The following is a 69,657-nucleotide window of genomic DNA, read 5'->3' on the forward strand; positions in this document are numbered from 1 at the left end:
ACACAATGGGTAGAGAGATGGGCTTGGGGAGGATAGGGACCTCTGCCCAGGAATTGAACTGGCTAAGGATTGGGGAGTGCATTGGGGCTCCGCTATCCCACAGTAATTTGGGGGACCACTCCCTGGCAATTGTAAGCTTCCTGGGAGCAGGACGCTTCCCAATTCCTCACTGACACCAACATCCCCTCCTCTTCAAAACCACCCATTGTTTTCTGAATCAGGAAAAAAGCAATCCTTCAGAGGGGTCATAGGTGCTCCCCACCAAAATGGTGCCGCCTCCGACAGCTCAGGGGCAGGGGCCAGGGGCATTTCCAGGTCCCAGGAAGCCAATTCGGTGGGGACTTGGGAATTCTGGGGTGGGGAGGATGAACCAGGTGCCTTGAAGACAGGGTCCCTGAGTGATGGGGACCTATGAGGAAATGAAAGGGGGGCACTGCTGGGGAGACCTTGGGGAGGAGGTCCCAGGAGAAGGCCCTAGTTGATTCTGGGGGACACTCTGTACGTGAATGGATGGCCATGGGGGGGGGCTGAGGGGCTCCTCCTCTGGGAGGGGCCGCTGGGTGGTGCGGTGGTCTCGGCCATGTCCCAGCGGTGGGTCTGCCTCGGTTTCTTCAAATGACTGATCACTCCGGTCTCTTTAGCAAGAAAACTCCCAATGGGGCCAGGAAGAGTCAGGTCCCCCCCGAACCTTCCGTGGCTCCCACCTGCGGCCGGGGGCGGCCCCCAGATCCGTGCCCCGAGCCCTCGGGGGCCGCGGAAGGCCGGAGGGGGGAGGGGTGCCTGGCCGGGCCGCCCCTCCCCCCAGGCCGCCTCGGCTACTTTGTATCTGTTGCGGCCCGAGGGCGGCCTGGGCGCCTGCGCACTGAGCGCCCCACGGTCGGAGCGGCGGCTCCGGCCCGGCCTCCCGGTGGGAGGAGGAGGCGGGCGCGGGGCCGCGGGCGCGCGCGCCCCTCCGCCTCCGCGCGGGTGGAGGCGGGGCGGGGCCCGGTCACGTGCGCGCCGTGACGCATCTCCCTCCAACGGCCTCGCGGCTCCGGGGCAGGAGGCGCGCGCCCGCCCGCCGCTGCCCCTCGGGCGCGCGCCTCGGGAGCGCGCGGCGCCACGTGACGCCGCCCTCGGCCAATGGGCAGCGCGGGATCCGCGGGGGGGGGGGAAGCGCGTCCCCGAGCGGCGGCGGGAGCGGGAGCGACGGGAGCGGAGGCAACGGAGGCAGCCGAGAGCCCGGAGAGCGCGGCGAGAGAGCGCGGCCCAGCAGCCCCCCGGCCCCCCCAGCCAGCGAGCGCCCCAGAGCCCCGGCCCCCGGCCAGCCATGTCCGAGGAGAAGCCCAAGGTGCGATGGGGGAGGGGCGCGGGGGGCCGGGCCGGCGGGGGCCCCCTCCTGCCCCCCCCCCCGCCCGCCGCAGCCCGCCCCGCCCCCTCCCCCTCCCCCGCTCGTCTCCGCCCCTCCCCCTCCCCTCCTCTAACCCTGCTCCCCAAGCCTCCCGCACCCCTCCCCTCCCCCTCCCTCCTCCTCATCTCCCTCCTCCCCCTCTGTCCCTCCTCCCCCTCCCCCTCCCTTCCTCTCCCTCATCATCTCCCTTTCCCTCCTCATCTCCCTCCTCCCCCTTCTCCCTTCCTCTTCCCTTCATCTCCCTCATCATCTCCCTCCTCATCATCTCCCTCCTCATCTTCTCCCTCCCTCCTCCTCCTCTGTCCCTCCTCCCCCTCCCCTCCCCTCCTCATCATCTTCCTCTCTCCTCCTCATCTTCCTCCTCCCTTCCTCTCCCTCATCATCTCCCTCCTCCCTTCCTCTCCCTCATCATCTCCCTCCTCCCTTCCTCTCCCTCATCATCTCCCTCCTCCCTTCCCCTCCCTCATCATCTCCCTCCTCCCTTCCTCTCCCTCATCATCTCCCTCCTCCTCCCTCCCTCCCCCTCCTCCCTCTCAGTGATGGGAGGGATCCAGCCCTCTGGCTCCATCTCCCTCCCCTGCATAGGGTGGGGGAAGGGCTAGAAGCCCATCTCTTGCCCATCTGAAGTCAGAAAAGTCTGGAAAAGGGCAGTTCTGGGGAGGGGCCCCCCTGCCCCGGACTCCCGGTGCCTGTGTGGGGGATGCCCCCTCTGAACCCCACTCTGCATACCCTGGATGGGTCAGCTCTTTCTCATCTCGCTGCTCTAGACTCACTCCCGAGGGTCTCACTCCAGGGCCAGGGGACTGCCTTCATGGCTGCCTAGCCCCGGCCCCCTCGGGTGTCATCCGGCCGGCTCTTCCTCGTGGTCCATCCAGGCCTCCTCCTGGACAGCCCCCTCCATCCTCAGACTGGGCTTTGTGACACTGGGGCCAAAGAGGCTTTTGGGTGGGGGGCAGGATCTCCCTGAGAATATAGGCCAGTCCCAGGTCCTTAAAGGCGGTTACCCTTTCGGGGTTAATGACGAGGTCTGTGAGGTAGGTTTCCACGGAGGACAGGCTGACTGGGGCTGTCTCTGCTCCCTCTTGGCAGGCGAGGTTTCTGTGTGCCTCACTATCCCCTCTGAGCCCTTGTTCTCTTCCATAGGCTTGAGGCTGAGAAAGGCCAAGGCACCTCCACCTCTCCTTGTAGCCCTTCACAGTTTCCTCCTAGAATCAGCTCCTTAGTTTGACCTTTGTTTTGGTCGGGGCCCAGCCTGATGGGAGGCCACGAGGGGTCTTGTTGGCAGGATCATGGATCAATGGGTGCAAGGCTTCTGCACCATCTTTCCTTCTCTCTGTTGACCTGAAGACCTCAAGGCAAGAGAGGTTGAGGCTTTGATTTAAGGGTCCCTTGTTCAGTTCTTGGAAGCCCCAAACTCCAGGGCAGATATCTGCCCCAGGTTCCCACGAGTCCCATTTCTGGTCTCCCTCGCATCCAGGGAACCCAGCCTAGGGTCAGTGTTAGCACGACTCGGTTCTCCCAGGAGGTGGTCACCAGGTGAGTCGGCAAGGTCGTGTCCCGGTTCCCCGAGGGGGTTGCTTGGGCTTGGCTGAGCTGGAACTCAGCAGAGCAGTGTGTGGCCAACCTGGCAGAACCTCAGAGTGACCCTGTGCACCCTCCTTGGCCTCGAAGATCCCGGGGCTTGGCCGCCATAAGGCACCCTTGGGTCCGGCTGCTGAGCTTCAAGCCGGTGGGGGCTCAGGAAAGCCTTTCCCTCAGACGGTTGGGTGACGTTATCGTTAGTGTTTGGCAGCCTCGTATGTTAAGCCCACATCACCAGTCCCCAAAAAGGGGTCAGGAAAGGAGGGAGTTTGTGGAGGGTCTTTGGAATGACCTTAATTAGCCTCAAGGGATGCCCCTCTTGATCACCAGCCCTTCTGAGAGCATCAGAGAGGCAGCACTTTCTCTTTTCCTCATCCACAGCCTTGCTATGTGCATGGCTCGGCTCAGCTGGGTATTGGGGAGGCCATCCATCCCGGGAGGCCACCGGGCCACTGACCTCTCCTCCTCTGCCTCCGCACCCAGCTTCTTCTTGGCCCTCCCCTTTGGGGGGCCGTCCTGTGGCTTTATCCTGGATGCTCCTCTGAAGCAGCCAGCACTTCTCCTGGGAGGTGAGTGAGCTCAGGGCTCCCCAGCCAGCTGGCCGCCTCCCTTGGGGCAGGGCCCCTCTGCCTGCAGGCACCACCCCCTGCCCCTTTCCTCTGACAGCTGCCAAATTGATAGCAGCCTTCATGCTGGCTCGGTCATTGCCATCACTAGGACTGCGGCATTCACCCTGAGGTCTTTGGTGGCTCCTCTCAGGCGAACTTCCCTTGAGCCCTCTTGTTGTTCTTGCCCCCCCTTCCTCCAGGGGTCTCCAGGTTACTGACCTTCCCTGGCAGAAGAAACAAGGCATCCCAGTGCCACTTCTCTTCTGCTGGCCACGGGACTGACTGACAGAGGCCAGGCTTCCAGCAGGGGTGTGGAGGGTACCTGTGGGGGGCATTGTTTCAGAGCGGGATGCTGACCGGTAGTCTCGGAGACGACCCTCAGACCATTCATGAAGACACCAAGGGCTGCTCTCTCAAGGGTCTGACCCTTTCACTCTGACCCTCTTCAGCTAGCCCCGCCGTCTTGGATTCCTTGAGGCCTCTTCTCTGCTGTGCCCCTGAGCTCTTCCCGGAGAGCAGAGAAGCATTGGCATGCCACTGGTCACTGGGCTTGATTTTTACCCAGTGAGAAGGGTGGTCCTCAGGTCCCTTAGATCCTTGGCATAGACTAGAAAGAAGACCAAGTCTCCTTTTTTTGAGTCTGAATTTTGGTCATGTGGGGCCTTTCTCTGGGGGCTGGGGTTGGCTCATTGTTTCAGACTTTGGCTCACAGTCTTATTCATGCCAGCTTCCCCATGCCACCCAGGGGCTTGGCCCCTTAAAGTTGCCTTACTTGGGATTCTCCTGACTCTTGAGGAGCTTAAGTAGCTTTTCCTGGGGCTATAAATGGGCTTGGTTTCTCCCCCTCTTGATGTGCTTTTGGGCCTTAGAGAATTAAGGGCCACAGAGATGTTTCCAGTTGGTTTATTTGAATTTAACTTACAGAATTAAGAATTTTGTCTCCTTCTACTGTTTGACTGAATGTGCTGGTTCCTCTTTAGGGAGCTGAGTCAAACCTGCAGGCTCGGATGCTTTGGAAGTCTGGTGGGGGGGAGTCTTGGGGCCCTGTAGCCCCTGGCTTTTCGGAGTTTTTGTGAAGTAGAGTAGGGATAGACCCATAGTTGGGCCCTGGGTGTTTTTCTTTCCATTGACCTTCTTTTTGCCTCCTCAGTAGGAGAGAGCATTGGAAATCAGTGCTGGTGAGTTCTAGGCTCCTTCCCTGGTAGTGGGCCGACAGCGAGCCCCGAGGGGACAGCCCATGGGAAGGAGCCCCCTCTGAGAAGAAAGACCCTCAGAGGTTATCAAATCTGGGGAACTTCAGCTGCGCCTGGCTGTCCTTGTCAGGAGGGCCGACCTTTCAGCCTTCAGGCCAGGGGCCTCTCACCTCTTCTCTTTGCTTCACCCTTTGCCTTGATTTATTGGGTTCAATCCAGACTGGAAGAATTTAGTGTGGGGGGTGTGTGTGTGTGTGTCTGTCTGTCTGTCTCTCTGCCTTGGCTACTACCTGCAGGCCTCAAGGTAAGGCCAGAAAGCAGAAAGAGGCAGGAGAAGCCCAGGGGGAAGCAGAGAGAGAAGTGGGCAGCTGGTCCTGCCTCCTTCATTCACCAAGGCTCCCTGTGGCCTTTGGGGAATCCCTCCACATGAGGAATATTTTACCCTCGCCATAATTCAGGAGGTGTAGGGCTGGTGCTGCTGCCCATTTTATAGATGAAGTTGGGGTGAGGGCCCAGGGACTTTTGGAACCCTAGTCCAGAACTCAGTGCCCTGCCTTTGTAAGAGTGTGTCCAGACCAGCACTCCCTTTCACAGAAGTGGTGCTGGCCATCCCCATCCCAGCTGAGGGGGCCACATGTCACAAACACCCACAGAAGGACCCGAGGAGTATGCGACCTCTGTTCACAGCCCTCCTCTAAGGGACAACCTGCCCCCTGCTAGGACAGGAGCCTCCTGCACTCAGCAGCTGGCGGTTCCCCCTGACTTTACCCCTCTGCTATTTGTCCTGTTCCTCCTGGTTCTAGTGAGGTGGCCCAGTGGAGAGAGTTCTTGGACTGGAGTTTGTCTGGCCTCAGACGCTGACTGGCTGTAGGACTCTGTCTGCCTCAGTTTCTTCCTCTGTAAAATGGGGATCATAACACTCCATCCCTCCCAAGATTGTTGTGAGGATCCAGGGGGCTCACGTTTGTGAAGCATGGGGGCCCCAGCTGGGATGGCAGTAAATCCATCCTGGGTGCTTGGGAGGGAGGGTGTTGCCAGGTACCCCCCTCACAGGAGCAGGTGGGAGGACCTTCCATGCCTTGGCAAGACTGCAGAGGTGGGAGAGGTGGGAGAGGGAGACTTGGGGATGAGAAACAACAAGGCTGGGAAGTTTGGGTGGGGGGCTGAGCAGAAGGTCCCCACTTTGTGGACGGGCCCACAGAAGGACTTTGGGAGACATCCCCTTTCCTCTTTTGACAGGAAGGAGTGAAAACTGAGAATGATCACATCAACCTGAAGGTGGCTGGGCAGGATGGGTCAGTGGTCCAGTTCAAAATTAAGCGGCACACGCCTCTGAACAAATTAATGAAGGCCTATTGTGAGAGACAGGTATGGGGATGGAGGGCATGTTGGGGATCTCGTGTCCAGTCCATCGAGAGCGGCTCTCTTGGCCTTCTCTTTTGAAAATGGGGAAAGCCAATGTGGTCACCTGTCTGGCAAGGGGACACCTCTGGAACCCTCTTCCCCCACCACTCTGGCTGCTGACTGGTTTTCCTAAGAATAGGAAGAGGGCGCTAGCTTGCCCATGAGATCGGGGGCCCTATTTATAGCAGACCAGGAGCCCACCTAGGACCTTGGATGGTCAAAAGATCCCTTCCTCCCCCCCAGCTCTGAGCTTGGAGGGGTCCAGGATTGAGACCTTTAGAAGCTCTCCCCAAATAAAGTATGATGTGTGGTCACTTGGTGCTTCTCTTGTGAGAACAAGGTCTACATGAGAACAGAAGCAAAGTTGCCCTTCAGTCCTCATTCTCCTCCTTTGCCAGAACCAAAAATGAAACTTCCAGGAAGTTCTGCTCTGCCCCTTTCTACAGAGGCATTCAAAGAGAGATTCTTGTCTCCGAGGGAGAACAAAGTCCCCAAGGCCCCATTTAGTTTATGTCCTTAAGAGAAGTGGGCCTCAGTTTCTTTATAAAATGAGGGAGCCCGGCAGGACTGGCTCTGAATCTAAGTCAGCCTGGGGTGGGGATTCAAAGAGCCACATTTTCCATTTGGGTTTTCTTATAAGGAAAAAGGAGCCCAAGTTGCCCCTGCTGGTGTGTCATCCCCAGGGAGCTGAGAAGAGTGTAGGCAAGAGCAGCAGGATCTGGAGCCAGGGCCACTCGGCACTCGCAAAGGGATGCCAGCCTGGTACCGGCTTAGCCGGCTGGGGCTGCCAGGAGTGGCAGCCCTGGGTGGCCAAAGGGGGGGGAGAGGCAGGTTATGTTGTTGCCACCTGTTTGGCTTGGGCCTCCTGGGAGTTCTTGAACCACCTGGTGGGTTTTTGGAGGCCATGCTCTGTAATAGAGACCTGAGCAAAGGCGCCATAGTCATTCATGCCATTGGGGAGGTCACACAGAAGGCTGGGCTTCTGGCTGTGGTGTATTTCTTGGAGATAGTTGACGCCCGCTCACTTGGTTGACTGGAGTCCACTTTTCTGCCTCATCCATCCCAACATGTCTTCTGGACAGAGGTCATGGCCAAAGTCACGATCTAATCAGAACTTGCACTTAGGTAGTCACTTTGTCTGGAAGGAGGCCTTGGCTTTCTGAGAGTTGGGTGAAGTGGTTAGGTTCAGGGGGACCATCCCTGCTGGAGTCCTGTGGGATGGGCCCAGCAGAGGAGCCTCTCTGACTCCTCCACTCACCTCGGGGAATAACTGGACTTGAAGGAGAGCAAGAAGTGAGCTGGACTTTATACTTGGGTCAGCTCCCTTCAAGCAGAGAACTTGTGTAGGAGCAGCTGTTGACTGGCTGACTCCCTGTGCTCCTGCCCTGGGGCCTCCTGTCTCAGCCTTTCTGGGCCTGGGCCTGGGCAGGCATGGCTCTGTGGTGTTGGAGGAGGGACCCCCTCCCTTTGGTAAGGGGTCTCCTGGCATCCCCAACTCTTAAGCCCCAAATGGAGGGAGGGTGCTTGGATGGCCACTGCTCACCTGGTGCCTCCCCCTCTAAGTGGCCCACGCTGGAACGGGGGCACACATGCGTCCCCACTCTGAGCAGTCCTTGGAAGGCTTGGCTAGTGTCCCATCATGTGATAGTTTGTGACTCCCAAGATCACCTGTCCTGATGGAGGTTTTTAATTTCAGGGCTTGTCAATGAGACAGATCCGATTCAGATTCGATGGACAACCAATTAATGAGACTGATACCCCTGCACAGGTAGGAGCCAGGGACCAGACCACAGAGCTGCCTGCAGGACCTGTCCACTGAGACTTGTTGGGGGGGGGGACAGTGGGAGCCCCAGTCGCAAGCCTGTCTGGGGACGATGGGATGACACCTGCTCCAGGCCAGCCTGCCCTGCTATCCAGTCCCAATTTGGCTGCTCTCTGGCTCCTGCCAGGTCACGGCCCAGAGGGAGTCCCTTCTGGCAAAGGAGGAGAGAGCGCTGTCCCTCCTGGGGTCCCCTCTGTCAGGGTCTGGGCTCGCCCCGTGGGTCCCGGCCCAGCGGGAGGGCTTCGGCTCCATGGCCCAGGGCCCCGGCAGCCACTAACCAGTCTGACTTTCTTCTCTTGCCGGTGTCTGAGCAGCTGGAGATGGAAGATGAAGACACGATCGATGTGTTCCAGCAGCAGACGGGGGGAGCGTGGTAGGCGCGTGGGCTGGAGCCCCCGTGTCCTCCATCTTGGGATTGGCTAGTAGATAGGGAATTGTGGGATTCTTCTGCCCCTGCAGAGCGCGCGGATCCAAACTCTTCTCCTCTCTCTGACTCACCGCACGAAGTCCTGGCGACTCCCGATGATGTTCGCAAGGATGACGCGCCACCTCGAATTGGGCCAATGTGGAATGTTCTCTTTGCTGAAGTAAAAGATTCTTGCTTGTTTGTCTTCCCTTCCTTCTCCCCCCCCCCCTTTGCTTTGGGGGCCGGGGCACTGGCCCTGTGCTTGGGATGCTTTCTCGGCTGCCTCATCTAATCATGTAAATATTCCAGTCTAGTCATGGCAGTGGGGGGGGAGGGGGGAGGGGCACGGGGGGGTCACCTGCCCGGATGGACAGGCCGGGGCTAGGCCGGGGTGGTCTGTGGCGGTCTGTGGCCCCGACCCTGGGACCTCGAAGGCTACGAAAGCTCCAGCAGGGGACCCACTCCTCCTCTCCTCCCCCCACCTGCCCGCCAAGGGTAGGGGGTCGATCAGTCTGGGGGACCGAGAAGTGTGTCCTCTGGGTCCCTGGGACTCTGGCGCCCCCTGGCCCAATAGCCCCTTGCAGCCTGCTGAAGGAGGCTCTTTTCCTTTGGTGTTTGTGTCTGTGGGCTGGGGTGGGGTGGGGAGTGGGGGTGGGGGGGTCCTGTGGGCTCGGGCCTGTCTCTTCTGATTTGTACGTCCTTTGTTGTCCTTTACTACTGTATACAATAAATATAGTTTGGTACTCTGGCTCTTGGCTTGTGTTCACCCTTTTGCCGCCATCCCCACCCCAGCCTCAGCCCCCCAGGCTGACTTAGATTCAGAGCCAGTCCTGCCGGGCTCCCTCATTTTATAGATAAAGAAACTGAGGCCCACTTCTCTTAAGGACATAAACTAAATGGGGCCTTGGGGACTTTGTTCTCCCTGGGAGACAAGAAGCAAAGCAGCGCCTCCCCTCCCGGAGCTTCTACACCCCACAGGCACAGTGAATCCAGATCCGTGGGGAAGGGGAGAGGAAGGTGTTGACTGATCAGGGGGATGGTGGTTTGCGTGAAGGCGGGGAGCTGGGAAATGGAGGTTCTGATGGCATTGGATGCTCCATCCTTGAGTTTTTTGTTATTTGAATTTTACAGTTTTCCCTCCATCTGGCTGCCGCCCTCCGGAAGGCAGTCTGTTAGTGTTTGCACTGGTTCCAGGGTGGACACTGGTCTCAGTTGGCTTCATCTGAGAAGTGGGAGCCTTAAGGGAAGAGTGCAGGCAGACAGGACGAGATAATGGGGTTCTTTGGGTTAAAGGTTCCAACGCCACAACTTCCCCTGGCCACGGAGGCGTGCTCATGGCAGATGCCCCCAAACTGCCCCTGGCTGCTGCCGGTGGGATGGGCGAGGCCGCCGGGTGGAGACAGTGGTGCCCTGGGCTGGCATCGGCCTCGCACATCGGTCCTGCGCAGCCCCGGCTCCCGACTCTCCCGGCCCAGGAGTCTCCATGCCATGCCGTCCCCGCGAGTTCCCGTCGGCTGCCCAGCACCAGGGCTGCCGTGGGGCGTTCGGACACGAGATCTCGGGGCGGGGGCTGGGGAGCGGGGCCGGGGCCGGGGAGCGGGGAGCGGGGCCGGGGCCGGGGAGCGGGGCCGGGGCCGGGGGCCGGGGCCGGGGGCCGGGGAGCGGGGCCGGGGAGCGGGGCCGGGGAGCGGGGCCGGGGAGCGGGGCCGGGGCCGGGGAGCGGGGCCGGGGAGTGGGGCCGGGGAGCGGGGAGCGGGGAGCGGGGAGCGGGGCCGGGGCCGGGGAGCGGGGCCGGGGAGTGGGGCCGGGGAGCGGGGAGCGGGGCCGGGGAGCGGGGCCGGGGCCGGGGCCGGGGAGCGGGGCCGGGGCCGGGGAGCGGGGCCGGGGCCGGGGGCCGGGGCCGGGGCCGGGGCCGGGGAGCGGGGCCGGGGGCCAGCCGGCCGCTGGGGCCCGGAGCCTTGTGGCCCCGTGCACAGCCCCTTTTGTTTCCACAGCCCCTCTTCCCTGCTCCGGCTTCCGGAATCCTTTGGGGTTCGGGGTGCCCCCCCAGTGGCCACGCCCGCCCGCTTTAGTCCACACGTGGCCGCAATGATCACGTGACAGCTGCTGCGGGACAGAAAGAAAACAGGGGGCCGTCCCGCCCCCCCCCCCCCCCCCCCGCGGCCTAACCGCCCCCCCCCACCCCCGGCCGGAGGCCTGGGCTCGGGCCCCCGGGGTTGGTTCTCCCGGCCCTGCTGACGTCACTGCCCCTGAGCCCCTGCCCCCGGGCCCTCCCCCACGCGCCGTGCCACGTGGCCATAGAGCCAATCAGCGGCGCGCTGGGCTGCAGCGGCCGCCGGGGGACGCTAGGGGGCGCCCGGGACGGGGGGGGGGGCGCTCCGGGACGCGCTGCGCAGGCGCGCCTGGGCGCTCCCACGTGAGCGGACGTCGTGACGCAGACCCGGAAGAGGCGGGGGCGGGGCCGCGTCCACTCGGAAGCGGGCGGCGGCTGCGGGCCGCGGGGCCGGCGCGGGCGGAGGAAGGGGCGGCGGCGGCGGGGCCGGGATGGCGGGGACGGCGCTGAAGCGGCTCATGGCTGAGTACAAGCGTGAGTGGGGCCGGGCCGGGCGGGGGGAGGGGAGGCCCCGCCCCCCGGCGCACGCCGCAGCCCCGCCCCCGGGGCCCCCCGCGGGCCTGGGTCGGGGCGCCCCCGGGGCCCCGCAGCTCGGGCCCCGCCTCCCCTCGCGGCAGCGCCGCCCGCCTGGCCGCATCGGAACTGGGCTCTGGAGCCCTCCCGGGCCGGGCCCCGGAGGCCGGCTGCCCTGCGGTGGGTGCCCGGGCCCCGGTGGGGGCGAGACTGGCACGGAAGCTAGCCGGGGGCACCGGCCGGGCCGCCGCCGGGACCCACAAAAGCCCCCTGCCCTGTGCCGGGCTTCGGGACAAGCCCCGCGGCCCACACCGCGCCCCTTCTCCGAGGGGGGCTGACGGGCCTCGGTGTGCGGCTTTGGCCCGGCCCTGCCGCCCGGAGCCCGGCCCCTAAGCCCCCGTGTGCCCTCTCCCTCACTCCCATGGGAGGCTTGTGCGGGGCGGCAGCCGGAGCCCCCCGGCCCAGAGCAGGGGCTGGGGCCAGAAGCTCTCTTCTCGTGCTCTCCGACGGGGAGCCGCGGGGGGTCTCTGTCCGGGGGCCGGCTCTGAACTGGCAGTCGGGCGTCCGCGCCCCGAGGAAGGGGACCGTGCGGTCATTGGGGCCCCTCGGGCCTGGTCTCTGCCTCAGTACCTTGACCCAGTCCCGGGGCCTTACGTTCCTGCGGCCAGACCCTGTGTCCCATCTGCCCATGGTCCCTGGGGAGAGAGGGAGTCTGCCCCTGGTGGCTACTTCACCTTTTTCCCCCGATCACAGGCGGTTGTTTTCATGGCAGGCCTTGTCCTGGGAGAGCCTGGAGCTGTCTTAGGCTCCTTTTCTTCTGGGCTCTCGTGTAGAACTCCCAGTTAGGGACCCGTCCTTGGAGCAGGAGACAGCCTTGACACCCAGCACTGGACTTTGGTGCCTCTGCCCCAGAGAGCCCATGGAGAATCAGCAGCTGCCCTCAGGGAGCTTCCCCTCTGTCTGTCGCGGGTCTGCGGGTCGAGGCAGAATGAACACAGAAATCCAAGACAGCGAGGGAGGTGGGGTGGAAGGTTGTGCTGAGCTGGGGGTACAGGGGGGCTGGGGCTTGTTAGAAGATGGGGAGCCCTGGCCCTCAGTCATCAACTTAGCATACTGATTTCCTGCTCCAGCCATACATTTCGGTGCAGAGGTCAGCGCTCTGTTGGCCCCTTTGGGAACACGTACAAAACCTGGGCAGAACAGTCAAGAACACAGGCTAACATTGGGTGGGTGTGACTTCTGTGCCACAGTAAATGGTTCAAGTAAAATTTGTGCTATTGGACCCAGTCCAGAGGAATCCTCTCCAGAAATCCTGATTTAATGTCAGTCCCCCCAGGGCCACTTAGGAGGGCCTGGTTTTGACTCCCAGAAAGGGATGTTGTAGAATTTTTGTGTTTCCCTCCCCACTCATTTCCTCAGTGCTTGAAGATGTGTACGCTGCCCTCCAGGAAGGGGACAGTGTCCTTATATAAGAATCCTGGACACCAGTCGCTGTCTGGGAGACTCTCACATGGGCTGACCAGCAGGTGGCACTGTTGGATCAGGCATAATCCTAGTCTGTGTGGCCTCTAGAGCCAGGCTGGGCTACCCCTGCCATGTGGTCATCTACCTGGGCCACTGTGGTCACGTGGAACCTAGGTGTGTTTCACTTGAACCTGGGAAGGAGATGTAGAGTCATGGCCATTGTCTGTTCTCCTTCCTCATCTCTTCTGATGGTCTTGAGAGAAAGGTGTGCAAGTAAGGGATGTGTGTGTATGTGTGTGTGTGTGTGTATGTGTATGGGATGTGGGTGCAAGTGTGGTACATGCATGCATGTTTGAGTGAGATGTTTGAGTATGTGTGATGTCTGAATGTGATGAACAAGTGTGGGATATGTGTGCAAGTGTGATGTGTGTGTGCAAAAGTGAATGTGATGTGTGCATGTATGAGGTCTGCATGTAACTGATGCATGTGTGTGCACGTATGTGTATGTTTATGTGTAGGCTAGATGATCACTTGCCAGGCTGCTGGTCTTCTGTGGCTTCCAACTGGTTGTCTGCTGCCGTATGTGGGATGTGCAGACACCTGAGCCAAGAGAGATTAAAGGTCATTGAGAATCTTTTGGCCCCACTGGTAATCGTGCTGTAGTCGTAGGGTGGGTTTCGGTCATTCTGTGGCCTCTAGGGGTGGATGATTTTTGAGCCGCTGTCTCCCTGGTCAGATGATGACTTCCTCCTTCTGAGTTTTGCTCCAAGTCTTTCTTGTTCAGAAGCCAAGAGCTGCTGTGCCTGTGGCTCATCTCCATCATCATCCTCTCTCCAAAAGATGCAAGGTGCTGAGAGACCACAACTCTGCCAGCTCTGATTCTGGCCCAAAAGACAAAGTGGCTGCTCCAGTGCCAGTCCTTGGGACCAGGGATAGGACATCCGGGCCTCTGTCTTGAAGAGACCCCAATAGAAATGGACCCGTGGGGCCTGGGGATCAGCGGGCCCTCCAGCCTGGGCCGTTGCTTCTTCCTTGGGACTGTCCACTGAGTCCTGGGCCCCATCCAGTGGTGCAGCATCCCAAGCTGCAGCTTCACATTTGATCCATGGAAATGGCCTCGGCTGAGGGGATCCTGTGTCTTTCGCTGCCTCCGAGGACCTTTCTTGCTGACTGGCCCCTGGCAGGGACAGCCTGGTCTTTCTCTTTGTGTGTCCGTTTCCTGGCACACAGTCACCACTTCCTAAGTGCTTGTTGGTTTGCCTTGAAAAATGCAAAGATTGGTCTATGGAAGGCAGTTGGGGCATGAGCCTTGGGGCCAGTTTTCTGTTGGGAACGACTCTGGGTCTTGGCAGTTTTAGTCGGTCCTGTGTACACCCCCCCACACACACACATGCACACATGTTGCTTTTTTGTCTAAATCTTCTCTTTGGAGTTTGTCTTGGCATACTGCGTGAAATGAGGGCTCACCAGGCTGCCATCCAGATTGTCTTGCCCTCATAACTACACCCTGAGGGTTTAACCAACATGAAGCTGCTGGGTTCTTCTCCAGCTGCCTTAGGAGTGAGCGAGGAGTTCCCAGGCTCTGCCCAGTGAAACTGGAAATCTTAGAGATCAGAGAACTGAGTTGCCTGGGCCCATCAGGGGTGGTGGTCCTCAGGAATGGAGCAGAACACCACAGTCAGTCTTCTCAGCAGTTGACATGCTTTTTTTCTCTGTTGTATGTTTCTGGGACAAAGCGGAAGAAGTGGCAGCAAATGTATTTGTTTTTGCAAGGCAGTGGGGTTAAGGGACTAGGTCACACAGTTAGGGAATTAAGTGTTTGGATTTGACTCAGGTCCTCCTGACTCCAGGACTGGTGCTCTATCCACTGCACCACCTGGCTGCCCCAGAAAATGTATTTTTAAAAGGGAAGGAAGGAAAGAACAGAAGTGACCAAGTGGAGGATGAGTGAGGCTGACCGGAGCTGGATAGAGGGGCTTGGGCCACCATGCCTGGACAATTGATGGTCCCTTGTGGAGGGCTGAGTTTTGGAAGGTCATAGCTCGGTTGGAACACAACTGAGGAGGGAGAAGGGCCGGCCTGTGCCGCACACTGATTGGAGGAGCTTGGGGGGAGACTGGCCTCATGGGAAAGAAAACTTGGGAGAAACTGTATTAGGCTGGGTCTGCTCACCATGGGGTGTCTTGTGCCCAAGTCTCCTTCAGTGGTTCATTGTCTGCATTGCTGGGGATCTCATCCAGTCCTGTGAATTTAATGATGATCCTTTTGCTTCAGGTTTTTTTTTTTGATCTCTTCATTTAATGTTTATGCTCATTTTGTACAAATGTTTTTTATACATTAATAAAATATTCTTGTTTAAGAGTAAACAAAATACCCCTCCCCCCAAAAAATATAGACTTGCTTGAGCAATAAAGAGGAGAGGAAAAAATGAAAATAAGAAAATAATAGTAATATTTGTAGGTATGGCCAGGTGGCACAATGGACGGAGCACCAGCCCTGGAGCCATGAGCCCACATCCAGCCCTGTAGACCCAACAGTCACCCAGCCGTGTGACATGCAAGCCACCCCAACCCCACTGCCCTGAAAAAAAACCAAAAAAAAAGAAAAAAAAGACCCTAAATAAAATAAAATAGTAATAATAGTAGGGGTGGCTGGGTGGCGGATAGAGTATTGGCCCTTGAGCCAGGAGCACCCGGGTCCAAATCCCACCTCAGACACCCAACGATCACCCTGCTATGTGGCCCCAGGCAGGACACCCAGCCCCACTTGCCCTGCACCCCCCAAAATAATAATAATAATAAATAATAATAATAATAATAATAATAATAAATGTGCTTGAGTCTTTGTTCCAACACCAACAACTGTCGTGGGTGGATCACCTTCTTTAGGATAACTCCATTGCAAAAGTTCCATATTTTTCCACCATTGCCATTGCTGATCGCAACTCCCTCCTTTCATGTTTCTCCACTACCATGTACTATATTTTCTCTCTCCTTTCACTCTGACTCTGCTGTAGGGTCGCTGAGTGGTGCAGCAGATAGATCCCTGGTCTTGGGACCAAGAAGCCCTGAGCCCCTATACCACCCCTTAGGCCCAGCGTCCACCTGGCCCTATGGTCCTGGGCAGGCCATCCAATCCCAACCCCTTGCAATAAGTAAAAAAGAAAATGTGTTATATCTGACCACTCTCCCCCCATGGTCCATCCTCTCCTCCATCATTCACATCCCCCCCCCCTTCCCCCTGCTCCCCACTCCTTCTTACTCCAGATGTCTATACCCCATTGAGTATATTTGCTGTTTCCTCTTCTAGCCATCTCTGATGAGAGCAAAGGTTCCCTCATTCCCCCTTGCCTTCCCCCCTTCCATATCATTGCAATAGCTCATTGTAATAAAGAAAAATCTTATTATATGAAATATCTTGGCCTATCCCCTCTCTCCTTTTTCTTTCTCCCATCACATTTCCCTTTTTTCTATTGACTCCATTTTTACTCCATATTTTATCTTCAAATTGAGCTTTCTCCTATGCTTCAACTATAAAAGTTCCCTCTACCTGCTCTATTGACTGAGAAGGTTCATATGAGTATTATCAGTGTCATTTTTCTATGCAGGAATACATGCAGTTCATCATCAAGTCCCTCATATTTCCCCCCTCTCCTCCAGTCTCTATGCTTCACCCGAGTCCTGTATCTGAAGATCAAACCTTCTGTTCAGCTCTGGCCATTCCAACAGGAACATGTGAAATTCCTCTGGTTCATTGAAAGTCCATCTTTTTCCTTAGAAGAGGACATTCAGCCTTTCTGGGTAGTTGATTCTCGGCGGCATTCTAAGCTCATCTGCCTTCCAGTATATTATACTCCAAGCCCTACAAGCTTTTAATATAGTTGCTGCTAAGTCATGTGTGATCCTGACTGCAGCTCCACGATATTTGAACTGTGTCCTTCTGGCTGCTTGTAATATTTTCTCTTTGACTTGGGAGTTCTAGAACTTGGCTATAATATTCCTAGGGGTTGGTTTTTTTGGGATCTCTTTCTCAGGGGGAATTAGTGGATTCTCTCCATTTCTATTTTGCCCTCTGCTTCTAGAATATCAGGGCAATTTTCCTGTAGTAATTCCTTGAAAATGATGTCAAGGCTCTTTTCCCGATCATGACTTTATTTGTTTTCCATATCAGTTGTTTTTTTCAATGAGATGTTTCACATTTTCTTCTAATTATTCATTTTTTTTTGTTTTGAAGTATTGAGTCCTGATTTCTTGTAAATTCATTGATCTCCCTGAGTTCTATTCTTTGTCTGAAGGATTTGTTTTCCTCAGAGAGCTTTCTTATCTCATTTTCCATCTGGCCAATTTTGCTTTTTTAAAGCATTCTTCTCCTCAATAACTTTTTGAACTGTTTTATCCATTTGACCTAAGCTGGTTTTTAGCATGCTATTTTCTTCAGCATTTTTTTTTGCATTTCCATGACTAAGCTGCTGACTTCATTTTCATGTTTTTCCTGCATCTCTCTTATTTCTTTTCCCAGTTTTTCTAACTCCCTCATTTGATTTTCAAAGTCTTTTTTGAGCTCTGTCATAGCCTGAGACTAATTTCTGTTTTTTTCTTGGAGTCTTTAGATGCAGGAGCTTGTGCTTCCTCATCTTCAGACTGAGTGTTTTGATCCTTCTTGGGCTCATATGCAAAATATTTCTCAATGGTGTTCCTCTTTTTTCTCTGCTTGCTCATTTTCCTAGCCTAAGCCTGTTTTTGGGGGGTGCTTCCTGAGCTTTTGGGACACTCCCACAAGGGTCTCAGTGTATGAGCCTCTGTCCTCCCCCCTGGTCTGTGAATGACCATATGTGCCCCCCTTTGCTACGGGGCTGAGGTGGGGGGACCCTGCTGTTCTATTGGGGGGGCCTAGACTGCGGTCAGGTCTGAAGGTGTTCAGAACCCCAGAATCCTGTTCCAGGGGCAGAGGACAGAGCTCTGCAGTTTCTCTTCACTCCCCTCCCTCAGCTCAATGGGCTCATGCCCTGGGGGCTCTTGTTTACCAGCTCCACCTGCTTGTTTCCTGGATCTGGGCTGTGCTGGCCATGCCGTTTGCTGTGTACCCTGAGGTCTGGGCTTCACTTGCTTGCTCTGGCAGAGGTACCCCACCCTGTTCCCCCAATATGTGCCTGATACTCCCTGGGGCGCAGGTCAAGTAACTACCCCGCTGCTGTGAGCCATGGCTCCCAGCGTCCTGGGGCTTCCTCCAGGAGGCTGAAGTTCTTTGGGAGACTGAAGTTCTTACACTCTGTCAGGCCACCCCTCTGGCGGCCACCCCTTCAACTCCAGGGAGCAGAGCCTTTCTGCTCTTTTCCAGGTTACCTTGAGTAGGAGAACTGCCTCATTGGGTCCCTCTGTGGGTTCTGTCTCTCTAAAATTTAGTTAAAGTCCTTAGTTTTGAAGATTTATGAGAGAGCCCCTAAGACAGGAACCGTTCTTGTCGACATCTTGGCTCCGCCTCCTCTGCTTCAGGTTTTAAAAGCTGCCTTTCCTGACCCAAACACTGCCCACCTGTAATCTCCCCTCTTCAAACTTCGGAAGCTCAACACGTCCCAAACAGAACTTAGGATCTTTTCCTTTAAACTCTTCCCTTACACCCTCCCCCCCCCCCCCCCACTATACCTTCCTCAGAATCTCCCAGGTCCAGTATGGTACCAGGGACTGCCATTTCAACTCTGGTGCATCTTTCAAATCTGCCCCCTTCTTTCCTCTGTCCCTGCCCCCTCCTGGACCAAGCTGTCATCACCTTACCCCCATCTGGACTCTTGCCATAGCTACTGCTGGAGATGGGGTGGGGAGGTCTGCCTGTCTCCAGGCATTTCCCCCTCCAGTCCGTCCTCCATTTAGCCACTAAGCTCAGGTACAACCATTTCAACTTCTCCTAAGTCATCTGCAGGAGCAAATACAAAATGCTCAAATGTTCGCAGCCCTCCTAGTCCCTTTCTCCTTTTCCAGAATTCTTGCCCCTCGAGTCCAGTAGTCCTGCTCTCTCCCTCATCTTTCAACTCTGGGCATTTTCTTTGGCCACCATCCCTTCTCATCTCTACCTATTGAGTTCCTGGCTTCCTTTGAGTCCCAGCTCATATCCCACCATCTCTTCTTGTATAGATCTTTTTTTGTCCCCTGGGGGAGCTTCTGGAGGGCCAGGACTGTCTTCTATCTCTGTGTATCCTCAGCACTTAACTTGGAGCCTGGCCCATTACTCGCCATCATCTGCCCCCAAGAGTAGTTCCCCAAAGTCTCATCACCCTAGTTTCCATACAGATGACTCCCAGTTGAGGATCCTGCTTCACTGGTTAGGTTGAACATTTCAGACTGGAAAGAGCAAATGCCGAGCAAGTACCCTCTGTTTGTTAAGCAGGTCAGGAGGAAAAGGCAGGTCCCCTTCTCCAGGGGCTTCCACTCCAAGAGGCTGCCGAGGAGGCTGACCTTGTTCTCCTCCCCTAGCTTCAGCCTTGGTCCCACATGACTAGTTCTTTCAGAGGTGCTGCTGGCTCCCCAGTCTCCCTGCTGTCATCCCTTTGTTGTCCTTGGCTTTGCCTCCTCTCTTCTCCACCTGCCTCCCCATGCTCCACTCTGCTCTGGCCCCATCTCCAGCAGGGAGTATAGCATCTGCCAGGGGCTGCTCTCTCCCATTTATTTCCTTGTCTTTCTTCATTTTATAGTTAGGCCTCCTGTACCTCATTATGCCCTTTTGGTCTGGTCCGTTGGCCTGGAAGCACTTAGCCAGTACAGGTTGCTTCAGTCTTTGTCTTAGGAACCAGGACAGGAGGATTTAGGAAGGTGAGGAAAAGCGCCCAGTGCTCAAGGCCATGTCATTGATGATGCTGGGCCTTGCTGTTTGCAAATGAGAGTGTCATCTGTGCAATTTCCAAGGTCTCTGGACTTGGAAGTCAAGAGTGGCTGAATTTTAATTCTGCCTCAGACACAGAGTATTTCTTGACCCCTGGGCAACCAACCAGCCTCAGTTTCCTTAGCTCTAAAATGGGGGTGATGACAGACACCAGGCACAGGGTTGTGAATGAACGTATGAGAAGTGTGTTGGAGACCTCTGAGAGCTGAACAGCATCACTGATTTTGTGATGAGAACCTCTCCAGTTCACTAGGCTTGTATCCTGCCATAGAAGCCTGTGCCTCGGTTTCTTCTTTTGAAATGAGGGGGGTTGGACTTGGTGGCTTCAAAGAATTCTCAGATTCTGCTCAGTCATTCCATTTGTTGAAATTTCTGGAAGTTCCTTTGGGTCTGTGTGGTTCACTTTCTACTTAGCATCTGTTTTTGTTTTTTTTTTAGTGACTGTGTTTTAATTCTTAATTTTGCAGAATTGACGCTGAACCCGCCAGAGGGAATTGTGGCAGGTAAGCCCCCAGACCTTTTTTTTTGTTGTCCTCACTGATGGTGCTTTGGAGGACCAGGAAGAACTAATGTGTGCCCGTCCCTCTTTTTCTTGCAGGCCCCATGAATGAGGAGAATTTTTTTGAATGGGAAGCCTTGATCATGTGAGTTGGACAGCTCTCATTCACACTTGACCTCTTTTTCAGCCACTAAGCAGGGGTGGAGCTTCTGGATGGGGATGCAAGCCAGGCTCCTTTCACCGACCCAGAACAAAGGGCCCGAGCCATGGGAACTTGTTTCTGATTCCTGACTGAGCTTTCTAAAGGCCCAGCTTGTCTCTGGGCTGCTGCTGGGCTGGGCATCTCCCCCTGCCTGACCCCCTCCATCTCTCCAGTGCTTTTTCTTTCCATTTCATCCTTGGACCCTCTTTCTGAGCTACACTTGTAGCCTCTGCTTACCAGCCACTTTCTGGGAATCCCCAAAATGCTGCCTGGGTGGGTCCACTCAGGATCCCATTCCCTACCCTCAGTAGGGCAGGCCTCCTTTGCCTTGACCCTACTCTCCCCATTGATCCACCCCACATTGCTTCTCCTTGGACCCCCATGGCATTGCACTCCCCCCCCTTCATCCTTCTTTCTCTTCTCCACCTCGTCCCCCTTATCCCCCTTTCTCCTCCTCTTTCTTGCTCCTTCTGCTTGTCTTTTTTATTTAGACATCTTCCTCTTCCTTGCCAAGACAGATGTTGAGCATGTGCCCTTGTCCCCTTCCCCCATTTTCCAGATCTGTCTCTGGAGCTTCAGTCTCTCCCTTTTTGCTGGCTGCTTTCCTCTTGGCTCTCCCATCCTCCCTGACTGGCGTCTTGCCATTCTCCCTTTCTCAGTAAAGCCCCATCATGAGACTATCTATATTGGGGGGGGGGTCTCCCTTTTCCCAGGATTCTGACCCTCTCTCTGCCTTGGGCCTTTGCCTTCGTGCTTTTCCTAGAGTCACTAACAAACTCCCAATAGCCAAATCTGACCTTTCTGGACACCCTTGCTAACTGTCCCACCCTCATCCTGGCCTCCTCCCTCTCATTGAGCCCCCTCTGCCCCTCTTCAGCCTTGTTTAGACCCATCACCTCTTACTTCGTCCCTCAACTATTGTAACTGGCCCCTACCATTCACTGCCCTGGCCCTTCACCCCCAACTCTCCCCACAGGGAACCCCTCCTCAGGACTAGGCCAGCTCCTGCCGACCTCTCTGAGCTCCAGCAACACTGGCCTCCTGGCCCTGGACTGACTCCCCAGCAGGTTTCCTGCTTTCTGTGTGGCTTTTTGGGTCTGGTTATTTCCTTTTTCCCTTTAGAAGGTAAGCTCCCTGGGGGTGGGCAGACCCTGTATCTTTTGCCTCTTTGGCCTCCTTTCTACGTGCTCAGAGCTGCTGGTGCCTCAGTTTCCTAAAGTAAGAGTGTTGGACTTGATGGTCAGTGGGGCCTCTTTTTGCTTTGATCTACTACCTGATGGGAGCCTCTGGACAGCTTTTAGGAATCACGTTAAAATGTTGAATCATTTAAAATGATATCAATGGCAAGATGACATTGTTGAGTGGTTGGCATCAGATTTTCCGTGTCAGTGGCATGTGATGGACCGTGTGATCTCCGTTGGGGGGAACACTTGGTTGACTTCTTGGTTTTTAAGTCAACAAGCATTTATTGAGACTCTTAAAAAATTTTCCATTTATTTATTTATCAACTTCATGTAAATGGCAATTTTCAACAATCTTTTTCTTTTTAACATTTTTTCTCTTCCCTTCCCCCTTCCCCCATCAGAAAGCAATCTCCTAGAGGTTCACCATCTCTATCTTGGTTGACTTCTTGGGTACCATTTGAGTCCTGATCCCGTTCTTCAGTTTATTTCTTCCTTGGCTCAAATGGTAAAGAGAGCACTGCCAAGGATGGCGGAGAAGCCACCATTCAGTCATGGTGTCTGTCTAGTGACCCTGTAGCTAGGGGTTTGTTGAGATTTATCCTGGGTGGTCCTGTCCCTCCCAGAGGTCAGCATCCTTCTCGGAGGCTCGAGCATGTTAACATGTTCCTGAATGACCACAGCTCAGTGAGACTTTGCATCTGCCTGCGAGGTTGTGTGCAGGGGGCTTTTCTGGAGGGGGTGGTAGGGTCTGAGGCTGGTGAGATGTCAGGGTTAATGAAACTGAGGATGAGTGTAGGCACCATGATGCCTGTGGTGGGGTGAGGCAAGCAGCCTGCCCTGTCTGCCTCTGGTGCAGCGATGCTTTTCTGCCTAAGTGGCACTCAGAAGCATCCCGCTTGCCCTGCTGAGGGTTTTGCTGGCAGGGGAGCTGCCCACCTTGGGGCACCCCGGTGCAGGGCAGCTTCTGTGACCCTTCCAGATGGAGTTGGGCTGGTATTCCCTGATGTGTAGGAGGTGGGGCAGGTGCCCTTTCTGAAAGGCCCTCTGCGGAGCCTTCTGGCTGAGACCCGAGCAGGAGCTGCTTTCTGACACCGTGGTTGGGCCTGAGGAATCCTCTAGGGAGCACATCCTCATCGTCAGGGCAGCCTCCTCCAGGCTTGGGCAGGAGCCACTTCCTCCTGCCTCTCTGAGTCCTGAAACAGAGTGGGGACCAGAGTGGAGTCCGGAGCCCCCCAGGTTGTTGCTCTTATTAGCCATGGCTCAGCAGTGCACACCCTTCACAAAAATGCCTGAAGAATTTAAACCGTGGGGCTGCTCATTTCTCTCACATCCTCTTCACCCGCAACACAGTTGCCTTTGAAATGGAGACCATCTTTTTAACTTGGATGAATCTTCCACCCTTGAGGTTGTGGTGCCGGGATCCCTGGAACAAGATGGACTCACGCTCCCTGCTCTGGCATGGCCTTCCTGAGAGCATGGGTCCGTCTTCTGTTTCACACACTTGCCTCATCCAGGAGTTGCCTCTCCTTGGGCAGAAGCCCTTTGAGGACGACTGCGTTAGTGTGGAATTCCCCTCCTTCAAGACCCAGGGAGCTTGTGGGTTTTGGTCCACTTCCAGGCCCTTTCATAAATAAGGAGCCGTTTACAAATGCACTTAAAACAACTATTAGGGAATTAACCGTCCCTGCATTGATTTTGTTTGGCAGACAGACACCTGGCTGCCACTTCTCAGCCCCTCTCTCTTTGGCTTCCTGGCTGGCCTCTGCCTGCCTCCACCCGCCTCCTGCCCTCTGCTCACCTGCACCCTCACCTACCCTTCCTCTCTCTCTGCTTTCCTGATGAATTCCAGAATGTTCTCTAGTCCTTTTCCTGATGTAGTATCTAGGGTGACAGATTGTTATTCCCGGGGGTTTTCCCCCTTTTAACAGATCATGACTGAACTCCTTTCGGGGGGGGGGAATATAAAGAACTGTGCCCCCAAGAGTTCAGGGAAAGCTCCACAACAAGCTCACAGAACATTCAGCTTCTGGGTTAAAAACTCTGAGGCAGCATCCCCACAGTTTCAGCTGCATAAATAGGTTGACTCCAAGAGGGAATTTTTATCAATGGGGGCACCTGTTGGGGTTGGAAGAGATGGGGGGGGGTGGGATGAAAGCAGGAAGGACAAATCAAAGTGTTCTAGTTGTCTGAATGAGAGTGGTGGCCATGGAGGTGGAGATGGGTCAGATGGAGCCATTGATTGGGGGGTCAGGGCCTGCCAGCGTAGAAGACTGACTTCTTCAAGAAGGCTGATGGAGGGTGAAGAAGACTAGGCGGGGGCTACCAGAAGATTCTAAGGTCTGCTGCCCAAAGGAATGAAAAGTGCTGAAGAGAACAAGAGCCTTCCACAGTCTTGGTCAGAACCAGCCCAGCAAAGATCAGGCACAGCCCACTTGTGAATGAGACTCCAGAGGCAAGGGAAAAGGGAGACGACCACCTTTTCTGATCCTTGGCCACAATGGCACCCTCACGTCTGACCCACGTCCTTCACATGCTCTTTGAAGAATGGCACTGGCTGCAGGTACATTTGTTTCAGTGCCATTTCAAGATATCTTAGGAGATATCTGAGGGAAGGGTGGGGCCTGGGGACTTGGGTCACCCAAAGGAAACTCAGATCAGGGATGGACTAATCACTGGAGACCCACAGTGAAGTTAGACAGGATTTCTTCATGCTTTGTTTTCCATGAAAATTAAATCTTGGAAGTAATACTATTCCCTTGGACATGCAGGATGTGCTTGCCAACTTTCTGCATTTCTCATCACTTGAGTCGGCTCACCAGGGCAAGGAGACCCTTTCCCCAGAAGCCCAGTCTCTGTGTTGGTGTCTTTCAGGGGCTGGCCTGAGAAGACGCTGAGGAACAGAAAGTAAAATGAAGAGTGAGCGGCACAGGAATCTTTGAACCTTGTGCTTAGAAGAGAGGAGCTAATAGGCCCACTAAGCCTCCATTTTCCTCTCCTGCAACTCCCCTGGAGTTCCAGGTGGACATGGGGAGACTGAGGCTGCCCAGACTGTTCATTCTCTTTGGACTGAGGACCAGGGCCACAAGGCCGGGGATCTGCTCTCCCAGCTTGTTCTGTGGAAGTGGCACGGTGTTTCCAGGATTCAGCCCATGGACCTCTCTGTCTTGCCCAGCCAGTTGTGTCTTGTCTGGTGATGCAGCAGCATGGTCCCATCCTTGGTCCTCCTGTTTATCTGCATCATGACCACCACACCATTACCATCACCACCATCAATCACTCAGCAGGCTCCTGCCTGCTTTCTGAACTTTTCTCTACCCCATGGCCTCATCTCTCATCATCATACCTTTGAACAGCGTGTGCCTCCTATCTGAAAAGCCCTCCCTTCTCATTCTAAGAAGCTTCCGCCTGCGTTCCCCCCCCCCCCAAGCCTCCTAATCCAGCACATGATCTTGGATGCATTTTGTCATGTTTTCTTGAGGTGCTGGCTTTTTGTTCTGGATCTTTAGCTGGTACCCTGGACCCATGCCTGCCTCTGTCCCTTGCTCCCATGACCTCAGAAAAGGCATGTCAGGGGCCCGAGCTCCTCATTGGTAACATGGGGTCCTTCCACCTCAGAATCCTGACCCTGTGCTCCTCCTTGAGGCAGATAGTGTTCTGGTCTGCCGCCGCTCATCCCTCAGGAAGAAGAGAAAAATCTGGGCCAAGTTGTTCAAGGATTCACTGGGGGAAGCCATGTAGTTGGTCAGAGGGAAGCATCTGGAAGGGCAATGGATCGGTCAGTCGATGAATTGGCGTGCTAGACCCCAGCCCAGCCTGAACATCTGCCATGTCTGCACAGCTGGAGGATGGCATCTGGGTGATGACCTTGCTTGGGCTTGGGGAGTCTGGGATGGGTGGCGTGACTGAGGCCTAGCCATCCCTGTCCCCCAGCAGAGGCCACGCTGAGTCCCTTGGAGCTTATTCTTCAGGGCCACTGGGGGGGAAGAGTTCTTTTGGAGAGAGATGCCCGCCTTGGGTGCTGTAGCCAGAGCTGGGCTTACTGGTGCTTATGTGGGCGCACCGCTGCAGGTAGGGCTTACCTGGACACCTCCTTTGGGCACCAAGGACTTGGCAGTTGAAAAAGACCCAGCAGCCCCTGAAGCAGGAACACGTCAACATTTTTCTATGTTAGGGTAGTGCCGGCAATGTCTGATCACCTTCTGGAGCTGTGGGACCCACTTGGGGTTGGGGAAAAAAGAAACTACTGTTTGGGAACACAAGAGGCCTTTGATAAACCATTGGGCGGACTCCACACTCTCTTGGGCCCCTCCCACCACTGGGTCCTGAAGATGGTGATTGGGGGCACCCTGGGCTTTCAAGGAAAGGTCAGTTAGAACCAGTTCCCACCTTGGAAGAACCCCTGGTCTACTGGGAGACAAGGATCCTTTAGGGATGAATGGCAGAGGGAGCTGGGGAGAGGCTGGTGTTGGCCCCCCTCCCAGAATTGCCAGGTGCTGGTGACTCCAGGCTGTGGGTTCTCCTGCCTCTGCCTGCCTGTCACGCCCGGGTCCTCTTCTCGCTCTAGTGCAGTAGGCCCCACCCCTCTTCCACTGGGGCACCTGCACCCCAGGATGCCATCCAGTGGCCTCACTTGGCTATTTCCTCTCTAGATCACCCCTTCTGGGTCCAGGCCCTTGCCTGTACCTGCACCTTGAGGCTGGCCTCTCTTTGTCAGAATACATGGCTTCTACTGACCCTGGACCGCTCCTCTGGGGCCATCCTTTGTTCAGCCACACCCGCCCCACCGAGGGGGAGGCCCTGCTAGATGCCGAGACTCCTCTGGTCACAAAGAGCTCCCAGTTCTCACGTTGGGGGCTGCTGTATGTCTTCTTGTCCGTACATTTCCTTTTCTTCTTTCTTTGCTCTCATTGGGGGGTCAGGTTCAGTCATGGTTCTGGGCCTGTCACGAAGGCCAAGTAGGGCGATAGCGCAGTCACATGAGGAAGGCACCGGAGAGGCAAGACCACTGCTGCACATGTGAGGGTCGACCGTCTTCTGGGGGGTGTTCTGACTTGGGTTGATGTGACTGACTTGGGTCCAGCTAAGCGGAAGACTTCCTAGTGGGGGCCCAGTGACCACTTGTCTGGCTGTGGCCTGCCAATCCACACCTTTGAAGCCCTGGGTTTGCCCTGGCTGGCAAATTTGCCCCTGGAGAGATCAGCTGTCTGGGATGGTCCTGAACATGAGTGTGGAGTTGGGCAGTCTGTGGGGGGGGTGGTGGCTACAAGGTCTCGAAGGTGGAGAGCAGACCGCCTGGGAAGAGCAGCAGGGAGCCGTGTGTGTGAGAGAGATTATGGTTAACAGGACAAGGACTGGAAAAGCCAGAGGGGAGTGGGCCTGGGAACAGCGGGGTTCCTTCAGGGGCTTCCCGACCCAACAGTTGGCTCATCTGGGGTGAGTTCTTGGTTGGCAGAGGTCTTGTAGAGAGACTGGCTGCCTCTGAAGACCCTGGTGGCTTCTCCTTCCTCCCTCGGAGAGGGGCTTGTGGGCCTGGTTCAGACCCTCTGCCCGACGAGGTCCGGAGCAGGTAAATGGAGCCACAGACGGGACATTCTTTTGTAATTGCTCCTGTTTGCCTGCCTGCCAACAGCGGAGTCAGACTCCCAAGTCCTGGCTTGCCCGTCTCTGATAAGTCTGGATGCACCTGGCCTCTCTTAGTGGATACAACCTGGAGCTGGAGCAGAACCGCCCAGGCAGTGCTCCCCTGGTAGAATGTCCTCTCCTCGAGGGCCAGGACACAGGCACTGTGTGGGCATGTGTGGGTGTGTATTACACATGTGTGCACATGCACACATATGTGGAGTCATTCAAGGGAAGGCTTCCTGGTGCCACAGACACAAGCGGTGAGGAGGAAGTTCCTCCTTGGTTGGAGGGAATGGAAGTGGCAGTGGCTGAGCTTGGTCTGAAGTCAGACTCGAGTCCATGCCAACCTTTGGTGTTGGTATTTGATCTCGGCGACCATGAGGAGCCCTTGATGCTTCAGGGTGGGGGTCTTGGCAGCTGACTCCAGGTCTGGTTTGGGCTCTTGTCACAAAGACATGAGATGAGCAAAGGGGCCTGTGGGAGTGGGGATGAGAGAACAAGCAAGAGGTAGGGTGTGACGTGCCCCAGATGTGGGGGTCTGGTCTCAAGGAGGGCGATTGGGAGATGGATGGGTGTTTGCCAGGGGGATGCCTGGGAGGCAATGAGCTGGAGACTGGGGCAGAGTAGGAAGGTTTTTTTGGGGTGAAGGGTTTGGGAGGAGAGCCTTTCTTCCCCACTTGTTTGACTTCAGTGTGGTTTCTGTCCTTTGGAACTTGTCAGATGGGGGCCAAGGAGCAGAGGACTGCTTAGAAGAAGTAGCCATTTGTAGGGACTCAGAAGCGTTTAGGGGTTTCCCCCAGCATCAACCACTGTACCCCAAACCCAGGTGTGGACTCAGTTGAATCCCTTTTCTGCAGGGGCCCAGAAGACACCTGTTTTGAGTTTGGTGTTTTTCCTGCAATTCTGAGCTTTCCTCTGGACTACCCACTCAGCCCCCCCAAGATGAGGTTCACCTGTGAGATGTTCCACCCAAACAGTAAGTGATTGGACTGTCTGTATGGGGGGTGGGGTTAGGAAGAGCTGCTGCCCTTAATGGTGTGACTGTGGGACCCTGCCCTGCCCAACTCACTACACCCTGATCAGAGCCCTATTTTGGGGGGAAGAGGGTGGGCTTGAGAGTGACCAGAGCCTTGGACCACAAAGAACTTTGAATACCTGCTATTCTGGAATCATTGCTTATTTTTTAATGGAAACTGAGATGAGGCCTCGGCTAATTTGCCAGCACATCTGTGTGGATTGGCAGCCCCCTTTGCCCTCCAAAACCCCTCCTCATTTATCTTTGAATTTTGAATTCTAGATGTCTTCTTTTCTGCTAATTTCTCCCTCACTTAGAAGGCAAATGATATTTTGATTATATATGTGATATGCAAACCATTTCCACGTTAGCCATGTTGCAAAAAAGAATGGAAAAAAAAAGTTTATAACAAAATGGCCGGTTGGGTCTGCATCCTGACCCTGGAGGCAGAGAGCATTTTTCCTGAGTCCCCCGGCGATTGTCTTGGGGCACTGTGTTGCTGAGCAGAGCGAAGACTTGGCCACTTGTTGGTCACTGGTGCGGTGGTATCACTTCAGACCAGTCTCCCCGGGAGCCTTCCCTCACCTCTTCCACACCAACTTGCCAGCCCATGGAAAGTCAGTCTTTGCATCCATGCGGGTCCTTTTCTTTTGTTCTCTTTGGGGGTTCTGTGTGGCTTTCCCTGGACACCCCTTATGTCCATTATAGTTCTTTTCCAGCTCGCTTCCAATCTCCTTAGATTTTTTGGCTGCCACGGCCTCCTGCTGCCTTTGTGGTCTGCTCAAAGGTCTGCACAGACCTCTGAACCAGTCAGAAAGACCTGAATTCAAATCCAGCCTTGGACTCTTACAAATTGTGTGACCTTGAGCATGTCACTTAAACTGTTTACCCCTGTTTCCCACCTGTAAAATGGGTCTAATAATAGTGCCTGTCCACCTAGCACATAGAAGATCAGTGGAAGCATTAGCTCTCATTGTTCTCTACTCCTCCAATCTCTTTTGGACTCCTCTGTGAGTTTTTATTTGTTAGCCTTGGTGACCTTAGCCCAGCATCCTTGCCAGGATCTCTGTGTCCCTATACACTCTGTGCCAGGGTTGGCCACCCCAGCAGGTAGATTTTGGGTAGTCTATACTCCTCCCCAAACTAGGGACACTCTCCCTGGATATCTTCTAAGATAACCCCTAAAGGGGTTTGCCTCACTGAATGACAGGCTTTATGGGGAGCTGGGGTGGGGAGGTACAGTGAGGCAGATGAGGCTTGATATCTTGTTATCAGCCACGTGGTCCTGAGGAAGGAGTCTCCTCCAGTCCTGGGGCCTTCTGGGTTTGTTCCTACAACTCCCCCTTGGAATTCAGCAGCTTAATTTTTAAGATGCCCATCTCCCCCCCTGCCCCCATGGCAATGAACAGTCCACTCTTGGTTGTACGTGTAGTCATTTTGAACCTATTTTCCATATTTGTCATATTGTGAAAGAAGAATTAGAACTAAGGGGAGGAAACTATGACAAAGAAAGAAACAGTAGAAGAGAACTTATAGAAAGTGACCCTACCCTGCTTCATGCTAGTTCTTTCTCTGCCTGTGGAGGGCACTGGCCATCCCAGATCTCCACTCACCTGCTGAGAGCTGCGTCATGGCTGACCATGTCCCCAGGCTGTTGGGCATCTTCCTTAGCAGCCTGGCAGTGGGCCCAAGCACTTTTAAGGGGTCCCTAAAGGCTGCTGTGGGGAGCCCTGGAGGAAGGAAGCTGAGTTTGGGGCCTTGGCACCTCCGGAGTGAGTGTGATGTCTGATGATAGTCACAGCAATGGTACCCATACCTTCAGTCTCCTTTTCTGAGGTTTAGAGAAGAGAAAGTTGGAGCCCAAGAGGGACCAGCAAGTGTCAGAGGCAGATTTGAATCCAAGACTTCCCCGTTGCCTCTGTGGGACTAGGGCTGCTGGGGCAGAATGAGCGCACATCACTGTCTAGGCCTGTGGTGTGGCACTCTGCACCCATGCATCCTGTGTACCCCCTCTTCAGAGATGGTGGGTGGGGTGGCTTTGTCATCCTGAGGAGATGGATGGGTCAGGCTGAGAGGCTGTTGGTTTGGCGCCTTCCTTTGTGACTCTGGTTTCCTCCAAGAGTCAGTTCTCATTTTAGTCTGTTGGTCCTACTGGGGCCCTTTTGGTGGGGGGATCCTGTGCCCCAGGCTTGGATCAGCTGCCTCTCACCAAGCATGACTCTGGGAATTGTGCCAACGGCCGCTGGTTTTGGCCTCAGGCTGCTCACTCTGATCGTCCCTGGTATCACATCATCCATGTTTGGTCTGTTTGCAGTTTACCCTGACGGAAGGGTTTGCATCTCTATCCTGCACGCTCCTGGAGATGACCCCATGGGCTACGAGAGCAGTGCCGAGCGCTGGAGCCCCGTGCAGAGCGTGGAGAAGATCCTGCTCTCTGTAGTGAGCATGTTAGCAGGTGAGCTGCCAGAGGAGCTCTAGTGGGTTTGATCCTTAGATGATCTCACCAAGACACCCACCCTGGGCCTGAGGCCTCTTGCAGCTCCTCCCAGTCAGTGTCTGGAGCAGGTGGGCTTGCTATCAGGTGCCTACTGTGCACCAGGCAAAATACACTGCTCCCGGGAGCCCCGGCTCTATTGGGGGGGGGGTCACTGACCCACCCCTTCCACAGATGAGAGACACAGGAGCAGGGACCAGCAAGGCTTTACCAGGGCCTGCTCATTCAAGGAGGGGCGGGCTGCCCTCCCTTTAACGGATCTTTGGAAAAGGCCAGCTCTGGCCATGGCCAAGGGCATGTGAGTCTTGGGGGGCCGTGGGGGGCCCCCAGGAAGACCAGGGCAGTTGAACTGATTGGCCTGCCAAGGGGGGAAGGTTTCTTTTTTTTTAGATGGGGGGGGTATGATCTTACAAACTATACTTTAACAGATTGTTCATTCATGCTAAAAGGAGGTTCCTTTTGTTTTTCTGGAATGCCTCTGCTACTAATAGGACACTGTACACACAGTCACCCCCCCCACATACCCCCCCACAGTCTCCCCCCATGCACACGTACACACTCTAATGAACACCCTGGAAGGGGGCACATGGTTCATCTTTGGTCCACGCCCAGGACTGGCAGAACCACGGGGATGTGGACTAACAAGTGAATGGCTCTCTTTCAGAGCCAAACGACGAGAGCGGTGCTAATGTGGATGCGTCTAAAATGTGGCGGGATGACCGAGAACAGTTCTATCGAATTGCCAAGCAGATCGTGCAGAAGTCGCTGGGGCTCTAGGAGTCGCCGTTCCTTGGCTCCCCTCCCCTGTCCCGGTCCCCACTTCACCCCCCCCCACACACACCTGGACACAGTCACAGCCAACACCTGGCACTGTGGTTCCTCTGAAAACTCCATTCCCTGAGACTCCTTTGGTCAACAGGCTGGATGGCAGCTTCTGCACTCTTGGCGTCTTCTTCCACTTGGGCATGGCCTTCCTGGAGGGAGAGGGGATTGGGAGCAGCCGGGCTTTCTGAGGAGGACCACCGACTGCGCTTGAAGCAGCAGATTCCAGGTCCACCGCTGCATATTTACACACGTGCCACATGGAGAATGCATTCTACGATCTGATTCTCTCCTTACACTTTGACAAATGTACGTTTTCCTTTTCACTTAGTGGAATGATCCTTTCAGGTCTGCATTACTGTCAAACCCATACTCTTTGGGGCAATTGGCCTTTTTTGTGATATGGGCCAACGGGGGGGGGGGTGGTGGAGTGGAGTGGATTAAATGTGGGGCAACCTCCATTGCTATGTCTTAAAAAAAACCAAGAAGTGTTCAGGAGGCAACTCAGTTTCTCAGATTCTGATCTCACTGTAGTCGGCCAGGAATTCCTGGCATTGCGCGTGAGGGGCCATGAATTCTAGCCGAGGCTTCTCTGGGAGCGCCTGCACACTTAGGTTTCTGGAATTCTTGTGAACCTGGAAGGAGCAGGACATTTCTGAATCCTGCCTCTAAGGGAAGATTAGCAGGCGCCTGTGGAGGAGCCCACTTGGCCCCCCCAAGCAATCTTCACCACCATGAGATGCTCTCTGGCCACTTGGGAGTCTGCAGCCCACCGTCAAGAGATGAGATTCTAAGCAATAATGGATTCACTGCCTGCAGAATCAGCTACTTGGGTCTGCTTTTAGCCCGCGAAATTGAAATAGGAATTTCTATTTTTTCAATACAATAAATAAAGGGTGTTGTATGAGCTGTTCCTTTATGGATTTGCATTTCTCTTAATTGTTCCCTTCAGTTTCATTTCCAAAAGACCTTCCTGGAAACCCCTCCCATTTTATGGGATTAAATGCCATTGAGGGGGGCTCTGAATTAGCCATTCCTAGAAGGGAATTTTCTAGGATTAAAGTGAAAAGTGTAGGCTTTGGGAGAGGGGCCAGCCCAGTGCCCTCAAGAGAACTTGCAAGCATCATGTGCTGATTAGTTAACATGGGGATGTATGAGCGGGGAGAGCAGTCGAGTTCCCGGTTCAGAAGCCCACCCCATCAAGAGGAGCCAGGGAGGAGGAGGAGGAAGGCAATTTCATAAGTGCATGAGGAACTGCTTTGAAATGGAAAATCTTTTTCAAAATCCAAGAATTTTTATTCATTTGTATTTATTTTTAAACTCTTCCCCTCTCCACCTACTCCCCCCCCCCACCATGCAGTTTCTTTATTATATGGTGGAGTTTAATTGGTTTGTTAAAAAATAAAATTCTCTGTTTGCCCCCCATGTGGAGATAAGAGTATCTTTTCTGGTCTTGTTGCTGCTCAGTAGAAGGGAGATCAGGGTTCAGGAGCTGGTGCTTGGGAGCCTTCCCTCATACCTCAGGAACCAGCCAGGCCCAGCTCTCCCCAGATTGTTGGCCTTGGAGCTCAGCGCAGCTCTGGCTGTGGGCCTCACCCTCCTGATCTTGACAAAGATGCACCTGCCCTGGCTTGGCATTGTCCTCTGTCCCCGGTCACCTTGTTGCAGCTACCGTGAGGGTGTGCTCACCTTCATCCCTTAAGCTGACTGATAATAGGTCTCTGGGGATGGCTGCTCTGATGCAGTTCTTGTGGTCGAGATGGTGGGAGCTGGGTGGGCTGGGGCAGGGGGTGGCTGGCTGCGCAACTACACACAGGGTTGGTGTTCAACAATCTATTTTTGTCCAGGTTTGGAGTTTGCTGTTTTTCTCCCTCCCTCCCTCCCTCCCTCCCCTTCCTCTTCCCCTGTCAGAAAGCAATCCAACTCCCATGCAGAATCTTGCTAAATAGGTCCAGGGTATTGCAAAAGAAGAATCAAATCAAAATGGAAGGAAAAAATGCCTAAGAAACCTAAAAAGTAACTCCCTAGATCCTTCTCTGCATTCAGATGGTGTTTTCCATGCCTTTTAGAATTGTTTTTGATTATGATCATGAAATGAATAAGTCCGCCATAGTTGATCATCATCCAGTGTTGCATTAGAAAGTTCCTCAGTTTGGGGTTGGCTGTGCCCCCCCCCCCAGTACATTCCCTCTGTTCAGACCAACTCTGGACTCCTGAGGCTCCATTCTGGGGAGGCCAGGGAGCAGCTGGAGAGCCCCCCACCCCCCCAAGTCAGGCTTCCAAAGCTCGTCTGGGTCTGGGTGTGGTGGGATGAGCCCCACAAAACAAATACACAGGGTGACCAAGAAACCATTGAAATCTGGTTATCAAAATGGGTACCAGGTTTGGAATCTCTTCTAGAAGGAGAGGCCAGGGTGGTGGAAAAAAAATCTTGTTTACCTGCCAAGTGAGGCTACTTGAGAGTATGTCACCTCACCTGGTACAAGGGTCAATGCCTGGGAGGAAGGAAGCCGGGACTGGACAACTGAGGCGACAGGGAGAGCTTGCTCAGGTTCCAGTCTCTCCTGAGGTCTGGTCTTAGTTCTGTGGAGGCTTGGACTTCTTTGGGTGAGAGGGATGAGCCATAGTGGCTTTTCTCCGATGATCTCGGGTAAAGGAGGAAATATAGAAGAGGGGTGCCTTCACAAAACAGCAGTGGGTACTGGAGCCAGGGAGGAAGCTTGCACAGCACCAGCACCCATAGGTTCTTGAAGGAGCTTCCTCAGAAGGCAAGGAGCAGGTTATCTGTCTGGTATTTGGGGAGACTTCCCACCATGGAACAGATGAAGGACTCTTGGCCCAGAAAGGGGCATAGGTTTCTGTTTTCTCTTTCCTGATTATGTTTCCACTTTGGGCAATGTCTGCCAGCTAACAGTCATGAAATGTTTCCTATTTTTTGTTTAGTTCTTATTTGCTTTTGGGCCCTTCCTTTGCTTTGATCATTTCTACCCTTTGAGGGTTTTTTTTTTACCTTAATGTGCATTTTCTATGAAGAACATTGGTTTTAAGTGTTAGCAATTGAGTCCTGAGAACTACTTGGACAAATTAAATATTCTAATGCTTTATTTGACAGAGCTCTATCAGTTTTATGATTTTTTGTAAAATTTCATAAATTTTCCATGGAACCTTCTGCCTTGGATTCCTATTTTTTTAATTGACTTCTAGATCTATTGTCTTAGGGGCCTAGAAGTATACATGGTAAGAGTTTTTTTTTTTTATTTAAGGCAATGGGGTTAAGTGATTTGCCCAAGGTCACAGAGTTAGGCAATTATTGAATAGTGACTGAGGCCAAATTTGAACTCAGGTTCTCCTGACTCCAGGGTTGGTTTTCTATCCACTGTGCCACCTAGCTTCCCCTTACAAGGTAGAGTTTCTAGGCCTGTGAAGGTGACCTACTTTGTGAGAGAACTTATAGGTCCTTGAAAACAGGCCCCTTTCTGACTTTCCCCCAGACTTCCTTGGGCATTTGTATTGGAGACCTGTTGAGTGCTAGAACCCAACCCTTGAGACTGGACCCTGGGTGGGATAATCCTATTTGTCAGGGGATGCCTGACAAAACTTTTATTGTGTCTTTTTATTGGGTCTTTGGGGTTCCTAGAGCCAGAATCATGAAGAATAGATCAGGGTCAACCCTAGGGTGATAGGAAATGGAATAGCAGGTTAGGGATATAATACATTTTGGAAGACAGCAGGAAATAGGGTCAGAAGCTCAGGTAGGAATCAGACTTTGGCTCAGTGATAGACTTCCTTTCTTTCCCCTAAAGACAGTAGCTTCCCCAACTGATTTTTTTTTAAGATTTTGCAAGGCAAATGCGGTTAAGTGGGTTGTCCAAGGCCACCCAGCTAGGTAATGATTAAGTGTCTGAGGTCAGATTTGAACTCAGGTCCTCCTGACTCCAGGGCTGGTGCTCTATCCACTGCTCCACCTAGCCACCCCCCCACAACTGATTATTTTTAAGATACCTGCAGACAAGAAGACCAAGCTCAAAACCAACCTCATACACAGCTGGTTGGGTGACCTTGGACAAGTCACTGAATCACTCTTTGCTTTAGTTTCCTCATCTGGAAAGTGGGGGGGTCATCATGGCACTTCTTGGAAATGCCAGGGGACATCCATCCACGTATGGATTGGACTTGCCCACTGGAAGGATGATAGAGGCCAGATGGACACTGCCATTTTGGAGAAGGGAAGAAGAGGGACCCGGGGTTACAGGAGATCTGGGTGAAAAGAACTATGTGGATGGTTGGAATCACAGGAGAGTGATGGCAGAAGAGGGACAGGCTTTGTGGGTGAGAGGAACCCCAATTCTGCCAAGGGCAACCAGGTTTCAGGAGTGTCTTGGCAGGCCCTGCCTCTGAGGATCCCTTATATGTCAATAGGAGAGCTCGGGCGTGCATTCTTCCCTCTGCTGTATCTGAGAGATGGGTCCAGGAGGGTCTGATCTAAGCTCCTGCTTTGACCAGCGCTAGTGGACAGACCAGGGTGATGGGAGGGGAGAGAGGGGCCTCATCTGGATCTCATCTGGAACAGCCCTTGACCCTTGGTCCTAGAGGGAATGGACCCTGGAGCTCAGAGAGACATGAACTCCAGCCAGAGTGCCAGGCACTGCCAGTTCACTTTACACCCAAGTGCCTGTGATGAAGGCAAACAACCACAGGAGCGCCCCCACAGGCACCTCCCCATTAGGTGAACTGGGGGTGCCAGACTGGTGCTCATGTGATGTCCAAAAGCTCCACTCTGCCCTTAACCCTCTGGCTTCAGGAGCTCCAGGGCCCATTGTCTCCTGAGGCTGCCCTTCAGAGCCCCTACTGGCCAGGGAGGTCCTACCCACCTTCCCAGACCCACTGCCATTATTTCCTTTCCTCACCAGCCTCTGTGCCCTCCCACGCACACATGGGGGTGGTTCTCTAGGGTTCTTTCCTTCTGCCTCTTGGACTTCTCCCCAACCTTCAGGCTCAGCTGAAGCATTAACAGTGTCCTGAAGTGACCATTGCTATTCCCCTCGCCCATTACTTTATAGTAATTTCCCTATAGGTGCAGGGGAGGACAGTGAGGTGGTCCCATAGTACGCAAAGAGCCTGGACCTGGCAGTAAGAAGACACAGCTTCTCACTTTCAAATCCCACCTCAGAGCCTATCTAGATGTATGTCCCCGGGCAAGTCATTTAACTCTTTTTCCTTCAGTTTCCTCATCTGTAAAATGAGCTAGAGATGGAAATGGCAAACCACTCCAGGATCTCTGCTGAGAAAAGCCTGAATGGGACCCAAGGTCAGATGAAGACCCAGGCCGCCTCCTGAGGCTGGGTCTGAGTCGTCTGCTCCTGAGAAGGGTGTGATGAGGGTTCATGGGGTTGGATTAGATTTATGGGAGAGGGAGTAGAAGTGTCTGCTTTGGCTTCACCCGGATCAATCATGACAGAGAAGCAGAGACACCAGCAGAAGGAACCGAGTCAAAGGTGTTCTTTATTCTTTCCTGCTGAAAATGAGGAGGTGACCAATACCTAGAGCCTGGGGGAGAAAAGGGAGCTGACAATGGAGCCAACCCAGAGTTGTTCGTTCAGCCAGGAGGCCCTCCACCAATAGCAACCTCCTGGCAAGTCCTGGGATTTTGGCTTGGTGGAGCCAGAACAATTCTGAAGAAGGGACTTTTGAAAGAACCTGCTGTCCTTCCCACCAGACTGCTTGATTTTTGTCCATGCTTTTCTCCACCCCTTTCATTCAGACCATTCCCACCATCACTTTGACAAGGTCCAAGTTAGATGCTAGGCTTTGTCCCCATCTCCTCCCAAACGAGGCTCATTCTGCGGACTCCTCAGCCTCCTGGGTCAGGGCCAGGGCTCAGGGACTAGACCTGCATCAGAGCCCTTCTGCTTCTCTCAGTGGGGGTGCTCCTGCAGAGGAAGGCTCTCTGCACTTCTGGCCCCACCCTAGCACCCAGAGAATACACATGATGAGCCTTTTATTGGGCTTGGGCTCACTCCTTACAGCTGAGCTTCCTGGGGCCCTGCCCATGGTCCTAGCCAGTTTCCCTTTTTAAAAATAGTGCCTGACTTGGGGCGGGGGGAGAAAGAAGGTGTCTTTTGGGGAAGAAGCCCCAACTCTTTCCAGAGTGATATCTTGGTCTCTTTTGTCCACGTGGCAAACCTAGTTCCTTCAAGAAGGCGTGGGCACCCACTTTGAAGAAGTCTTTTGCTAATCTAGAGTGTGCCCAGCAGAGGCCAACTAGCAACTTTAGGAGGTGGCCTCTGAGGGTGTGGGCCGGGGTGGAGGTGGCTGTCCCACAGGAGAAGGGGCTTCTGGGTCCCCCTTGGGCAGACTTTGGCTCCTGTCTGGCTCTCTGAAAGAGAGGATTCCTACTCAGTCCAGTGGCTGACGAGCTCATTGGCTCAAAAAGAACTGATACTTGCAAGCTGAGCCACTTGAGTAAATGAAAGAATAACTTTGTAAGTTGGCGTCCACCATTTTGACAAAGACTTCCATTCCAGGGGTCTGGAGCCCCCGGGCCAGGCACGCTCCCCTGGGCCTCCAGGCCAGCCAGGCCAGCAGCAGGCAGCCCTTGCCCAGCCTCTGATGCTCACCGGGTGTCCACCATTTTGATGAGGATTTCCATTCCAGAGGTCTGGCATTGCGGCTGTCCCAAAATCCCATGGGTGAGTGGGCTCCTTGGCCACCGGTCCAGCCGGGCTGGCTGAAGGCAACCCTTGCCAGCCTCTGATGCCCAGCCGGTGTGTCCTGCCAGCCAGGGCACTGCGTGTGAACAGGCTTTTAGTGCTGCTTCCCTAATCCAGCTCTCCTGCCGGCTTCTGTTGGCTGCGGGCTTTGGGAGGGGGCTGCCAGGCCCCTTTCAAGTTGGGTCGACTTGTTGGTTTCTTTCTCTTCCTGGCGTTGCTGGCAGAGGCCCGGAGGTTGGAAGCCATTCAACTGGAAACAAGAGCGGGCTGAGTTGTCTTTGGCGAGGGCTCAGTGAAATCCTGCCTAAGACTCCAAGGGACTTGGAAGAACATGAAAGAGGCTCCTCTCAGGGGATTCTCCTGGTTTCCCCCTCCCTGGCCCAGCTCCGACCTGGTGTGGGTGCTCCCTGGGCAATGCCCAGGGATGCCATGTCCCCCCCACCCTACAGCAACCGTCTGCGGGATCCCCCTTGTGGAAACAGCTGCAGTGGCCTCCCCAGAAGGGCTCTTGCCACCCCCCCCCCAGCTAAGGAACCAGGGACAAAGTTTCCCTTCATGTAAATGGGGTTCCTGATAGTTGGCCTTCCCGCTTCCTAGGCTGGTACACTGGAACCCCAGACAAGTTCCAAGTCTGAGGCCTGGGTGGGAAGTTTTCTGGGGGCTGGCTAAGAGAGAGGGGATGCTCAGAGCTCCGGCCATGTTTCCATCCTCCCCCCATCCCCAGGGTGGGGGGCCTCCCTGAAATGGTCAGCCAGAGAGCTGGCCCTCAGCTCAGAGGCTACCCCAGGAGGGAAGTCTGGCCCCACTGCATCTGCTGCTGTCCACACCTGACCTTGGTTTGCTTTGGCTAACATTTTTGGGCTGCCCAATGGCAGACAGAAAGAGAACCAGATTACTTAGGTGCTCCTGGGACTAGGAAACAGCTTGGATACAAAATAGATACAGTAGATCCAAGGGAGATACAGTGTAACCCAAGCTTGGGAGGAGGAGGCTGGGACAGGGGAACTCTGTTTGGGGGAGCAGGGAGGCAAGGGAAGCCCTCTAGGCATCGGACGTGGCCAAGACAAAAGCATGGAAGTGGAAGGTGCGGAGACCACAGGAAGGCCAATTGGATTGGAGATGGGTATAGGAGCCCGGCAGTAGAGGCTGGACCCAGATTAGACAGCTAACAGCTTTCCCAGCCCAGGGGGGCAGAGGGGGACTGCTTTCCCACAAGAGAAGGCACCAGGGGAGGAGGGAGGAGGAGAGTTTTGGCAAAGGGGAGCCCCCCAGTTGCTGGTGCCCTGGTGTCCCCTCTCTACTTATTTTTGGGGAAGGGGAGGAAGGGAGAAAAATGTGGAACTCAAAATTCTGTAAAAATGAATGTTCAAAATTATCTTTACATATCATTGAAAAAATACTATAAAAAAAGAGAAAAACAGTCTCTTCTTACTTTAGACATGTTCACAGAGTGTTTGACTCACAGTACCTGGTATACACTAGGTGCTAATAAGTGCTTAGAGAGTCCCATTGACCTTTGCTTCCTGGCAGCAGTGGGAGGCAGCTCTGGTGGGTTGGCCCTGAGTCAACAGAATGGGGAAGAAAGGCTTCTGTACTTACTTAGGGTCCTTCAATCCCTGCAGCTGCAGGTTGCAGCTCATTTGTGCCTTCTCTGGCTGTGTGGCTTATGCTCTATGATCTCCCATAGTCCCTCCCTCAGAGCACCCCAGGTCAGGTGGAAAGGACATCAAGGTTCTTTAAAAAGCATCTTCTCCATAATTTTTTTTGACTTCATTAAGCCAACGTCCCAGTTCTCGCTAGGGTGTTACATACAATTGGGTATAGGAATCCTAGCTCAACAAAAGTCCCTGGGTTTGCCCCTTTTCTTTTCTTTCTTTTTTCTTTTTGAGTTTTTACAAGGCAATGGGGTTAAAGTGACTTGGCCAAGGTCACACAGCCAGATAATTATTAAGTGTCTGAGACTGTATTTGAACTCAGATCCTCCTGACTCCCGGGCCAGTGATGCCCAGCATTACCTAACTGCCCAGGTGCCTTTTCTCCCACAGACCCTAGGAGATGGTTCCTCATTTCCAGCAGGAATTAATAAAGAATGACTTCAGCTTGGTTCCTTTTCTTAGTTTCTTGGCTTCTCTGTCACTTGTCTCAGCGGTTCAAGACTCTTGGATCTTGTTGCACTGGGGCTAGGTTACATTAATGAGGGACTTCTGGATACCAGGGAATAACTCTCTTCTCCTGGGTGTAGGGTGTGTTTGAGGAAGACGAGTAACTGTGGTGTGAGGGCTGCCGATCCTTGTTTGGGGTTGCTTTCCACCTTTGATGTCTCAAACAGAAGAACATGGTCAGAGAAATGGGTGTGAATAGGATGGGGCTAGAGTCCCATAGAAAGAGTATCGGGAGGCAGCTAGGTGGCCCTGGAGTCGGGACGACCTGAGTTCAAATTTGGTCTCAGACACTTAATAATTGCCTATCTGTGTGACTTTGGGCAAGTCACTTGACCCTATTGCCTTGCTAAAACCAAAGGAAAAACAAAAAAGAGTATCATCTCTAGAGTCAAGGACCCTTGTTCCTTGTGTTTGGTCAAGGTTATTTAGCCTTCCTAGGCCTTAGTTAGGTTAAGCTGCTAATGGGCACCACAGGACAGAGAATGCTGGGTTTGAAGTCAAGATCTGCATTCGAGTTTGGCCATTGACATTTACCATTGGGACAATCACGTCACCCCCTTTGCTCAGTGCCCCATGTAAAACAAGAACAAAAATAATATGTAGTCCCATAGTGCACAGTTCACCGGGCCTGGACTCAGCATAGCTCATCTTTCTGAGTTCAAATCCGACCTTAGACACTTGCTGGCTGGGTGACCTTGGACAAATCACTTCACCCTGCTTATCTCAGTTTTCAGATCTGTAAAAAGAACTGGAGAAGAAAATAGCAAACAACTCTGACATCTTTGCCAAGAAAAGTCCAAAGGGGGTCATGAAGAGTTGTACAAGACTGAAATGACTGAACCATGATAAACTGGAGCAAATGGTTAAGTGACTTTCCCAGGGTCACACAGCTCATAAGTGTCTTAAGAGTCCAGTGAACTCAGGTCTTCCTGACTCCAGGTTCGGGTTCTCTGCATTGTGCCATTTGGCTGCCCCAGGAAATATAAATATGTTTTATCATTATAGGAAATAATGGAAACTTTAGAAGTGATGTTTGTGCAAACTGTCCAAATCTGCCTTTGTAGCTGCAGTCCTGTCTATCTTAAGCTTACACAAACCCAGCATGTCACTGTAATCATTATTCAGCAATGGAGTGCAGTGTCCAAGATGACACAAGATGATAGCAGGTGCTCCCTTCCTAGAGACCTTCCGGTCTCATCAGCTTCTGATGCAGCTCTTTGATTGTCCCCTTGGTAACTAGAGGGAGATGCCCTACAGACACAGCACACTTCCTTCCAAAGCAGCTTGGAGTGGTTTCGTTCAATCCTAGCTGACTGGGTTCAGAATTCATCTAGGGATGAGATAGAATCTGTTAAAACACATCATTTAGGGGCAGCTAGATGGCACAGTGGATAGAGCACTGGCCCTGGAGTCAGGAGGAACTGAGTTCAAATTCGACCTCAGACACTTAAATAATTACCTAGCTGTGTGGCCTTGGGCAAGCCACTTAACCCCATTTGCCTTGCAAAAAATGAAATAAAATAAAATACATCATTTGCTGGCTGTACACAGCTCATGAGCCCCAGCCCACTTGGGCTCCTTGCTCTGTTCACTCCTCCCTAGGAGGAGTATGTTCCATCCTGAATTCTCTGGTATTGGGGTGGGTTCTTGTAGGGAGCTATTTCAAAGCTATTTGTGTGTTTGGTTCTCCAGGCGCTTCACTCTTCATTCTGCCCCAGTCCCTTCAAGTCTTCCAAGGTTTCTTTGACATTGTCTCATTCATCATTTCTTCTGGCACAATGATCTTCTTTTACCCTCCTCTGCCCCCATTTGGTCATCCATTCCCCAATGGATAAATTCCTTTTCCTTCTTGGCCTCCCATTCCTTGTCACTAATCTCCAAGACATTTCATGGAATGTTGTCAGTGGCTCAAAGGTTCTTCCCACCATTTCTTTCATTCCCTGAGATGGAATTCTTCTGGACCATGTGGCTTGAGCCAGCTGGGCAACTGGCACTTTCTTACTATCTTTCTCTTTGAGACAGCTTGGACATCGGCTTCATTGGCCACTTTCTCTCACTGAGAAAACCAAAACAAGAAAGAGTGGAAATTGTTCTGTTTCTCTTGGTGCCAAGCCCTCCTTTCCCCCTCCCCCCTCCCCCTCCCCCAGTAGGGGTGCCTCTGTCCTTGCTTTGGCTGACCTTTCTCCAATGACTGACATTCTCCTGACCTTTTCCAATCTTCTTGTCTCCTTAGCTTTGCTTTCCTGCTTAGGTCCTTTTGAATCTGCAAGGATTTGTGGCTTTGGGGAGGCAGCCTTTGGGTGTCTACCTTGGATTCCACCACTGTAGGCATCCATTCTTGGCTGGATCTTGACCTTCATTGGGCAGGTCTCTTCCATTTGCTAGCTGGATGACTCCAGGGTCTGACCAACTCCTTGACACTGGTGAATTTTCAGAGCAGGTGCCAGTCTTCACTGATAGAGGGAATTTTCTTACCAGAGTTTCTAACCCTAAAGAGGCAAAAGGAAAATGACTGAGCAAGAAGCTGCTGTTCAGCGAGTGGAGAATTGCATCCTAGAGTTTATGAGGGAAGGATTTGCAGAGTAACAGAGAGGTAAGCCTAGCACCTCCTGGCAGCCCCTTCTGCTTCTGCATGGGGACGGCTCTCCTGGGCCGGACCTCAGCTTCCCTGAGTGCTCCTAGCCCCACTCTCTGGGGCTTCTCTCCTCCTTTAGTTCCCTAGAGGGAGTGTGAGTGGTGTATGAGTGGAGGTTGTGCGTGAGTGGGTGTGATGGGGGCGTTGTGCCCAAAGGTCTGTCCTTGGGATGCCAGGGCCCTGGCTGCTTCTGGATCTGCAACCTTCCCCCACCTCCCCTTCCCAAAATAACTTCAATGGAAATGTCTGGGCTTCCCCTGAGTGCTGGGGCCCATCAGATAGGGCTCCCTTAGCCCTGAGACACTGGAGGGGGGAAAGGGGGAGCAGCCTCTCGTTCTTTCATGTGGCCTCACCAGAATGATTCAAAATTAATTAAGCTAAGTTTAGACTGATCACCTAAGTGAGCCAACCTGGTGGGGCAGCATCTGTGACTCACCAGCTGCTACACGGCTCCTCCCAGGGGAGCCTCCTCCCAGGGGAACTTCCTCCCAGGGGAGCTTCTCACACTGGGTTGCTGTCCAGCCCACCCCCCTCCCCCTACAGCTGGTCCAGCTCATCTGGGTTCATAGAGGCAGCCCTGCCCACAAGAGGAGGACTTGCCAACAGCCCTCTGCTCCTGGTTGACTTGGGGGGAGGTCAGAGTGAAAGTGACCATCAAAGGGGAGAGCTGAGGTTGGGGAAGGCTAGGTGAAAGGGAACCCCTCTGAGCCCCTCCATCCACCCTCTTCCCTTCTGGTCCTGGAGCAACATTATGCCCTTCCCCCACTGGCTCTCCCTCTCTAGACCAGCGCAGGTTTTTTGTTTCCTCTCCTTTAGTGTCTTCCTTCCCCCATCTCCAATGGTGTCAAAAATCTCCTAGCAACATCTTTGGGGGAAAAGAGGAAAGTGCCAGAGAATCTGCTGTTCTTTCAGGAAGAGTCCACCAAGAAAAGTGCCTTCTTTTGAGAAAAATTCCCCATTTGGTCTTTTGTGCCCAAATAAGGAAGCCTGTCTGGAGGGTTGTGGTGATGCCAGTCTGCTGACTCAATGATGGAGGTGTCACTGTAGGTGGACCTTGGCCAACATGAGATCCTTTAACTGGGGAAACTTTGGATCAAAAAGCCCCTGCCTCAGTGACTTGCTTCAGGTCCCAGAAGAGGTGAGATGACTGGGCTGGACTGAGGAACCAGCTTTGCCAAGCACTGGCCCAGGGCAGGTCGTAAGTGGGTACCTCCATGGCCTTCCAGCTGCTCTTCCTCCTCAGAAGTCCTGTGTTTCAAGGAAAGAGGCCTGGAAGAGAAGGGATCTAAAGAGCACCCTCTGCTTCCCACTGTGAGCCACCTCCTGACACTGAGTTTGATTGGAATAGGATTAGAAGCACATTTCTAGTAGGCTATCTCTGTGGAGGATGAAGTGTGTGCCTAAAGAAAATCCTCTCCTTTGATATATGTGCTCTTGGGAACCTTCTGGGATTCACTTCAGTCCAATTCCCTTCCAAAAGCAGGCATTCGGCCCCCTGGATGGGGGTGAGGATCCCAAGTTCTTGGGCTTGTTCCTGATTCCAGGGCTTTCCATATGACCCTCCTGAGCCACTAAGCCTGGGCAATATGCTATCTTCATTGGCTTGCTTTTTCCTGGTCTGGCTAGTTAGGCTCTCTTCTGAGGGATTCTGTTGGGCTTTGGGAAACATTCTGGATTTTTCCAAGACCTCTCAGTGGCTAGGGGCCCAGGGTCAGATGACTGTGGCCCCTTTGGGGGGGATCTGACTCCTTTTCAGTCTGGTGGATCATGTGGGTCCCTCCTCAGATAGATATCTTTATATGCCTAAAATAAAAAATAAAACAGGAGAAAAAAGGGGGAAGGATACAAGCTCTTTTTGTTGGCTTTGTTTTTAATTTTTGCAAGTGAAAATTTTTATAGTTCATTTTTTCCAATTACACATAAAAACAATGTTTGACATATTTAAAATTTTTTATGCCTCCCTATGTCCAAAGAGCCATAAAATTGTGCATACCCTTTGATGCAGCAATACTACTATGTCTGAATCTTAAAGATATTTAGAAAGAGAGGGTGGAGGAAAGTTGTTATTTGTACAAAATAGATTTGCACAAAAAAGATTCTGGAAGACCTTTTCATGGTGGCAAAGATCTGGAAATTGAGGGGATGTCCATCAGTTGGTGAATGGTTGAACAATTTTCGGTGTATATAATTGTGATGGAATGCTCTTGTGCTATAAAAAATGACAAACGATGATTTCAGAAAAACCTGGAAGACTCACATGAACTGTTGCAAAGTAAAGTGAGAAGAACCAATAAAACATTGCACACAGTTTCACAGTACTAGGATCTGCTGTGAATAAGAAAGAACTGATGTGTAGATTCAGGCTGAAACATACTACTTTTAACTTTCTTTTTTGTTCAAGTTTTCTTGCTCAAAATGCCTAATATGAAAATGTTTTACATTTTTGCACTTGCCTAACCTATATCAGATTGCTTACTGTCTAAGGGACAGAGGAGGGCAGGGAGAGAGAAGGATGGAATTTGGAAATCAAAGCTTAAAAGTAAATGAATGGTAGATGTTGTTTTTACCTGTATTTGGGGAAAAGAAAATATTTTAAATTTTTTGTCATTTTATTTTCTCAGTTACATGTAGAGATGGTTTTCAACATTCATCCTTTTGCAAGCTTTTGAGTTCTACATATTTCTACCTCCCTCCCTTCCCTCCTCCTTGCCCATGACAGCATGTAATCTGAGAGATGTTATGCATGTACAATTGTGTTTAACATTTCCATATTAGTCAAGTTATGAAAGAAGAATCAAAATTAAGGGGGAAAACTATGAGAAAAAGCATAAAACAAGTTTTAAAAAGTGAAAATAGTCTGCTTTGTTCTGCATTTGGACGTCATAGTCTTTTCTTTTGGAAGTGAATGGCATTTTCCATCACAAGTCTTTTAGAATTGTCCTTGATCACTGAAGTGCTGAGGAGCTAAGTCCATCATAGTTGATCATCAATGTTGCTGTTTTTTTAGTAAATAAAAAGTAATGCTTCAGTCTGTATTCAGAAAACATTAGTTATTTCTCTGGGGTTGAATAGTATATATATATATATATATATTTTTTTTTTTTATCAAAAAGCCTTTCAGAGTTCTCTTGGTCACAGCCCAGAAAAACTAAGTCAGTCACAGCTGACTATACTGCAATAACTTATCTAGACTACAGCAGGTTTCACTTTGTCTCAGTTCATAAAACTCCAGGTTTTTATGAGAGCATTCTGTTCATCATTTCTTATAGTGGAAGAGCATTCCATCACAATCACATACCACAACTTGTTCAGCCATGACCACCCCCGCCCCGATGGTGATCCCCTCAATTTCCCATTCCTTGCCACCAGAAAAGAGCTGCTTTGTACATATAGGTCCTTTTCCATCCCAAGGAGTGGCATTGCTAAGACAAAGGTAGACATTGTTTTATAGCCTTTGGGTTTAGTTCCAAATTACTCTACAGAATGTTTGAATCATTTCACAACTCCTTCAACAGTAGATTCAGGTCTCATTTTCCCTACATCCCCTCCAACATTTGTCAGTTTCCTTTTCTATCCTATTTTAAAATTGTTAAAAATTGAGTTCCCACATCTCTCCTTCCCTCTCTTCCCCCTCTCTGTGAAGGGAAACAGTTTGCTCTAGGTTGGTTATACTTGTGCACTCATGGAAAACATATTTCCATATTAGCCATATTTCAAAGAAAATCCAGACCAACCCCCTCCCTCGGAAAAAAACAAAACAGAATCAAAATCAAAACCAAAGACAAAGTTTTTTTTTTAAAAAGTCTGCTCCAATCTGCATTCAGACTCCCTCAGTTCTTTCTCTAGAAAAGTTCTTTCTCATTTTTCATCATGAGTCCTTTGGAATTGTCGTGGATCATGGCATTGCCAAGAAGAGCTAATCAGTCACAATTGTTCATCGTACAATGCAGCTGTTACTGTGTACAATGTTCTCCTGGTTCTGCTCATTTCCCCTTGCATCAGTTCATGTAAGTCCTTCCAGATTTTTCTGAGAACATCCTGCTCATTATTTATTAGAGCACAATAGTATTTCATCACAGTGGGGTAGCTAGGGGTGCCGTAGTGCACAGAGCACTGGGTCTAGAGTCAGGAAGTTTCATCTTCCTGAGTTCAAATCTGGCCTCAGACACTTACTAGCTATGGGATCCTAGACGAGTCACTTCACCCTTTTTATTTCAGTTTCCTTATTTGTAAAAAACAGGGAAAGACAAACTACTCTAGTATCTTTGCTAAGAAAACTCTAAATGGTGTCATGGAAAGTGGAAGATAACTGAACAATTCCATTACATTCCTATGCTACAATTTGTTCAGCCATTCCCCTTAATAGGTTTCCCCTCAATTTCCCTATCTTTAACACCACAAAAAGAGCTCTGTTGATGTATTATCTGTCAATTGGGGAATGATTTTTATTCTTAGAGATTTGTCAGTTTTCTGTGAGATCTTTTTCAGAGATTCTTGCTGTAAACTCCCTCCCCCTCCCAGTTTTTTGCTTTGCTTTCTAATTTGACTGCCTTGGGTTTGTTTGTGCAAAATCTTTTTGATTTAATGTCATCAGGATTATCCATTTTACATCCCATAATGCTCTCTATCTCTTGAAACAAATATTTATTAAGAGCTTACGGCACGCCAGTTACTATGCTAAGTGTTTTACAAATATTATCTCATATTTCATGTTATTCTTTATCTTTCAATGTATTCAAACACAGTTATCAGAACACTTAAACAATGCAAGTTCATGGCCTCAGTTAAGAGCCCCTATTCTAAGGACACCTGGGCAAGCCAGCCTCAGTCTTCTCTGTAAAACAAAGAGACATGTGTCTAGTTACTTAACCTGGGGTTAAGGGCGTGTGTGTGTGTGTGTGTGTGTGTGTGTGTGTGTGTGATGGCAGGGAAGTCAGGTCTGTTCTAACAACTCCAGGAGTAAAGTTCCCAGAGAGCCCCAGAGTAAGGGACTGGACCAGACCTCTTACTGGGAGATCAGCCATGACCCATGGGTTGCACCAGAGGGAACTGAGAGTGGTCCAGCAGGGCCCCCCACTGGCCCGTGGTCCCTTTGGTGGGGCTCACAATTGTCAGAAGGTCTATCTGGGGAGCATTGATTCCATTTTCCTTATCTTATAACTAGGGAGATTGAGGCCCAGAGAGGGAAGGAGTTTGCCCAGGGGGTGAGTGGCAGAGTTAGAAGCTAAAGTTGTTGCCCTTTGCCTTCCCCTCCTCCCTCCCTCTCCCTGTAGGGACTTTCATGAGTCTTTGAAGTTATTTTGTTCTTTGGTTTTGACTTCTCAGACACTTCTCCAAATTGCTTCCCCCCCCTCCCCATCATAAAGAAAAGCAAGTCAGCAAAAAACCACTAAGGCAACCACCTCAATCCACACTGCATGGAACATTCAACATCAGGAGTCCGGGGGTTCTACCCTGCAAGGGCAGGGTGTTTCACCTTCAGTCCTCAGCCCTCATCCAGGTTCCATCAAGGAACTTTCCATTAAGTTGTTAGAATCCTTGTTCTCTGGGCTCTGCCTCTGTCCAAATGGGTCTTCCCAAACTCTCTGAACTCCTTATGTCCATCATTTCTTCCAGCATAGTCCTATCCTATCTCATTCTATTCCTGGGCCTCAGTTGGCCATTCTCCAATTGATGGGCATTCAATTCCAGTTCTTTGGACCCATAAGTGCTGCCAAATGATGCTGGAGCTATGGTCTCTTTCTTTCTGTCTTTGATCTTCTTGGAACCTCTGCCCAGTTCTGAGGTAACTGGCTCAAAGGGAAACGTTTAGTGATTGGGCGTTGGGGGAGGCGCTTTTTTTTTGACAACCTAGCATATCAGTGCACCTGTCTTTCTGAAATCCTTTCAACACTGTTTCTGTCTTTCATCATCTTTGCCCAATTTATAACTGTGAGGTGAAACCTCAGAGTTGTTTGAATTTCCATTTCAATCAATCAATCAACAGGAATTTATTAATGAAGAGGAGTATCTCAGAAAGAGGCTGGAAAGGCAGGTTGGAGCCAGCCTGCAGGGCTTTGAATGCCAAAGGAGTTTGTACTTGATTCTAGTAGCAGTCCTTCATGGAAGATGGACTGGAATGATGAGGGCTTAGACCCTTTGAGGAGAGAGAGAAAGGGCTGGATGCAAGAGATGTCAGGGAAGCAGGATGGACAAGACCTAACAACTAGTTACACATAGGAAAGGGGAAGGAAGAGGGGAGTAGGAAGAAGGATGACCTTGGGCAGGGGCATGGTACTGCTGTACAGGGAATGTGGGATGACTGGTCTGGGGCCCTTTCTCAAAATGGACTCTCTAGGAAGGGTTCCCCAGTGGGAGAAGATCCACAGGACCAGAGTCAGGAGGCAGCTGAGTCATGGTGGCACAGCTAGGAGAATTTGGGTGGTCAGGGAACATGGTGAGAGTTGGGAATGTTCTGTTTGGCAATTGCCACTCTTTTTTCTTGTTCTTGGATCAATGGAGTGAAGACCAAGGCAATAACTGATCCCTCCGACCTGGGTAGGTTGGTTTGTACCCATGATCAAAGGGAGCCTGGGAGGGGGATGCTGACCTGGAAACTACCACAGGCAAGACACTAGGGGAGATGGTGGAGGAAGCCTCAAAATGCTGGGCTTGCCTCTGAGAACCTGGATCCTTCTGGAGGTAGGCAGGAGCTACGTGCTCTTTTTTTTGTGGGGGGACTGGAGACATCATTTCTAAAATGAAGGCAAATGAGTGTGTAGTAAAGGGGGAAGGAGCAATGAGTGTTAGGGCAGAGAACAAGAGTTTGAACCCACCTCTATGGCAGCCTGCCTGGGTTGCCTTGGACAAATTGCTCTAGTGCCTCTTCTGGACAACAGAGGACCACCAAAATCCCTGTCAGCTCCATCTCTTATCCTAAAAGGGGCAAATCTCTAAAGTCTCTTTCAACTCGGATTGATTCGAGAAGCTGAAATTTAGCTCACGTTCTTAAGACTCTTGCCATTCTGAGAAGGAACAGAAAATCCAGGCCAGTCCCATGGAACCTGACAATGGGAGTGAAATGACCCACCTTGGAGTTGGGGGTGGGGTGGGCTCTTTGGCTTTCTGATGGAGTCATAGCAGACTCCAGAGCCTAGCAGATTGATGGAGAGGCGTCACAAATGGCAGGGCTGGGAAGGACTGGGAGGAGGAAACCAGTCCCCCGATACCCCTAGGCAGGGCCAGGGGTGGAGACTGGTAACTAACTCCCTGCAAAGTAGAGGGGCTGTGGACTTGTCATTTAACTAAGGCAGGTCCCAGAAACAGAATCTCCAAGGTTATTTTGCCTGTTTGGATAGGGATGAAAAGAGTATGCTGTGACTTCCAGATCAAGGGATGTCTGCTTTCTGGGGGTGGAGGAGGCTCTGGAGACCACCCAAGGAAACTTTGAAGGTGTGTCTCAGGAGGCCCATCAGCCTCTATCCTTTAGTGAGGTTGAGCAAGGCAGTTCTGATCTGCTGACAACAGGGACCTTTCCAGGCTGGTTCATCTGTGTGGCTGATTTCATCCATTAATGTAGATATCAACCCAGCCATACCTTCTCTACACATTCCCGGGGCAGGGACTGGGTCATTTCTTTCCCCAGTACCTACACAGTCCACCTGATATACACTCAGTGTTGAAAACATGCTCTTTTCTTCATTGGCTGATTGTTCCTGTGGACTTTTTGGCCACATTCTCCCAATGAGCCTCCAAGAGGATTCCCTCCCACTGGATCCCTTCCCTGACTTCTCTTCCATTCCATGGTTTCCAGCTGTAGAGGCTCATGGACTGGTCACTTCTTATTCCTCATGCTGGCTGGATGACCCTTTGTTTTTTGGATCATTTCTCCAATGTCCTGTCTTGTGGATGAGTACTCAGTGACTGCAGCTTCAAGGCCCCAAGATCCATCATTGTGGCTGCATCTTTGGGGCCCTTCCCTCCGGGGGGTATGCACCATTTGGATTCTCACAGGATCATTGGGAGGATGCTAGTGAGCACTGGTTGGTGTTGTCTTCAGGGAGCAGTTTGGGAGAAAACCCATCACTGGCATCGATGAATGTCAATCCCCCAAGTCCATTGCCCATGGCTGTCCTCTCTAGAGTTAGCAGGGCTTATTCTTACGGGGTGGGTGGGCTGCCCCCACCCAACCCTAGGAATGAGACAGTCACCATGGTCAAGCCTATCCCCATCTTATAGATGAGAGATTACAAGTTTTCCCTCCAGTCATCTAGCACAACCATCCCAAAGCCAGGATCCAAACCCACCTTCTTACCTCGATGTTCTCTCTTGAGGTAGCCTTGCGTCTAAGTCCAGCCTGCTTCTGCTGGTTGTGGGACCCCCTCTCTCTGGGCCCAGTTCTTGCCCAATGAGGGGATGTGGTCTGTATGGCCTCTGAAGCCCCTTCCAGCTCTAAGATGAGGACCCTCTGACCCAAGTCTACACACTGTCTCTCAACAGGCCTGGGATGAAGCCCAAGTTGCTGAGGATTTTACACTGGGGAAATGTAGTTATCTGGAGGGATGGGGCAAAGCCCCAGCCCACTGGCTGGAATGCAGGGACGTCCACATTCCTCTTCCCCATTCCAGCACCCACAAGGTGTCTGAGGTGGCATCACAGACCACAGGGGTGGGTGTTAATTGTTTAGATTGACAATTTGCTGACGGGTATGGAAAGAAGGGCAGCCTCATGGTCCCAGCAAGAAAGGGGGAAGGGGGGAGCCTAGCTTGGGGTGGGAAGCATTGGAATGAAGACATGACTGGAATGTGATTTTCAAGATCACCTGTAATATTCACGTGAAAACATGCTGTATTTTGTCTTGGTCTCCCTGGCAGCCAGCAGTGGCTGACACACAGTAGGTGTATGATCAGAGCTGGTGGAACTGATTGGAAGCAGGAGGTCATGACTGAGGGTCCCTGAATGAACCCCAACTTCCAACCTCTGTCCAAACTAACATTGGGTTTGCCAAGGTAGGGCTTTAGCCCTAATGCTACTCAGGACAGCCTTGGCATAGGCCTTGGCACCTGGCAAAGGCCTGTGCCTTCCAATTTCTTTGGGTTCAGGTAGCTATTAATGAGCTGATCACATGCTTGGAGAGACAGTGATGACAATGGATTCAACCAACTAACCCTATGCACCAAGATGACCTTTGTAGGGGTTGTGCCAACAATTTGGGGCCAGAAATCAGAGCTTGGGGGACTGGTCATCCATGGCCACTCTTAGCATGCCAAGCCTCAGCCAGAGTAAAGATGACCTATCCAGGCCCACAAGGGGAAGGGTATTACGATCTCCCTGAGAGGGAGCTCCTTGGCTCTTGTCCTTTGGTTCCTAGAGAGTAGCAGAAGGGAAAACCAAAAATGTCTCTCAGAGAATCTCCTTCCCTGGGCAGTGGAGTGGTCTTAAAAGTCCAGGCTCTTATCCAAGAGCCATATTTGGCCTTGAGTCCAACCAATTTCTATCAGGATTGTGTCTTGCTTGTGTCTGGGCCCTGAAATCTAGGACAGGAAGACTTGATTAACTTGGTTTGTGGACAAGTCTTGTGATTTATTGTGGGAAAGTCTTTTCACCAATGCTGCTTAATACCTATTCTATAAACTAACATTCTCAGTGCAGTGAAGTGAAGGGGCATTGAGAGCTGAAGTTTGGGGGGGACCCCCAGGGTCCCATGTGTCAGATGTAGAACTGCAGCCTCCGGCTTCCTGACTCTGGAGCTGTTTCTCCATCTCCTATACCTGACTGCCTCTTAGTAACACCTATGTGCAGCTGCATTCTCTTGATTTGGAGTTATCCTTAGAATGATTTGTGAGAAAAGAATGTCAAATCTACTCCACAGTCATTTATGGAGTCCCTACTGTGTGCCAGACATTATGTGGGATACAAGGAAAGACAGAAACCAGCACCTGCCTTCCAGTTGCAAAGGGTATCAGCCTTTGAAGCTGAGGGCCCCAGGCCTCCCAGAAAGAACAGGTTGGGAGCTTCCTGGATGAAGTGGGCTCTGGCTTCCATTTCTTTTTCTTAAATTTTGTTTAAAGGCAAGGGGGTTAAGTGACTTGCCCAAGGTCACGCAGCTAGGCATTTATTAAGTATCTGAGGTCAAATTTGAACTCAGGTACTCCTGACTCCAAGGCTGATGTGCCATCCACTACATTCCATTCCCCTTTGCCAGCCTAGATTTTGTGTGTGTGTGTGTGTGTGTAGCCCTTGCCTATTTAAGCAATGAATCCACCTCAATGGACATAGGACCAGATGTAGAAGGACAAAGTTTGGAGTCAGGGAAAGAGCCCAGGCTCTGGCATCAGAGGGCCTGGATTCAAATCCACCTGGCATGCTACATTCTGGGCAAGGCCCATCTCCATGGGTCTCAGAGGGGAGAATGGACTAGGCAGTCTTGGCTGGCCATGCCAGCTCCAGAGAAAACCTCAAGTGATTGGAAGGAAAGCGGCTCCCAGACACTAGGAGAGTTGGAGATGCCCTGGGTCGTTAACTTAAGTGAGTCTGGATGTGCGAGGGCCCCACTGGTGGCTCTGCGGGACGCACTTTGTGTGTGTTTCGATCATCTGTGACAGAGGCCCCCACGAGGGAGGGCACCACCAGTCAAGGTGTCCCTTCCACAGGTGGGGCTGCGGGGCTCACACTGGCTGGCCAGTCTCCAGGCAACATCCAGGAAGTGAAAGTCTATTCACTGGAAGCATGACACTAGAAGTGGGGGGCACTTCCCCCCTCCCCTTTCAACTTTGTGGCCCCGAGAGATGGACTGGGGGCTTGGGTCTATTCCTATTGTCCTTTTCTGGGTTCAGGGAATGGAGACCCTAGACTTAGAGCTCAAGCCAGTGTAATGTTGGGGGCGGGATTCTAGGACAGATAGCCTTGCCAGGCTAGTGAAGAGCCCCTGGGAAGCTGGGACGCCTTCCCCAGACCCTGGGGGCCTAGAGGGAGGGTTTGGATATCTGTACATGCTTTATCTTCAATGTTGCTATTTCCACTCTCTCTATGTAGATATGGGTATATAGGTATAAGAATATCTCTAGATAGCTATACACACATATATTTTTTCTTTTGCAAAAGCTGACAAGTGTTTAAATGGAAGCATGGTGCAAGGCTTCTCCTAATAGTGGAGACACACAATTGAGGGCAGCTGGAATCAATGTCAAAAGACTAGATCCTCTCCCCTGTCACATGCCTGGTTTTGGGGTAGTGGGAGCCAGGGCCTCTGCCCTGTTGGGGCAGACCCTTGAGAGTCCCTTGCCTAGAAGCCATTTGAACAGAATGAGGGTGTCTGAATTTGGGGGAGACTCTAGTCTTTGGACCATTAGGTGACTCTGCTTGGGGACTCAAGGGGCCCTAAGATAGCAGGCTTGGTTAGGATGTCAGGAGCCTTGGCCTCTGAACTCTACCCTATCTCTTGGTCACTCTGGTAAAGTACTGCTCTTGGCAAGGGAGGTTCTAGGTAGGTGAGGTCCAGGCCCAAGGTAGCTAGAAAGCATTCTGTCTCATTTCTTCATTTATAAAATTTAAAGACTGCATTAAATGATTTCCCAGGTCCCTTCTGCCCCTCAAATTCTGACTCTCCACACCAGGGATTTAATCCATTAATTCATCTTTTTGGAAGAAAATTGGACAGTCCACATGCTCTCTCCCCAGAAGGACCCCACATGGGTCCAAATTCCTTGGGGGTCAGTCTCTCTCCCTGGCCTGAGTGTGCAGGTCATGGTTCTCCAGGGAATGGGGACCTCCTCTGATGGATCACCGGCATTATGCCCCTGGGATGTGGGTGAGCAAAAGGAAAGTTCAGGGATGATGCATCACACTGCAGATTTTAGGGGAATCTATCAATCAGTCTGCCCAGCAACCAAGGCAGGGACCTCATGCAGTCAATGCTCCCCAGTGTTGGTGGTGAGCCCAGAGTTGGGGAGGGTTCGAGGGCATCCTGGAGAGTTCAAGGGTCTTATACTCCTGCATTAGCTTGGCTGGAGTGAGGTAGGCAAACTTTTTCATCCAACTTGACCAAGGAAGGAAATGGAGCCTCAGAAAGATGCCAATGGCTTGTCCAGTTTGGAAACCAAGACCCAGGGCTCCCTTTTCTTGATGGAAGATGGTATTGATGTTGTGTGTGTGTGTGTGTGTGTGTGTGTGTGTGTGTGTGTGTGTGTACACATGCCTGCAAGCTCAAGCTCATATCCTCATCACACAGTGAATGTACTTTGGGTTGTGGCCTTGACTGGACTCTGGACCTCTGGGGCTCCAATGCTTTATCCATCCTTCCATCCTACTAATCATTCTCTCTGCTCCCACTTATTCATATCCCAGAGGGAGAGCAGCCCTCTAGCAGAGTGACAGCCCAACCTCCCAGCCCATCCTGGCTCACCCAACCCATCTGGAGGGGTTGGTCCCCTTCTGGACAGGCCTGACCCCACTGTACTGGCATTACTTTCATGGTTTTCGATGTCCAAATGATTCCTTTATTTTGTTTTTAATTGTCATTGCTCTCATTTTCTTGTCACCTTCCATTCTGAATAAATGTCTCCCTCTTCTTCCCCCAGAGAATGATCCCTTGTAATGAGGGATAAAAGAGAGTGAGGCTAGGTGGTGTAGTGGATAAAGCACAGGCCCTGGAGTCAGGAGTACCTGGGTTCAAATCCGGTCTCAGATACTTAATAATTACCTAGCTGTGTGGCCTTGGGCAAGCCACTTAACCCCATTTGCCTTGCAAAAAAAAAAAAAACCTAAAAAAAGCGAGGAAAGATGGCAACCTGCTGATGACCCATCCCAGCCACAGGCAGCTTCTTGCTTCCTATCTCTGCTACTGCAAAGGGGCTGCATGGAACACTTTGCTCCTGTCTTTGTCCCATTTGCCATCAACCATTTTAGGTTTTCTGGTGCTATTGACAGGGAATCTAGTGGGTCGATATCCATGCTGGTCCTTGGTGAATTCAATAGCAAAGCACTGGTGAGCGCTACCTAACCTGATCCTACCAATACCACCCGGAGACCAGAGCCATTAGTGACACCATCCTAAGGGAACCAAGGTTGACTAGAATTTGAACCCAGGTTCAAATATTGACAATGGAATGGTTCCATTCTAGCTTGCTTTGTTCTTTTTATGTCTAATAGCTCTGTGCTGAAGATATGCGTGGAATCAAGATCAGGGTGTGCTACATCCTATATGCACTCATATCATGGATGTGCATGGTCAGGTGTTGCTTCTCAAAGTCATATTTTTGCACAAACTGTTACTGCACATTTGTTTTCTCTTATTTTCCTTGTGGTTGGATATTTGGGGCACCAAGAAACTCACTGTTATTGTCTTTAAGTAAAGGAGTTTGGATCCATGTTACACAGCTGCAGGTTTTAAGTCTGCCCTGACTGGGAGCTTTAACCCTGGGGTGGGTGGGAGAGAGAATGTATATGGGGCTTTTCTCTTGTTTTCATGTCACCTTCCATTCTGAATAAATGTCTCCCTCTTCCTCCCACAGAGAATGGTCCCTTGTAATGAGGGATAAACGAGAGCGAGGAAAGAGGGCAGCTTGCCGATGACCCATCCTGGCCATAGGCTTTTCCAGCTCCTCTACCCTAGAAGAGTCCCTGGACTCTCCTATGCCTCTGGGTAAGGCTGATTGGGGCACAATGCTGCCCCCTCCCAAAGAGAGGCAGCCTGGGCACTGGAAAGTAGTCTGGATTTGGAGCCAGGTGATCTGGCTTTGCCATTTGCTAGCTCCATGGCCTTGGGCAAGAGACACTTCTGTCCTCAGTTTCCTGCTCTGCAAAATTAGAGGGTTGAACTCAATGACCCTAAGGTCCCTTCCAGATCTGCAGTTGGGAAGCCTGAAACCCCACTAGGGGAAAGCTTGCTTGCAGGGTGGGGTGGGGATTTGGGCCTCTGTCTATGACTGGGCTAACTGGGTCTGAGGCCTATGGACATAAAGACAGGTCCCAAGCAGTGAGTCAGGCCCAGGGTTTGTGGCCTGCTGTCCAGCTGAGAGGACAGCCCATTCCCCTGGCAGGTGGGAGTCCTGGGACTGGTCCCCCAGAGACATCTCTTTTCTAATGGCTGGGGAACATAGGGCAGCCAAGCTGCTTCTCTGCCACTGGAGCCTCATCTTGGGCCAATACGTCACCATCCTCCCTGATGAGGGCAGCGGTAAGCGAGCTCTCCCTGAATTTATGGTTTTTAATAATCTCCAGGGATTCTGGTTGTAATAAATTTCTCCCTCTCTTCAAAGGGAACATATCCAGTTACAAATCCCCTAAACTCCAGCAGATGCTGGCAGGAAAGAGAAATATTGACGGCAAAGGGAGAGAAGGAGATGGGCTTAGAGCCTCCCTCCATGGTCTGGGGTGTGAGCAGAACCAGGGCCTGGGATTCCTCCCAAGTCTTTGGCTCCATGTCTGCCAAGGACAAAGCATCTGATACTCCAAAGCCCATACTTTTCTGGACATTGTCCTCTGTCTTCCCAGTCAGCAGCAGGTCTTCCTTTGAAATAGAGATGAAATCTTATTTAAGTCTGTAAGAGCAAGAACCTACGTCAAGCAATGGGGAAAGCGTTGCCCTTAGCAGCAGGTGGACTTGGTCAGCCTCAGACACTTCCCAGCTGTCTGCCTCTGTGTAAGCCACGACCCCTCTCTGAGACAGTTTCCTCACCTATAAAATGAAGGGGAAGGATGTGATGGCCTTCAAGGTCTCTTCCAACTCCATCTAGTATTGATGTCGATAGGTTAAGTAGTATTTCACACCTGTAGTTCCCACCTCTGCAGGGAAGGGAAGGAGGTAATGGCTTTTGTTTGGAATGCTCCTCATGGAAGAGTGCATGTGGCAGTGCCTCTCTCCGGAGGGGAGAGATGACGTGCTTCCTCAGCTCTTTTCTGGGACAAAATTTAGGCAATTGTGGTCATTCCAAGCAGCATAGCCTGGTTTTTTCCTCCTCACTCTGCATCACTTTATATCATTTCAATCATGCTTCTCTGTTCCTTATTGCAGAGTCATATTCCATTGCATTTATGCATCACAAATTGCTTAGTCCTTTCCCAAACTATGGCATCTGCTTCTTTTCTCTGATTTTGTTACCACAGAAAAATGTTCCTTTTTATTGTACACAGGACCTTTCTTGTTGTCTTTGGGGTAAATGCTTAGCAGTGAGATTTCTGAGTCAAAGTCTGAACATTTTGGTAACTTTCTTCACCTAATTCTAAATTATTTTCCAAAATGGTTGGAACAATCACAACTCCACCAACAATGTACCAGTGTGCTTTCTTGCCACAACTTTCCCACTATTCCCATCTTTTGTCATCTTTCCTGATTTGCTGGGTGGGAAAGGAAACTTTAATTCATTCATTCTCATCTTCTGGTTGGTTTTGTTTGCTCCTTGAAGGCCTTTCCTGTTTTCCTCCTCTCTGTGCTCTCCAAGGAGCCAGCAGATGAATGAAGGCTTTAGGGGATAGGTGGGAGCTGTCTGGCTCCTCCCCCAGAGGAGCCTCTCTTCTGAGGTCAGCGACTTCACGGAATGGATGTTCCCATTTCAATCTCCTTCAACGCTGACCCTTTCCCTACCTGATGTCATGCCCCTCCATGGGGGCCCCTTCAATCCCTCCCCTGCTGTCCAGCTCTTTTCCTCTCTTGTCTCCTCCTTAGTACCTGTACTCCAGGGGGTGGGGTGGCCAGGGCCTGTCCCCCCTCTTTTTCTTGACTTCTTCTTCTTTGGACAGGTCAGACACACTGCCAGTGCTTCCAGATGCAAAGCCACTTCTCTGCTTCCTCTTCAGAGGAAGCACTTATCCGAGCTAGATGGCCAAGAGAAGTGGGAGAAGGTCCAACAATCAGAAGACACCGAGGCCACACAAGGGGAGAGAGATCTGCCTCCACCACCCCCTGTTTCACCCAAGGAGGTCCATTCTGGCAGTCTCCAGGCAAGCAAGCCTTGAGGAGACAGACTCCTCTGCTGGCCTGTTGCTTCTCTTTCCTTGGATCTCTCTCAAAGACTCCCTGGACAACATACTTCTCCCTCTGCCAGAAGCTCTGTCACTTGACACATATACGTTTACCACGTGGCCCTGCTCTTCACATTCTTTCTGCTTATCAAGAGCTAACATGTTCACCTCTATATATGTCACCAAAGCCTGCAAGATGCCCCAGACTTGGGAGGAAGCCCCATATAACCCCCCCCCCCCCCAGGGCTAAAGCTACCAGCCAGGGCAGACTTAAAACCTGTAGCTGTGTAACATGGATCCAAACTCCTTTACTTAAAGACAATAACGGTGAGTTTCTTGGTGCCCCAAATAGCCAACCACAAGGAAAATAAGAGAAAACAAATGTGCAGTAACAGTTTGTGCAAAAATATGGCTTTGAGAAGCACCACCTGACCATGCACATCCATGTTGTAAGTGCATACGGGATATAGCACACCCTGAGCTCGATTCCATGCATATCTTCAGCACAGAGCTATGAGACATAAAGAGAACAAAGCAATCTAGAATGGAGCCATTCCATTGTCAATAGGCCAATAGGACTTCATTATAAGCATGAGCATATATGCAACATAATGAATAGATGTTGCTATAGTCTGATCAGAGCATAGAACACAGTCAAAGGAACACGGCAACTACATGAGAAGCAAACCTATTCTGGTGTGCAGTAATTCATATGTGCAGCAATGGGCAAACCCAATGGCATAAAACCTTCTGGTGGGCAGTAATTAAATGCATGCAGCAGCAATCTAACACAATTGCAGGCAAACACAATCTGGTATACCTCAGTAAACATGTAAGAAACATGCAATTGCATGCAAATCTATTCCAGGATATAGTAGCCAACATGTGCAATAATAGACCAAAGTAATTCCATGGGAGGCCTAACCTCACAGTGGGTATTCTCTATTATTGTTGCCTGGATACATGTGAAACTATTTTTTGGGTTTGACTGTACCATCCCGTGTTAGTTGAGTAACTGGACTGATAGGTGTGGTTTCCTTGCCAATGACTGATGGATCTCTGCTCAGCTGATGGTGGCTGGATGGTTTCATCTCCACCTCATTATGTCTTCTGTCCTTTGATGGACAGGCCTGGCCATCAGGGAAGTGTCCAGGGTCTTGTATAACTCTTCAAAAACTTCTTTCAATTCCTTGCTGCCAAGAAGAACTTCACCTTCTGTAACATTATTTGATATTCAAATGATCCAGTAAATCATGGTCACAACAAACAGGATGAGCAAGGGTACAAACATTGCCAGTCTTTACAGTGAGGATTGCCACCTACTTGGTCACCCTACAGGAAAGAGAGGGGTGACAACCTTTGAATTTGCCAGAGACTCAAGAAAACCTTGCCAAGATACAATGATACAAGATACCACCAAGAGGTGGCGCAGGAATTCACAGATGGCAAGGGTTGCCCTGAAGAAAGACCAATCATGTCAAATGTGACAAAGATCACCAGACAGAAAAGTGTAGAGCATTGGCTTGAGGAGGCCTTGGGACATGTATTTTCTATCCCCTCCTCATTGGGTCTACAGAGAGGGTCTATGAGAGAAGGTGGGACAAATGGAAAGACCTACTGCTGCTCTCTTAAGAGCATATTTATAATATGTTAATGATAAATATAAAACTGATGCTTGTGTTCACCATATCTTCTGACCCCAAGTGATGCTATCAGTGAATGTTGGTATTTGTGATCATTATAAGACTGTTTATAGACCAACAGCTGGAGGGTGGAATGCAGTGAGAAAACATTTGTCGCCTTGTTATAACTGACTTCATTTTTATTTGGCCACCATTTATTGGGCCATCTTTTTTATGTTCGTTTTTCATAGCTTCTCTTTCCATATGAGAATAACCATATTGCGGTATAGGTTGGTAAATAACATGTGTGCGTTCATAAACAACTGATAAATATATATGACCCCCATATAAGGACAGACCACCAATAGGAAGATCTGGTGAACGACCTCACCATTAACTTGTCATCAGATATCAGACTATGTATAAAGGAAGGGTTCATGATCTAACCAGAACTAGAGAGAATCACAGGATGTAAAACGTTTTATACAAACAAACCCAATTCAGCCAAGATTGAAAGGAAAGCAGAAAACTGGGGAAAAAATTACAGCAACTTTCTCTGAAAACAGTCTTATTTCTCAATTATATAGGGAGCTAAATTAAAATTATTAAAAATAAGAGTCAGTTGATATCCCTTCATCCATCCAAAATGGTCAAAAGTTATGACCAGGCAAGTTTTCAGAACAAGAAAGCAAAGCTATCAATAATCATGTGAAAAATTGCCCTGAACCACTAATAATTAAATGCAAATTACAAGAAATCTGAGGTCCCACCTCATACTCATCAAATTGACCATGTGACAGAAAAGGAAAAATGAGAATTTCTGGAGCTGGTCAGTCATTCTGGAGAACAATATGGAACTATGCCCAAATGGGCATGAAACCATGCGTACTCTTTGACCCAGTAATACCACTACGAGGTCTGCCCAAAGATCAAAGTAAAATTCAAAAGGCCCATAACTGCAACATAGCAGCTCTTTTTTGTGTGACAAAGAATTAGAAAGTAAGGGGATGCCCATTAATCATGGAATGACTGAACAGGTTGTGGTATATAATTATGATGGGATACTATTGTGCTGTAACAAATGATGAAGAGGGTAATTTTAGAAAAACCTGCAAAGACTTGTATGAACCAATACAAAAAAGTGAGCAGAACCAGGAGAATATTGTACTCAGTAACAGCAATCTTACTGTTTCTTCTTTTAAAATTTATTTTGATTTATTTTAAACTTTATTCAGTTTTTCCCCCCCCATTTGCTGTAACCAATGGTGTAGTGCTGTCTGGTGTAAAACTTGTGTTTTCTTGGTGTTCATTGTTAGCACAAGCCTCAGATCCATACTTGGTTGCAACTTAGCTTCAGAGTTTGCATTGAATGCACAGTCTTGAGAACAAAAAGTCATGCATCAATTCCCCCTCCACTTTAGTTTTGATTTGTGGCCTTTTCAAGTTAAATAATTTACCGTCAGTGTTGTAGCTGATCTTGACGCCATTTTTGTCCCCTTCGAAGGTGTCAGACATTACTAAAAACATTATGCTAGAATGCATGAGAGGAAACCCACAGTCCTTCCTCACTCCCCTGATGACTAGGAAAGGGTGAGGGCATCATTCATTATCCAACAAGCGTGCCAGTGTGATGTTGATGTTCAATGGTGATGAACTTCCCTGGGCAAATAATTTCCCACAAGACTTCACAACCAACAGTGTCAAAAGCTTGGATCAGGATTGACAAACACTAGGTGCCAACTTCTGTTCTGCTCCTGGAATTTCTCCTGGAGTCATTGGGCAGAAACACCAAACCAACCATTTCTCAACCTTTTTGGAAGCCACACTAGCTCTTGGTTACCCTGGCAGTGTACTTTCCAGGGATGTCCAGATGAGGCTGACATACACTGAACCAGAGTTAGCTCAGTGATTGGTGGGCTCAAGAAACAAATGTAGGAGAGAAAAAGTTTTAGCTTGCCCATCAAACTGAAGGTCTACGAGAGCTGTTTGCCTCAGTTTCTTTATCTGTAAAGAGAAAATAGTAATCCCACCTTCCTTCCAAGACTGTTGAGTGGAGCAGATGAGATAATTATAAAATACTTAGCCCAGGGTCTGGTGCATAGTAGGCACTGTGGAAATGTTGGCTGTTATTAGTGATAGTAGCAGTAAATAGTAATGTTGCCTATGACAGCACACACACACACACACACACACACGTGTGTGTATTATTTTATGGGTACAGGGGGAAGTAATTGGGTTTAAGTGACTTGTCCTGGGTCACACAGCTAGTAAGTATCTGAGGTCAGATTTAAACTCGGGTTCTCCTGACTCCAGAGATGATGCTCTATCCATGATACCACTTAGGTGCCCCAGTCTTGATATTTTAGAGCCTAGATGTATCACAATTCCTTTCATAATTTCCGGCTGCTTTTTTCCTTGTTTTTTTTTCACTGTTGGAGTTTCATCTTCCTTGAAGCTGCTGCTCTGAGATCTCCTAGAACATAAATCTGCCCTGGGAGAAGAAATTTGTGAAAACAACAGGTGGATCAAACCCATTTTTCTTTGATGATAATTTAAAGATTATTTGACATATAAAAGAAACCCTCAACCTGGTGTCTAAAACCACATTCCCCGCCCTACACTCAGCAAACATGTCATTCATCACAGAGAAGAAATATTCTGTAATCTTAACTTGTGGATAGCTTGTTTGGGAGTTCCTGGACTCCAATGTTCTTCTCAGGCAGCAGTTTGGGAAATTAAGCCCCATGTGAGGCAAGTCAGGGTATATGGGATGTTCAGGGAAGACCTAGCACTTCTGGTATGGAGGCTACCAAGCCCTTCGCAGGGTTGCTCCTCCACCTTTGGTGTCCAGCTTCCCCCAATTCTTATCTGGGGCTCTAGTGAGTTAAACTAGGTTAAGGGGAACAGAGGGGTCTCAAAGCCATTGGTGTGTAAGGGGTGTGTCTACTCCAAGCATGTGAAGACTCCCCTGATGGAACGGGAGGATGAGAACAGCTTGTTCCAACAACATGAAGGCAGGTGAAGTAGTGATGTCATGACATGCAAATGAATTGGATTTAAATGAGGGAGAGCTGAGCAAAGTTAACAGTCTGGCTCTTTCCTCTGGAGCAATCTAGGTCCAATGACCAGTTTTGGATCAGGATGACTAGAAACCCTTATAACTATCAGAGCGATGTGCACATGAGTCACATCATTCTCATTTCTGGGTGCCCCAATAATGGGATCAGAATATGATATATACATATATACATATAAAATTTACTCAAGTTTCTATTGAATTTCATTGGAAGAACACAGATAGATAAGAATAGAAGCGATCAGACTCATGGGACTGACCTTTCATTGATATCAGATATGAAGAATTCAAATCCCTCAGCCAGACTCCTAGCCCCCGAATATGGCTATAAATGTTTCAGAGGAGGGAATGGGAAATAAAGTGAATTGGGAATTGGGAAAGGAGAGACTTTAGCTCCAGGGACATGAGAAAAGAACAGCTATCCAGTTTCTGGGAAGGACATGGTTACCTGTTACAGGTGAAGCAGAGGTTGACTCGTGAAGGAAGCAGAGCATTGTAGTCCATATATGCTGTTTTCTGCACTTTTTTTCTGGTGCTTTTCTCTTTCCTCTTCATCTTGCTTGCACCTGGGAGCTCAGTGGTCAGTGACCTTGATCACCCATTGCACCCCTGGCCATCACCAGTCATCCTGACTTTTGTTTTAGGTTCTTGCAAGGTAATGGGGTTAAGTGACTTGCCCCAAAGGCACACAGCTAGGCAATTATTAAGTGTCTGAGGCCAGATTTGAACCCAGGTCCTCCTGACTCCAGGGCCGGTGCTCTATCCACTGCGCAACCTAGCCGCCCCTCATTCTGACTTTTGTCCTACCTCTGGACTTTAATGATTCTGGAAGAGAGAGTGAGCCTGAGGACTCTGCACAGCTCTGCCTCCCTTCAATTTGATTCACACACAGGTCAAGCCATCACCCCATGATGTCACTGGTCCTCTTTGAAATGAAGAGCAAGGCAAGAAGTCAAGTGGCATTTATTAAGTACCTGAGGAATAACAACATTCCAGGGAGCCACATAGGGCAAATATTTGGAGGTGGAGGCAAGGCAGCAGGTTTAGTCTATCTTTGTTCCCCATTCCCCAGCACAGTGACTGGCATACAGTAGGTGCTCAATTAAGTACCTGTTGTCTTTCATTCCATACATGCTCTCTCCACTTTCTTTTTCTATTCTTATATGTAGTTGGTGCCGGCCCACCAGTCATTGTTGGTCACATCAGCAGCCGCTGCTTTTCTACCCATACCCCCCCCCCCCACCCTCAGTCAGATCCTGATCCTCAGCACCGAGGACAACTTACTGCTGATGTAGATGCATATATGAAGGAATGTGTGTCCATTGCCCATGTCTGGTCTTCCCATGAAGCCTCAGATTCACATTCACCAACAGATGCTCTGAGGCTTCTCTGCCCAAGCTGGGCCTTGTGCCCACCTTTCTGTGGGCAGTCAGTCCTCCTCCACAGCTTTTTCTACTGTGGTCCACGATCTCTGCTGTCCTCTTCATTTCCATTCCTTCCTTGCTGACTTTTTGGGCCTCCAATTGTTTCAAGTTGGCACAAATTTATCTTCAGAATGGTAATAAGGAAAATCCTGCTTTGACGATAAGCATCATGCATCTATTCTTATTAAATGGAGATGAACGAAATCCTATTTTGGGCTACAAACGCCAAGGAATGTGTCTTTGAAGACACACAGAGGTTCTTTAGAAAATTATTGTTTCCAACACAAATGGCAGCTTTCATTGTAATTTAGGAGGAATTTAGGGTCTGCTAGTCTCTTAATAACATATTTTGAGAGATATTGTGGGGTATCAGCTAGACTTGGCTTCAGGGTCAGTATAGACTCAGTTCAGGTGCTCCTTTTGTGGCATCTTGGCCATGTGACTTTGGGCAAGTTGAAGGTGACTTCTAGAACCCTTCAGCTTCAGAGTAAGAGGTGACTTGCATTGATAAAGAGAGCTTTCTCTCTGGGATAAATGGATGAAATCATAGATCTGGCCTGAAAAAAGAGTGCACTCATTCTTTGGTTTATAGTTCCTGCTTCTGTAAGGCTTTCATCTACAAACTAGCTGAATTCCCTTGAGGAGTGAGGGGCTATTGAGTCTTACTTTCTATTCTCAAGATCGAGGCTGGGGTCAATGGTTGACTGATTTTATTGGCAGGAGCAGAAGGCAGAGCTTGGTGCATTTGCCTTAACCTTGACTTCCTGGTCTCCTAGCTTCCCTTCCTCAATAGAGGGCATGGACACTCCATCCTCATCATCCTTGGTGAGAGAAACCACAGAGTTGCCATTTCCCTGGACTGCTCAGCCAGAGAGAGTAGGTCAAAATGCAAATGGTGAGAAGTCAAGATGAAAAAAGATCATCCCATGTACAAGCGTGTCCATCTGCAGGCTCCCAAGTGGGACTTGTCTAAGCTTAGAAAAATTGGATTTGGAATTTGGAAAGCCCCAAGTTCATTTAAAAGTGGTTTTTGTGGGCAGCTATGTGGCACAGTGGATAGAGCACCAGCCCTGGAGTCAGGAAGACCTGAGTTCAAAGTCTGCCTCAGACACCTAATAATGACCTAGCCGTGTGGCCTTGGGCAAGCCACTTAACCCCATTGCCTTGCAAAAAAATCTAAAAAAACAAAAAAGAAAACCAAAACAATAACCAAAAAGTGGTTTTTGGAAAGTAGGAAAACCTTCCTCAAGTACTTCAACTGATAATCTAAGAAATCCCCCAGCCTTGGCTTGAACACCTGCCAACAGCCTTGTCACAGAGGGAGGTCCCAATTAGGCTACCCACAGCAGCAGGAGAACTAGAAGTAAGCCCCCTTCCTGTCTCACTGATTTTTTGAAATTAGAGTCACATGTTCCCAGATCTTGAGCTGTTGGCAGGGACCTCTGAAGTGACCTAACAAGAATCTAATTTTACACCCTAATTCCAGGTCTGGAAGGCTAATTTTACAAAGGGAGAAACTGAGGCCCAGAGTGAAGTGACTTGCCCAAGATAATACAGGGAGTATCAGAGACAGATCTGGGACCTGGTCTTTGGAAAGACGTTGTTAATTCAGGTAAAAGATTGAACAATTAAGTCATTTTTAAAATTAATGTTGTTTATTTATTATCCGTCCGAGTCCACCTTAAGCATTCCTTTGCATTTTGGACGAGTCCTTCCAACTTCCGATGGTCCCACTGATAAGCATAGCTACCTTTTCTCCCCAGTCTTCATTTCTCTCTTAGCATCCTTCTCCCATTCCCCCTCCCCATCCCCCCACCCCATTCTCATCTTTTTTGGAGTTCCACCTGGAGAAGAAAGCCTCATCCTGAGTGGGCATCTTCCTTCACCCATCTGCCATGTTTTCTTGTCATTGGTGCCGTTCCTCACCCCCATCCCTTCCTGCTTTTAGGGAGTGACACAATTTTCTGTCATAAAAGAAAAGAGCATCAAAACCCTTATATGGGGGAGGGAACAAATAAGTGGCTTCCTTTGACACTTAATTATGTGACCCTGGGCAAGTCACTTCACTTTGTTGATCTCAGTTTCCTTATCTGTAAAATGAACTGGAGAAGGAAATGATAAACCACTCCAGTGTTTTTGCCAAGAAAACTTCAAACAGGGTCATGGAGAATCGGACAAGCCCCCAGGCTTGTTGTGAGAATCAGATGAATCCTTTTTGTCCGACCCTTAGCCTGGCACATTGGTGTTATTCAGTTTGGTTGTATTCTCTTCTTCGTAGGGTTTTCTTGGCACAGACACTGGAGGGTTCACCATTTCCTTTTCCAGTGAAATAAAGCAGAGGCAAAGGGACTTGTCCAAGGTCACTGAGCAAGGGTCTGAGACTATTTGAACTCAGGTCTTCCAGACTCCGGACCCAGCCCTCTCTCCTCGAGGGAGGCCCTCAGTAGGTTTCTCCCCCCTCACTTCTCACACACCCACCCAGCTCCCCCTCAGTTGTCTCTGCACTGGGGCAGGTGTGACCAAGTCTCCCAGGGGCCCTTTGCTCACTAAGACAAAGAAAGTTCTTGTTAAGTAAGAGTGGAGGGGGAGGTTCTGGTTTGGGCCTGTAGGATGTGTCCCCGTCCTCCCTCCTCTCCTGGGCAGCCCCCACCCTGCCCCTCCTCAGCTCTTTGAGATGGGGAAGAAGCAAACAGCAATAACCTGGAACCCTGAGAACAAAGCCTCCCTTTCCTGCTTCCCCACTCCTCCCTCCCTCCCTTGGCTCAGGTGAGCCAGGTGAGGCCCAGGTGAGGCCCAGGTGAGGCCCAGGTGAGGCCCAGGTGAGGCTCAGGTGAGGCTCAGGTGAGGCTCCTGCTTTCCCTGATCAGGTGGCATAGACTGACTGAAGGGGTGACTGCCTCTGGGGCCTCTTCTGCCCAGGTTTGGATTTTGTGGATAGTGTTGTTTCCTGACTTTTCCCTTCTAGGGATGTTGGTATAGGGAACTTCCAGCAAGGAAATTCCCTCCACTGACGCAGTCAGCGCCTTCTCTGAACTTCAAGGCTTGAGGAGTTGCCTACAATGAGGGTGCCACCGGTGTGGCCACTGAGCCAGGCACCAGGCTCATTCCTGTTGTTTGCAGATCGACTTAGAGAATCACCCATTTGCATTAACTATGTTCTAGGGCACTGAATGTGATTCAGTCTCAAGAGCATTATTGGCCACAGGCATCTGACACGTCCAGGGCAAGCCACCCCAGGTCTTCCTGAGCAGCCCTCCCTTTCTTTTTATTTATTTTTTTAAGATTTCTTAAAAAAAAGGTGGGAGAGGTGTAGGGTCATGGCAATGCTGGGCTTTATATGCACTTTGAAAGGCTTCCTCCCCCCCATGCCAATCATTGGCTGGGGTCACAATCTAATTGATATATTTGCCCCCATACATTTCCCCCACCCTGCTCATTCTATTAATGGGCAAGAGCACTGAGCATGCCCAGAGGAGAAGCACAGTCCCTGGGTTAACTCAGAAGTCCGAACCTCATTTTTGCTCAGGTTGAGGCCACCTGCCCATACGTAGACCCCAGTCTTTGTGATGTAAACTAACAATTCTCCCTTTGCATTATTGTGGAACCCAAACACCCCCATATTCCTCACAAACACCCCCAATTCCTCCAGTTCCTCCATTTTCTCTTGCCATCTTGGGCAGGGAGGCAAAGGAGGTGGGAGAAGGAATCATGGTTATCTCTGTCACGTTCCCCTGGAGAGAATAAGTCTTCGTACAGCTCCTACTGAGGGCCAGGCATCGCAGCATTTACAAATCCCCACTTCTGGAGGAGGCAGCTTGGGCCTGCGGGCGAAGTGACTTGCCCAGGGTCACACAATCTGGACGTATGAAAGTGTGACACGTGAGCTGGGTGGAGGAACTGCAGAGGTGGGGAGAGGACAGAGGCAGAGGGACAGGTCTGAAGAAGCGTGGGGGCCTCCTGATCAACGTCTGGAAGTGGGGGGTGCCTGGAGGAGGAGGGAGTGGAGCCGCCTGCACCACCTGCTGAGGCCTGGAGTCCAGCTCTGCAGGAAAGGCTCCTCCTGCCTCTCAACTGAGACCCTCGGGACAGCCCCCGAGTCACTGAGGCAGTTTGATGGGAGCCCCCTTGCTCCCCTTCTTTTCAACCATCTCTTCCCTCCTCCCCCACATCTCATTATTCTAGTCTGTGGCAAGGAGGGGGGGCTTCTCCTGGTCAAGGTCAGCCCTCCCACAAGTGCTGTGGCCCTCGTTCCCTCCCCTGCCCCATCCTGGTGCTGGATGGGCAGCTCATTTCCTTTTCTGAGCCTTGGTTTCTTTATCTGCATAACAAGGACCCTCCTCTGGGCACTAGCTTCTTCACAGAGGTGTGGGGTTTGGGCTTAGAGGCCATGGGGAGCCACGGAGGGCTTTTGAGTAGGGGTTGATCCAGTCAGACCCTGGAGTCGAGAAAATTCCCTTGCCTGCAGATGGGAGGAGGAAAGAGGAGAGAGGAAAGGCCGGAGGCCCAAGGAGGAGGCCCCTGCAGGGGAGAGGCCAGGAGGGGAGGCAGAGGGGGGCTGAAGTAGATGTGATGTGCAGTGGAGGGAAAAGGGAGAGGCCCAGAGGAGGGGGCATGAGGGAAACTTGAGGGGGGCCTCGGAGTCAGGCAGTCTGGGCTGGAATCCCGGCTCAGGCCTACTGCTGCCTGGATAACCTTCCACCACTGGGCCTACCGTGCAATTATGCTCACTCTGCAGGATTAGCAAAGCAAGGCTGGGGAATGGGTTTTGGGGAAAAGATGACCCCTCCTGAGGTGAGAGGGTGCCCCACAGATCACCAAGGGAGAGAAAGACTTGGCGATTTCTCTGTTCCACCCCTCTCCCCCTCTGAGCACACACAGGAGCTA

The 69,657-nt window shown here is 51.1% G+C and overlaps 2 protein-coding genes across 3 annotated transcripts; both read left to right on the forward strand.

Annotated features, from left to right (window-relative positions):
• The first annotated feature begins 1,144 nt into the window (after window positions 1-1,144).
• Window positions 1,145-9,037, forward strand: SUMO3 (small ubiquitin like modifier 3). Its single transcript, XM_074189951.1, has 4 exons — window positions 1,145-1,330; window positions 6,012-6,140; window positions 7,873-7,944; window positions 8,313-9,037. The coding sequence occupies exons 1-4, from the start codon at window positions 1,310-1,312 to the stop codon at window positions 8,373-8,375; spliced, it is 285 nt and encodes a 94-aa protein (XP_074046052.1). The 5' UTR covers window positions 1,145-1,309; the 3' UTR covers window positions 8,376-9,037.
• A 1,896-nt stretch (window positions 9,038-10,933) lies between these two features.
• Window positions 10,934-32,109, forward strand: UBE2G2 (ubiquitin conjugating enzyme E2 G2). Of its 2 annotated transcripts, XM_074189952.1 has the most exons (7): window positions 11,667-12,049; window positions 12,161-12,256; window positions 19,835-19,870; window positions 19,966-20,011; window positions 27,732-27,850; window positions 30,204-30,344; window positions 31,048-32,109. In XM_074189952.1, the coding sequence occupies exons 1-7, from the start codon at window positions 11,950-11,952 to the stop codon at window positions 31,158-31,160; spliced, it is 651 nt and encodes a 216-aa protein (XP_074046053.1). In that variant the 5' UTR covers window positions 11,667-11,949; the 3' UTR covers window positions 31,161-32,109. The 2 variants fall into 2 exon arrangements, with proteins under 2 accessions (XP_074046054.1, XP_074046053.1); XM_074189953.1 differs by lacking the exons at window positions 11,667-12,049; window positions 12,161-12,256 and adding an exon at window positions 10,934-10,991.
• The last annotated feature ends 37,548 nt before the right edge of the window (window positions 32,110-69,657 follow it).

This window comes from Macrotis lagotis, chromosome 5 (genome assembly GCF_037893015.1).
Source record: "Macrotis lagotis isolate mMagLag1 chromosome 5, bilby.v1.9.chrom.fasta, whole genome shotgun sequence".
In the NCBI taxonomy this organism is placed as follows: domain Eukaryota; kingdom Metazoa; phylum Chordata; class Mammalia; order Peramelemorphia; family Peramelidae; genus Macrotis; species Macrotis lagotis.

Coding starts and splice junctions, on each gene's coding strand:
- SUMO3 (XM_074189951.1), top strand. CDS start 1,310: ATGTCCGAGGAGAAGCCCAAG. Junction 1,331..6,011: donor TGTCCGAGGAGAAGCCCAAG/GTGCGATGGGGG, acceptor CTCTTTTGACAG/GAAGGAGTGAAAACTGAGAA. Junction 6,141..7,872: donor AGGCCTATTGTGAGAGACAG/GTATGGGGATGG, acceptor TTTTAATTTCAG/GGCTTGTCAATGAGACAGAT.
- UBE2G2 (XM_074189952.1), top strand. CDS start 11,950: ATGGAGAATCAGCAGCTGCCCTCAGGGAGCTTCCCCTCTGTCTGTCGC. Junction 12,050..12,160: donor AATCCAAGACAGCGAGGGAG/GTGGGGTGGAAG, acceptor TTCCTGCTCCAG/CCATACATTTCGGTGCAGAG. Junction 27,851..30,203: donor TGAGATGTTCCACCCAAACA/GTAAGTGATTGG, acceptor GTCTGTTTGCAG/TTTACCCTGACGGAAGGGTT.